The sequence below is a fragment of the Cynara cardunculus genome (genome assembly GCF_001531365.2).
Source record: "Cynara cardunculus var. scolymus isolate 2C chromosome LG 12, CcrdV1, whole genome shotgun sequence".
Classification (NCBI taxonomy): domain Eukaryota; kingdom Viridiplantae; phylum Streptophyta; class Magnoliopsida; order Asterales; family Asteraceae; genus Cynara; species Cynara cardunculus.
In genome coordinates, this window is record NC_037539.1 from 37,582,987 (window position 1) to 37,633,464 (window position 50,478).

At 34.7% G+C, this 50,478-nt stretch overlaps 4 protein-coding genes across 5 annotated transcripts in view; 1 reads left to right on the top strand and 3 right to left on the bottom strand.

Annotated features, from left to right (window-relative positions):
- Positions 1-7,123: 7,123 nt before the first annotated feature.
- LOC112523197 (GATA transcription factor 5-like) lies at positions 7,124-8,697 on the bottom strand. The gene is made up of 3 exons (XM_025132708.1): positions 8,647-8,697; positions 8,172-8,515; positions 7,124-7,997 (listed from the first exon to the last, which is right to left on the bottom strand). The coding sequence occupies exons 2-3, from the start codon at positions 8,493-8,495 to the stop codon at positions 7,311-7,313; spliced, it is 1,011 nt and encodes a 336-aa protein (XP_024988476.1). The 5' UTR covers positions 8,496-8,515; positions 8,647-8,697; the 3' UTR covers positions 7,124-7,310.
- Positions 8,698-13,225: 4,528 nt separating this feature from the next.
- LOC112523889 (subtilisin-like protease SBT3.9) lies at positions 13,226-17,491 on the bottom strand. Its single transcript, XM_025133561.1, has 10 exons — positions 17,351-17,491; positions 17,148-17,239; positions 16,606-16,703; positions 16,126-16,281; positions 15,251-15,906; positions 15,074-15,171; positions 14,726-14,965; positions 14,542-14,656; positions 14,060-14,276; positions 13,226-13,800 (listed from the first exon to the last, which is right to left on the bottom strand). The coding sequence occupies exons 1-10, from the start codon at positions 17,489-17,491 to the stop codon at positions 13,226-13,228; spliced, it is 2,388 nt and encodes a 795-aa protein (XP_024989329.1).
- Positions 17,492-28,023: 10,532 nt separating this feature from the next.
- On the top strand, positions 28,024-38,381 carry LOC112523294 (SH3 domain-containing protein 2-like). Of its 2 annotated transcripts, none has more exons than XM_025132829.1 (11): positions 28,024-28,168; positions 30,267-30,383; positions 30,742-30,811; positions 30,898-31,037; positions 31,639-31,740; positions 31,912-32,112; positions 32,188-32,250; positions 36,740-36,883; positions 36,988-37,062; positions 38,012-38,121; positions 38,299-38,381. In XM_025132829.1, exons 1-10 carry the CDS (start codon positions 28,112-28,114, stop codon positions 38,117-38,119), a joined length of 1,077 nt encoding a protein of 358 aa, XP_024988597.1. In that variant the 5' UTR covers positions 28,024-28,111; the 3' UTR covers positions 38,120-38,121; positions 38,299-38,381. The 2 variants fall into 2 exon arrangements, with proteins under 2 accessions (XP_024988597.1, XP_024988598.1); XM_025132830.1 differs by having other exon boundaries at positions 30,279-30,383.
- Positions 38,382-45,149: 6,768 nt separating this feature from the next.
- Positions 45,150-50,478, bottom strand: part of LOC112522476 (squalene synthase-like) — a 6,317-nt gene continuing 988 nt past the window's right edge. Inside the window, exons 2-14 of the mRNA XM_025131599.1 lie at positions 49,510-49,552; positions 49,223-49,312; positions 49,046-49,121; positions 48,033-48,102; positions 47,408-47,551; positions 47,201-47,305; positions 46,914-47,060; positions 46,327-46,402; positions 46,001-46,089; positions 45,833-45,924; positions 45,699-45,744; positions 45,541-45,610; positions 45,150-45,455 (exon numbers count right to left, since the gene is read on the bottom strand). Coding sequence (XP_024987367.1) covers positions 45,442-45,455; positions 45,541-45,610; positions 45,699-45,744; positions 45,833-45,924; positions 46,001-46,089; positions 46,327-46,402; positions 46,914-47,060; positions 47,201-47,305; positions 47,408-47,551; positions 48,033-48,102; positions 49,046-49,121; positions 49,223-49,312; positions 49,510-49,552 — 1,062 coding nt within the window. The 3' untranslated portion in view covers positions 45,150-45,441. The remainder of the gene's footprint in view (positions 45,456-45,540; positions 45,611-45,698; positions 45,745-45,832; positions 45,925-46,000; positions 46,090-46,326; positions 46,403-46,913; positions 47,061-47,200; positions 47,306-47,407; positions 47,552-48,032; positions 48,103-49,045; positions 49,122-49,222; positions 49,313-49,509; positions 49,553-50,478) is intronic.

Consider the following 50,478-nt stretch of genomic DNA (forward strand, 5'->3'; position numbering starts at 1 on the left):
CTGTTTAGTATTCTTGTAGACCCTTTTGGGACCAACAATTATTATATAAGATTTATCCTCCCCTGTGGTGGAAATTAAGGTCTCGTTTGGTTTAAAGGATTGGGTTGCAACTGGAGGAATTTGGAACTAAATTCCATTCCAATCCTATTTTTGTTTTGGAGGATTTCCTGGATTCGAAATCCCAGGATTTCATTGAAATCCCACAAACATAAGACTTTGAAATCCCACGAGGGTGGTTAGTTTTCACGAGATTTCATAGGATTTATATGTAATAATATTTTAAAATATGTTAAAAACATTTTTTTTGTAATAATCGATTAATAAAAAGGTAATTTATTTATTTTTATAAATATTTATAATTTGTTTTTATAAATTATTTGTAAATAATGAAAATCAATTTCATTCCAAATCTTATAAACCCACCAAATATTTCAAATCCCTCTAATTTCAAATCCTTTCACAGATCCAAATCCCTCTAAATCATTCCATCAAACCGAACTCCCCTAAAGGTTCATCAAATTGTGCAGATGGTGATGTGTGTGAGGCTGATGATGTGGTGAACAAAGTTGTTTCGATCTGGAGTGGATCCTTATTCACACCAGCGGCCAAAAAGGATGTCGTTATGGATTTTATGAGTTCTCTCTTTTGTACAACAATACCCTTTTGAGAGGGTAAGGAGGAACCGGTTGGGTGATTGGATACCATGGACTATGATTGGCGAATTTTAATATTCGACAGTTGTTGAGAGTCTTTGGATCACTTTGTGTTTTTGTCCTTTAGGGTAACTAAGTGCTTTGAAGAACCTAGCTTGGCTAGACTGATTAGCTTCCATTTTTGTTTGGAGGGATAAGAGACTTTGGGTAGATTCCTAGGTTCTTTCGGATCCGCAGTCTCAATAGAAAGAGGAACGGGTGTAGCTACCAAGGAAATCTAATGAGAATCTAATACCATTTTTGAGTCGGTATCTGATTTCTTGGATGGTCTAGAAGAAGGTGGGGGGGGGGAATAGGCCACTTTGAATCTCTATTCAGATAAAGATTCCATTTTGGCTAATAAAGATTCAATTTTGGCGAAAGAGATTATATCTGTAGGCATCAGCGGTTCTGAAGATGAGATCTTCTTGTAAAAAATGTTGGAAATGATGTAAGTGATCTATTGATAGTAAGCGGATCCTTTAGAAGAACTTCAAATTGTATCTCCGAGTTTGTCAACAATAAGGAGAGACATAAATCGAACAAATGGGACATGAGATTTCTTCTCACTCTTTAATGTTTCCTTCTGTACCAATTCGTTAAAGAAATATCTTCCAAAACTGATTTTCTTTAAAAGATTAGAGCATAAACAAGTCCCGTAACATTACTTCATAAATATAAGCTTTAGATCGGATTCCAGCTTGTTTATGAAGTAGAAATATCGAACGCCAAAAACGACTTAGAATAATTTGGTGGATTCTTGAGAATCAAGTCTGAATGACCAATTAATGAATTAATCAGATTCTTCCATTCGGATGGAGAATTATCAAATCTGAGGTTTGATCCAACATACTATCTAAGCTACATATCCGAAAGTGACCAAGATCCAAAACTTTGAACCAATAAATTTCATTGTAATGTGTGGTTCGGATGTTAGTACTAATTGTTAGATCTGATATAAAATGTATATCAGATATAATGGTTACAAGACAAGTATTAAGAATTATTTCTTCGAAGTGTTAAGTCAGATGTTAGTTGTATTATACATATAAATCCGATGGTTGAACCAACACATTCTATAATTCTAAAACATTTGATTAAAACTTGTTTTAAAAACTTATTCATTTAAAATCGGTTTAATTTGATAATCATATCAGTGTAAAATATCGTACTTTATTTTCCGATTTCAAAATTTGTTTTGTATTTGTTTTATTTTAAAAACTTTTGCAATTATAACAATAATCAAAATAAATAAATGCAAGTGCAAAATTAAATCAACACAACACATAATATATGGTATGACTCTTTAATATGGTGTCGTGAGCCAATATGACGACGAAGGTCGGTTCTAGCCTCTAGGACGTCTTCAAGCTTCCACTAGCTCCACCAAAAGTCGTGACCGAAAGTCGACACAAAACAACCCTAGTCGATTAGGGCTTTCACTGGGTTACTGCTCACAACTCGACCCAAAACCGTAAACCACCATCACCTGTCGGGCTAGCCTTGAACATCCGTGAACCATGGAGGCCCAAAAACCACAATTGTGGTTGTGGTCAAGAAACGACAACAACCAGAAGCCACACGGCATTACCCATAGCTTATGGAGGAGTGCGGCGTCAAGACCCGAGGCCGCAAGACCTGCTAGTGGCCACTCGATCTGGGAGCAACAGGGCTGAAGAGCCCGACATAGGTGGCAAGAAGCTCGACCCCGAGGCGGCGAAAGTCGTTGGCCTTTAGCGGTGGTGGCAAGAACTACGGCAGCTGTTAGCCTTAATCAGAGGTGGCCGGGTGGCATGAACCGTGGTGTATGAAAATGACAGGAGCTGCACGAAATAGATATCGACGAATCAACGATGCAAATGTCACCGACGGATCACCGACGGATCACCGACAATGTAGTTTACCATCACTAACGGAAATTCATGGTCCAACCGTCGGTTAATCTTATTAATTAAAAAAAACTAATGTATTTCCTATATATTAAAATATATTTAATGACCACGTGCAAATTTATTAGAAAAAAATAAAAATTAAAATAATAAAAAAAAATTCTTACCATCATTAATCCATCGTTAATTCTAAAATTAACCGACAAATGTTTTCTTCGACAAGATTAACGGGTACAGGTTTTCCATCAATAATTCATCAGAACATACCAACAAAATTTTACCGTCGATGATTTTCGTCGCTGATATCATGTTTTGTAATACTGGGTATTCCACGAACTTTAACTTTCTTCTTAAATTTTATAAAAAAAGTTTATCACGGATAAAAATCAACATCGTTTACTTTTTTTAATAATCATTTATTTATTTTTTAAATATTAAAAAAATTTGTAAGAGATTCTAAAACAACAAAACATAACCATAAGGATGGTGCCGTTCTGAGATTAGTCGACTTGCATAGCGGGTTGGATATTCAGGTTAATTAAAAAAACAACAAAACATTGATAAACATAAAAATAAAAAGTGAGTGGTGTGGTGAGTCAACTCAATGAATTATGTGTAGGTTTTCCACTCGACCTAGTGACTACCATTTATGGTACATAGGGACCACTAATTTTTTTGGAAAAAAAGCAACATTGTACTGCTTAGGATCTCGATAAGATTTGTGACGTTTGCATTGTAAAGATGTATTTATGTTCCACGAATACAATAACATCAATCTTAGTCGTATCAAAAAAAATCCACCGAAATCTTGAAAATTAAAGATTTATGCAAAAACCATTCAAAAACTGAAAGAAAAAAAAACCCCCTTTTAAGTTTACCAATTGAACTAAAGTGAACCGTTAAGATTAAGCTTGAATGCTTAACTTGAAATTGAACTCAATTGAGATATTGTTTCTCCTACATCCAGTTCTCCTGAAGCATAATAACTACCGAAAGAGATCAATCAAAAAACTGCGACCAATAATAAGAGCGAACGTTAGACAGCCGTTGAACTCTATCTTGTTTGAAAACCGAGTAAACCCAACTAAAAACGAGATGTTTGATGATGACCGTGGTTCTAAATAACTCATTATGACCTCGTTATTGCGTCGAGGCTTGGGTTCGGCATTACGTTAACCCTTATGGCTCCACTCTAAAGCGTGGTTGCAATATAACGTGTTATGGTGTGTTGCGAGACGTTATTTTGTAAGATATAGTCACTTTAATATATAACTTGAGGGATAAATAATAATTATGTATGAGACCTAGGACTTAAATAAATATAAAAAAAAACTTAAAAAAATTAAAATCTTAAATAAATAAATACTTACTCAGATTTTCATACACGAAAAAATCGAACATAATTCTTTAAAATTAAAAAAATAAACCCACTTGCATTCAAGCCAATAAGATGAACACAAAAACTTTTTCACTAGTGACAAATAAGATGAATCCCAAAGTTGGGTTCATTGCAAATTATTTATGGGCTGTTTACTAAACGTTTATTCGGAAAGTGTTTATCGGTAACTTTCTTTACCGGATGAATATGACAAGGGTCAAAAATCTTACCCGGTAAGAACAATGAAAAAGATGAAGAGTCTTACTCGGTAAGTGAGGATGACGACTCTTACCCGGGTAAGTGTTTATCGGGTAATGTTGCATACGATATCATTTTAATGTACTACAATCTTACCCCGTAAAATAAATTATAGCGTTGACTTCTAATGATAAGCATTTAGGTAAACAGCCCCTTAGATATAGAAAAACAAGAACAATCAGAGAAATACAAAAAGACATATTTAAACGTATATCAATATGGATATGAAATTAAAAATGACAAAAATCTATTGTTTATTTGGTTATATTTTGTCGATTTTTGATTAAAAAGTAAAAGGGACACATTTTTTCCCGATTAACCTGGATATCCAACTCGCTATGCGAGCCGACTAATCTCAGGGCGACCCCGAAATCACCGCATTTGAACTTTCGTTGCCACAAGGGGATTTTTATTCCTTCTTGGATTTGAATTTGGGACCTCCGGGTACTTTTGACCTTTGGAGTCAAACTCAAACCAATCAGACATCACCCTTGTGGTTGAAGGACACATTTTTGTTATAATAAAAAAAATGGTTGTAACCACTTTTTAATTATAACCGTTGAATTATCTCAATGTAACAGTACAGTTGTTTTAAGTCATGTTTTAAAAAGTGTCCATACGAGTAACTACGATTTTAGTCCATGTGGTATGTTAAAACCTGTGACTTTCGTCCCTGTATTTTAGAAATCACGGTTCTTCTTTTTATAGTTTGCAATTCATTGTTGTTTTTGTTCTCGAGATTAACTCCGTATGTGGTTTATTGTTAAGTATATACGAAGGACGAAAACAGAATAAATTTGTAAATCACATCGATGATGAAAAGGCAATGAATTATAAAATACATGGCGAAAAAGTGAATTGTAAACCACATGACGGAAACCGTAATTTCAAAAACATAATTAAAAATAACAATTTTCAACAAACCATAAATGTAAAAATGTGAACATATTTATGCAATTCCAAACAATTTTTAGAAAGAGAGAGAGAGAATAAATATGGCGGTAATAAAAAAAACATAGGGATGATGGATTGTAATTTACTCTAACTTTTCTTCACAATTCATTTAAAGAATCGAAACAACGATTACATATTCGGAATCCACTCTCCGAATCATTCTTAAAGGTATAATCTTTTTTCAATTTGGTTAAGGTGTTTATGCTCTGATACCACATTTGTATCATCCCGTTAGTGACACCGTCCGTTCGGGACCACGTGGATGGGAGATGTTACCAATGTTTACAATCACCACTATGTTAAATGTCTGAATATATATATATATAGACTTGGGATCATGTGAGACCAATGGTTTTTCGTGAGACCCGTAAGACCAATTCTCAACCCTTGGATTAGATTTACAATCGTCAGATCTGAACATTTATAAACGCCACGAGACTTCTCACTAATTACGAAATTGCCACCTTGCAACTTTGCAACCATTAGATCATTAATTCATAAATTTGATCAATGAACATAAATTGGTCTTACGGGTCTCACGAAAAACCATTGGTCTCACGTGAACCCAACCATATATATATATATATATAGAGAGAGAGAGAGAGAGAAAGAGTTTGTTTCAAATACAACGTATCGCATTTGTACAACCAATGCAACCCAATAAATTGAAATATTTATGGAAATGATGAGAGTTCATTTATTATGATTTAAATATTATGGAATATGAATACGATTCATTAATTATGATTAATACTTTATATTAGGAAATAATCAAAACTTCAATAAATTACATATTCATCAAATTAAATGAACGGTTCAGGTTGAGTTGTATTGGTTGTACAAATGTAAGAGGTTGTATAATAACCCACCTCTAGAGATATATATATATATATATATATATATATATATATATATANTAGAGATATATATATATATATATATATATATATATATATATATATAGGGGTCCATTCAAGGGAGAATTGATTAGTTTGTGGTAACTGTGAGAACCAATCTAAACCATAAATCAATAGATAAAATTAGGAAATTTATAATTTTGGTAATTTTGAATTAAAATTTTAATGCAAGAATATTTTAGGTATTTTCTCTTATCTCACCTCTCTTCTCTCTCCATCCCCCATCATCTGGCCACCGTCCTCCGGTGATACCATGTAATACCTAAAAATATTGATTATGTTAAACAAAAGACATAGTGTGATACCCAAGCACATATAAGATGCATTGTGATACCATTGTGTTATATATCCGATTGACCAGACAAACGACCTCAGTGTGATACCCAAACACATATAAGATGGATTGTGATACCACTGTGGTATCACCGAAGGACGATAACTAGAGGACGGTGGCCGGAGGCCGGGGGACGGAGAGAGGAGAGAGAGGAGTGTTTTAAAATACATAAAATGTCATTGCATTAAAATCTTAATTCAAAATTACCAAAATTATAAATTTTTTAATTCATCTATCGATTTGTGGTTGAGATTGAACCTCACGGTTACCACAAACTAATTAGTTCTCATTTGATTAGGCCCCTACATATGTGGAGAGGGAGTTAAAATACAGATCATGTAATTGTAACAATTATACAAACAAATTTCAGTCGTCTGCGTAGATGATTAACGGTGTAAATCAAATCCACTCTTAACATTTATCTTTAACTGATAATCGTCTTTAAATTTCAAAAATAAATAAAATTAAAAGACGTATATTTAATTTATATCGTTTTTATTTAAAATATATAACTATCATCTTTTGTCTGTCTAAACGACAGTTTAAACAAATTTGGATAATTTCAGTAGACCCGACAAGTTTTTTCATAAATACTACAAATAAACAATTTTGTATTAATCAATTTCTTTTACTGAAAATAGAAACTATAAAAGCAATTTATAACGACCATAAAACTTTTATTCAACCAATAACAATTATTTAATAATAATCGTAATTAAAATTAGAACTTTAATGTAAATTTAATTTGGGATGAGGGACTAAAATGTAATTGTACCTAAATTAGACCGCCCTAACTAACATTAGGAACCTAACTAAAGTCTTCAGACATCCCACTATAAATGTTACAATTTGAACCGAACCGGAACTACTTACCTAGCCGGTTCATTCTCAACTAGAAAAGGTATGAAAACCCGAGCTAAATTCCGGTTCAACAACCTCCGTTTCCTTCTTCTTCCTCATTTCCAACACTTTCCGGTGACTGTTGGAATGGATATCGTCAGAGAAAGTGGGACTACAGGCTGGTCTGTACTCAGGAAATAGCCGACCGGATTTAAACCGGACCCCACAAGCATTACATAATGTTTTTGGTCCTAAAGGACCGGTTCGCCATTGAGGTGTTTTCTCAACTTGACAATGGTTACAACAACGTTGCGTTACAGAACCACTTGAATCTGACGAACTCCCTGAACCCGAGTTTTTCTTGTGCTTCTTTGTTGCCGGTTTCTGAAAACTGAAAAACGATTCAATAAGCTGAACCGGGTCTGGGAAATGTGAAGAAGTAACGGTCGAGTCGTATGAAGATGAAGTGCCGATTGATGACTCGGTCAATGAGGACCAACCTCGGCCGGTTTTCTTTGACCGCTTGGTTCGGTACTTTCGAGGAACCGGATACGATAATCCCAAAACGGTAAAACTTGGAATCACCGGTCTGACAACCGGTTCGTGTCGGGTTTTTACGGCGAATTTTCCGGTGTAATTCTCCGTTAAAGTTGCCGCCGGGAACAAAAGAGAAAGGTCGGATGTGGAGTCATCTACAACTTGTGATAACCATTCAAGGGATTCCATGTCATCAACCTGAACAGAATTTTTCAGAATTTGTGGTGAAATTCGTCGTTTTCTACTACAAATACTTGGCATCAATTTGACTTTTCATCGTAGAAAATTAATGGGTTTGTTAAATCAAAATTGGAACGGTTGACCACAAAAGTCAAATGTAAAATTGTTTAATTATTGTGACTTTGACATTACCGGAAGGTGAATTTCGCCGGCGGGAAGAGACACAAGGTCGCCGGCGCTCGGAAAATTGCTAGAAATCATCAAATTATTCCCGGTATCTTGAGAAAAATCCCTCTCTTCGTCTTCTTCGGAATATTCAATACCTGAATTATTAAAATCCTTGTCGGATAGGTCCAATAGATCATCGACGGAAAATTCTACGGAGGAGGAAACGTTAACAACGTTGTCGATTCCGGCGACACAAAATAAATCTTCGAACAAGGCTTGTTGGGTTGATTTCATGCCAATTTCCGACAAAAAACTTGATTTCAAAGCTCTTGCTTCAATGCACTCCATGGTTGTTATGAAATTTGTATCTAAAATTCAAATTTAAACAGATATATATGAGCGTTACAGGAAAGAAAGAAAACCCCAACAAAGGAATTGAAACCCAATTAATAAACAATAACATCAATCAAACAAGCAATAATTGTGTATGTATAGGTACCTGTAGTATGTAGATATGGTGGAATATGTATAGATATAGATATAGAGAGAGAAAGTGTGTGTGTGTGTGAGAGAGAGAGAGAGAGGAGTTGCAGGTGGTAGGAATGGGAGAAAAAGGAAGGGGGGGAATTGGGTAAAGAGCACTGAAAACAGAAGATTGGTTAGTGGCCGAAACTGATGGGTGGAGTTAATATCTTTTTTTTTTCTTTTTTTTTTCCTATTAATTGCAATTTAATTTTATTATTTACTTATAAAAAGACAAAGATATATTAACACGGGTGGATAAGGGTTTGGTTCGTCGGTTTGAAGGTGTTTGAAAAACCAAAACTAAGGTTTTAGGTTTGAATCCAAAAAGAAACAAAAATCCTCTTGTGGCAACGAAAGTTCAATACGGTGACCCCGGGTTACTCACGAAGCGAATGGTCGTCCTGAGATTAGTCGGCTCACATAACGGATTGGATATCCAGGTTAATGGAAAAAAAAAAACTTTGTCACATATTATATTACAAACAAACTAAAACCTATAATTCAACATATGTTGTAGTTAACAAAGGCTTTTGATTTAAAGCTTTAGAGCATCTCCAACATATTCTCTAAAATAGAAATTTAGGGGATTTTTAGTGTAACAGATTCCTTAAAATAGAGAAAGAATGAGAGAGAGAGAGAGAATGAAATTCTCCAAATTTGAAGATTTCTTCAAAAATGATTACTTATATTAAAGAAATGATTTTTTTATTCATTGTACCAATGAGATTGTTAGAATTTAAGCATTTAGGAGAAATAAATAATATCTTATGTATTATATTGAATATTTTAATAATATAACTAATTGTGTAATCTCCAAAAATAGAGAATCTGTTGGAGATAAAAGTAACTTTTTTGAAGATTTTGACTTTTTACTTCTTGATTTTGGAAAATTTGTTAGAGATGCTCGGATGGTGGTTGTTCTACTTTGAAACTAGTTTCTAAGACCGTTAAATAGAATATACTTTACAAGTGTCGTTCGTCTTAACAATAGGACTTGTAATCCAATTAACCAAAGAAGAAGCAGATAAACCTTAAACAGTTAGAAAGTGAAAACCCCTACAAGCTGATAAGAGGGGAAGTTTTAATATACCCGAAAAGGGATTGAAAGGGAGTGTTATTATCTCGCTGAACCTCTATCTTGAGGGTGGGAAATAGAAACCAGATATGGAATCAAGAACTATCCAAAAAGTTTGAACAAAAAAACGCATCGATAATGATCAGAGACGAAAATGAAGATATCCGTATCTAAAATCCACTTCCTTTTTCTATTTTTGATCCACGACGAAGATAAAGACGAGAGATAGAAGTAACTCATTTCACCAGAGCACGTTGCTAGGATCGTAGGATGGTGGTGGTTATGTCATCGCCAGCCGTGTGAGAACGAGATGCATCGACAAGAAGTTCATGCTATTGTTTTATGGATGTATATAAATTACTTTTAAATTTAAAATGAAATAAAATAGTAAAATGACTAAAATGCCCTGACATAAGAGAGTTTTTTTAAACAAAAAATAGGGTAAGGAACACGATTCATAACAAAAATGAAATCATAAGGACTCTAGTCATGAATTTTAGGGTTCAGAACATTCTTCTTTAGGGTTCTCTAGTTTTTCATTTATTTAGGGTTTCCTGTGAACCCCACACTATATATAGGGGCCTAAATAAATAAGAACTCGGTAATTTGTGATAACCGTGAGATCCAATGTTAGCTGATCATTTGAGATAATTAAGGATGTTTCTTTAATTAATAATACAGGGTTATTTTAGTAATTTGATAGTTTGACAACTCTTCAATCTCATTTCTATCTCTTTCCATATCTCATGCTAATCAATCTCTCTATTTTATCTCACCACTAATCAGCCCCAAAAAAATCTCTTTCCCTCTCTCTCGATCTCACTAGCAGTCGTCCATCAGCCTTTGTCGTCGTGTACGACGACTCACCGCTCGATGGTGGTTCTCGAAGGTTCATTAAAACTCCAGCAACGGCGTAAAGAAGGTCGCGAAGGTGTTAGAAGATTGCTTTTGTAGAAGAGTGTCACTGCCAGCGTCGTCCTTCTCTCCAATGTCCCCGACCAACCGTCATGCATTTCATCCACCTTATAATTTCAACCTCACTTAGATGTTGTCGTACATGCTCTATAACGTCGTCTAAATCTCAACGATGTTGGACCACCCAGATATCGACGGAGATTTCGATGATGCACCATAACTCAATTCTTGTAGTAGACCTCGATGATGTACCATAAACAAGATATAGAAGAAACCCAAACTACAACTCTGATGAAGTGTATCACAATGTATCACAGTATGTATCGTTGCTTTACGAAGTGTACCACAATATGTATTTTTGTTATTTTTGTTGGTTTGATGGAGGTGTTATCTTGAAACTCATATGTTATGGTATCATAGTGTGCATCTTGTATTTTATCTCGTGTATATCTTCTTTTAACACTATGCATCTTGTATATATTTTTAGTAGTATCAATATTTTTTTAGGAATCACAGTGTGTATCTTGTGTTCACACGGTGTTCGCCAAAATAAGGTTCTCCGAAAAGAGGAGAGATTTACAAAAAGACTATTTTACCCTTAAAATTTATCCATAAATTTAATTTTTTTGAAAATTAATGGATAAGAACCAAAGTTAACATTATATATATTAAGCATTGATTATTAATAATGAGGTTGAGATTGAATCTCCTACTTTATGAAGTTCTTCCTTGAACTTCTCTCTCTTTCTCTCTCTATATATATATATAGACTTGGGATCATGTGAGACCAATGGTTTTTCGTGAGATCCGAAAGACCAATTCTCAACCTTTGGATTAGATCTACAATCTGAAAATCTAAACATTCATAAACGCCACGAGATTTCTCAATAATTACAAAATTGCCACCGTGCAATTTAGACCATTAGATCATTAACTTATAAAGTTGATCAATGAACATAAATTGGTCTTACAGGTCTCACGAAAAACTCTTGGTCTCACGTGAACCCAACCATATATATATATATATATATATATATATATATTTATTTATTTATTTATTTATTTATCTATATATATAGTTTTAAAATATATATTTTATAAGTTTCTTTTTTGTTTGTTTTACAAAAAAGAAAAAAACACAATACAATAATTGGTCTATGGTGAAAAAATTGTATCACATAGGATAATATGCGTAATAAAATAATTACAAATAATTTCGTAAGATCCTGTTGAGTAAAAGAGTTTGACGTGGTCATTTGCATATTAATTTTAGTCTTGAATAAACTTATGTTTTGTAGGAGTAATTTGTTCAACTCTCATGATTTTAGGTTTACGTTTTTTTTTTTACTTGTTTTGTTAGTTGTAAATGCTTTATTTAAGAGCCTCCTTTCTATTCAATAAGATATCAAATTGGTTTAGGTCACTTTATAATATAGTTCAAAGATATTCCAGTTTACAAGTGGTATCAAAGCAACGTTAGTCGATCTGATTAAAAGTGCAAAGAAAGAGAGAAAGAAATGGTAGATGGAAAAGGGTTCATACTACCCTCGACACCAAAGTTTGATGGTCACTACCACCATTGGGCTAGATTGATGGAGAACTTCATAAGATCGAAGGAGTATTGGGATCTTATTGAGCATGAGATCTCGAATGAAGGTAGATCTACACCAAAAGCGGCACAAGAGAAGGCGAGAAATGAGCAGATCTTAAGGAATTTTAATCTGAAGAACTATCTGTATCAGACAATTGATTGAGATGTTCTCTACACTATCCTAAATATAGATACAAGCAAACAAATATGGGATAGTATGAAGCAGAAATACGTAGGTTCAACCAAAGTGGAAGACTAAGTCCTGTTGAAGGTGTTCCCGTGGGAGGGTATTATCCGATTCAAAAAGTGTGGGAAGCTTAGTCCTCGTTTCCTTGGACCATTTACTATTTTAACCAAGTGGGTCTACAAGTGGAAGGTATCCACAGTACTTCCATATATGTTATTTACGTAAATGCTTAGCGAAAGAAGAGAGTGTCATTCCCCTATCAGAAATTCAAATGGACGGGAACAACAGATGCGTGGAGGAACCCGATGCCATTTTGGAAAGGAAGTCTACGAAGCTTCGTCATAAAGAAGTAGTCTTAGTCAAAGTTCAATGGAAGCACCATCAAGGTGAAAACGTGACATGGAAAGCCGAAGAAGACATGAAAAGGCGATATCCTCACTTATTCGTTTAGGACGAGATTTCGAGGATGAAATCCTTTCCAAGGTGGGAGGATTGTAACACTCGGAAAATTTAAGGAAGGCTGAGTCTTGAGGTGTTACCTTATATGAGCAGATACTAAGTGTACGCAGCCTTGCAAGAATAGACACCAAGGACAACCGGCTCTTGAGGTGAAACTTGTTAAGTTTTCGATAGGACACTTGGACTGTAAGTATTGAAGTGTTATGCGACAACTTTGTTCGAGTGACATACTTTTGTGTTCCGGTCACTCTCAATGGAAACAGGTCTCCCCGATCACTTTCGAGTGAAACACTTGAAAGAGGTTAGTTTACATAAAATAACACAAATCATATTTGAGAATACGATTTGTGAATCACGAGATGAACTACCAACGGCGTTCTAACAACATGAACCCCATCTTCCCAGTATAAATTCCCAAAAGAGAACCTCCCTTCCACCCTCACCATCGGACAAATCGTTACCCTAAATTTCAATCGGGTTTTCGTCGAATTAAAGATCAATATCGATGGCGCCACCCTAACCTTCGTGCCAGGTGGTGCTTCAATTCGTGCCACGTACACAGATGGGGTCGTTGTCGGGTTCACATTCGTCACCATCCTCGTTACCGTGATGGATTTCCTCAACTCCGGAATGGAGATCGATGGAAGATTAAGGTTTCGTAGAAAGTTGGTTTTCCGAGAGCAAGGAGAGTGCAGATTGGCTAACGAGCTTATCGCGCTATCGTTGTAGCCCATTGCACAAAGAAATCGAACGTAGTCGGCGGTTGTCATGTTGTATACGAGCCCAGGGTTTATAGCTTTGTTGGGGTCGACGTGACCGCCACCGTAGTCGAAAGGATCGGCGTGCTTGTGTGGAGCTCCTTCTGCAATCGCAGGTAGACCGTTCTCGTCTTCTACGGAGGCTGCATCAAAATATAAGTTAACTTTTGAAATCAAAGACCGAATCTTTTACGATGTGTTCTACTTAAAAGGAACTATAATTATGCTGCCAAAAACGGCATATTATCTAAAAGCATTACAATAAGGTCGACTAATCTTGTTTTAACAACTTGATGTCGGTTTTTAGTCATGAAAAGTCCCATTAAGTACCTTATTAAGCTGCTAATAACGGCTGAGCGTCGTAAAAAACATTGTACGTTGTAGCGGAAAAAACGAAGGTACCTGTGGTGACAAGGGCAGACTTGATTGCTGCCGGACTCCATGTCGGATGCATAGATTTGAGAAGAGCAACGATGCCGGAAACATGTGGGCAAGCCATGGAAGTCCCAGATTCTAATTTGAAATCGAGCAAAGGAACCCGATTCTGATCGATAGCTGCGGATGAAGCAGCCGGAGACCATGATGCCAATATATTAACCCCCGGAGCAGCTACATCCGGCTGCAAAAAACAATGTGCATTGTATACAAAATCGAATTGAATCTGTTTGATCCGAAAAGTCTTACCAACACAAATTGGATAAGCACTAACAAGATATCGGTTCAGTCGGGCAAGTGTCAACTCAAAACAATTGTTTTTCTAAGTATTTTTTAGCAAGTGCTTACCGGTAAAAACAAGCACTGTCTGACTCAGTGATGGCATACTGGTTGCTGACTCGGTCAGCAACCGGTAACCAGTTGGCCCCTAAATTTTAAAACAGAAGTACCTTGAGCACTGTGGGAGACAGTGAACTTGGTCCTCTGGCTGAGAAGAATGCAACTTCCGGCGACGTTTGTTTTCCGACGACTGTTCTTGTGGTGCTAATCTTTACAACGGGATTACTACCGAAAAGAATGTACAAATCAGATGCGTTGTTTTTATCCCGATGGCTACAAATCGAATCAAATTACCTGTTTGATTCTGCGTAGATTACTAGAGATGTTCCGATTGAAAAGTCGATCTGAACACAAGGGATTGCAAATGTCAAAGTGACATCTTTGGTTGGATATTGCGCGAAAATGATCGCAACACCACCAACTTCTTGCACGTTTCTGGCGGTTGAAGCCGCCAAGCTTCTTGTTAGGGATTGGAAACATAGAACGATCGCGCCTGTAGCTAAACTTGCATTCAGCGATCCAGCTTCACAACTTCTGTAACGAATCACATACATTCAAACTAGTTAATAAGACTCTGAAAAGCTAGTAGTTGGCTAATAAGTTAGTTGATAGCTCATATATTAGAAATCTAGCTAATTAGACCTTGCATCGTCCTCGTCTGCATCATCAGCAACGATATCTTCACCGTACACGAGAGGGTAGAATTTGTGAAAATCTTTCCCGGTAACGAAAGCTTGACCCTGCATACGATTCAACGTTCGCTTTTCGTAATCTTTTGAAAAAGTTAACGAATTTAGATCAATTTCGAAGAACACGTACCATGAAAGTTTGATTGTTTCCGAGCGTAATCAAGGTCGGGAAAGCTCTATCAATGGTGCTTGCGGCTACCGTTATCACCCACGGAGCTGTATTAGTAACGGTTTGAGGATACGGACCGAAGTTCCCACAAGAACAAACAACCGTGATCCCGCAAGCCACAGCATGAAATGAACCAATGGCCAATGGATCTTCAAGATACGTCGAAAATGGCGGTCCGGTGCCCAACGAGACCGAGATCACATCCACACCGTCGTGGATGGAATCATCGAAGGCCGCAAGGATGTCGGCTGAGCTACAACCTCCGGTGGCCCAACACACCTTGTATACGGCTATATGAGACGATGATGCACCTCCTCTGGCTAACCCACGAGCTAGCCCGAAGAAACTCGTGTCTTCTACTAGAGCTCCGGCTGCAGTGGAGGAAGTGTGCGTACCATGGCCGTACGCATCACGTGGCGATAGAAACTCAGACCCATCGCTCGTGTCCAAGTCTCCGAATTCAGCTTCGTATCCCTTCACATACCAACGTGCACCGATGATTTTGCTGTTGCAGTTGGACTCATTGAAGTGGTGTCCTTGTTGACATACGCCTTTCCAACGTGACGGTGGCTTCTTCATTCCGACGTCGTTAAAGCTTCTAGATTCCGGCCATACTCCTGATCAACAACAGAATCTTAATCACCATTTATTTTGACTTTTTCATCAGATCGAAATTGGTCTTAATCTTTATGAAGATCTGACACCAACATTGTTCTTGAATTAACGCTTAATCTAATTATGTATTGATTTCTTTTGTTTTTTTTAAAGAATTTATACAATTTTTGATTTCGGAGTGGAAGAAAAACTAATGTGGTTGACTTCAAAAGTCAACGTACCACTATCAAAGACTCCAATGATGGATCCAACACCCGATTGACTTTTGGAGAGTATCCCGTTGACCAAACGAGGTTTGACTTGGAGAAAATCCCAACTTCTTGTTGTGTGAAGTTGAAGAATTCTATTAGGAATCACACAAACAACTCCTGCTAAATCTGCATTAAAAAATGAGTTGATTAGAACCAATTCTTTCACGGCTTACAACCGGACTGGACTGGACTAGACTCGACTGATGGACTGATCGACTATAGTTGTTTGAGCCCAATGCATTCTAGGCTAGGACCGGGTTCAGAACGTGAAACGAGCCAACTAGGGTCGACCTGCGTTGATGCCGTACGGCCCAACTAGCCAAGCTCTTTGAAAAATGCAGTTAAACTAAGGTTAGAAAAAGCTAGATTTGAGTAAGCAAATCCAGAAAGACATACTAGTTTACAAATGGTGTACAAGTAAACAAAACAAAGAATCCATGAAATCAACACCTGCAACCGATGAAGCTTGTAACGGGGTCAATACCGCTGCAAACCCCGAAAACCCATGCTTGTAGCTATACACAATTGATTTAGCTGCAGCTTCTTTGCTACAAGAATCATTGACGACGACGACAACAACAACAACAACAAATAGTTAGGCTCCATTCTGAAATCCAAACCAAAGACTAGAACGACTGTTTTTGTGAAAACCCGACTCATTTCACCATTTTCTTTCATTCTTCAATTTTCTTATATGGGTTACGAATCCGGTTTCGTGATGTCATGGTACTCTTGTATATATGTATGTGTGTGTATATATATAGGGTTGGTTTCGATGAGAAGCGAGATCTCCACCCTTAGATCAATACTAATTGAATGTTAACACAAACCCTTCTAAAGCGCAATTCATTGGTGGACATGAGATTAAAAATGATCAGGGTTCAGATCTCTTTCTTTCGTTTCTCACCTTTAACTCTCTTTCTTACACGATTATTTGCTCAATGTATATATATATATATATATATATATATATATGTAAGTGTGATATATACCTTCCAAGAATTTGAGATAGAATTCCATGGTGTTTCTCCCGAAGAACCTCTGGGTGAGAATGAGTATTATGTCCCATATAAACAATATGAACCTGAAGTTTGTAGTCAAACATTCTTGAATCATGATTAGTCAAATCAATAAATCAACTACAGAAAGTCAAACATTTTGAGTAAGAAGTCAAAGAAACATAAAGAGGACAGACCTTGCTGCTTGAAATGCTGAACACAAACCAGTTTTGCTGAAAGATGCAAAGGTTTAGTAAAAGGAAGGGAAGAAGCTTAACCCATGATGACAAGAAGCCCATTGAGATTTCAGTGTCTGAACTTAATGCACTCAGCTCCATAAATAATTGAGCAAATATGGTGTGAAGCTTTTTTGTTTTCAATAAAAAATCAATAAAAATATATATAAAAAAAAACAAAAGGGTTTAAAAGTTGAAATTCTTTAGAAAATTACTAAAATACCCTTGAAGAACACAGAGATGTATGCATAATTGTACCAAAATCCTGTGGATTTTGGATTTTTACCCCTTAAAAGATACGATAAAAACATCCAAAAAGAGATGGAAATTTAAAAAAAGAGTTTCAAATTTACCATAAATGCCCTTCTCAGTCAAATTTACAATGTGTTATCTGCACATAGGACAAAAAATGGTGTGGACTTTTTTATTTCTTTTCCCAAGAAATTCAATAAAAACATAAAATAAAGTAAGAAACAGATGGATTCATCATAAAAGTTGAATCTTTTTTGACGGAAATACCCTTTCAAAACCCAGAAAATGGTCAAATTTTGGAAGATTTTATGTTAGATATGGGAAGACTGGAATGGGCTTTTTTGGAAATAGAAAGAAGCCAAATAATTAAGCTGTTTATAGATGTTGTATCACCTGGTCGAGGGTGTAAACGATTCAAGTTTGTAACGAGCTACTTGAGTTTGAGCTTAAAAATTTTCGAGCTAGAGTCGATTTCGAACAAAAACTAGAACTTGTTTAACTTAACAAATCGAGCTTTATAACACTAGTGTTCGACTCGGCTCGTTTGAAAACTCGATTCAATTTTTCGAATCAAGTCAAACCGAGCCATTCGAGCATACCATTTTTCGAGCCAAACATGCCCATATATTTATTAATCATACAATAAAAATATAAACATTATCAAACTCAAGTTGATAAACGAGTTAATCAATCGTAAGTTCGACCTCGAGCCAATAACTTAAAAAATATAGGAATTTTTTTTCTTCAAACGGTGGCACAATTCGATTATAAGAAACAAATGTACAGAGTTTTTTTTTTTCAAAAGTTGACACCATTTGACTAAGAAAATGACATTAACAGGAGTTGAACTTGGGTCTGGGATGGAATAAAAACCTAGCAAACCAACACTACCAAATAAAATTTGTTCTCACTGTAGTTTCAAAATACATACGGTTGCACCTTTCACGAACCTAAATTTTTTTTACCCTTCAACGGAGGAATAATACGTTAGCACGTGCCACCATATGCTCTACTCTAGGTCCATCCATGAGAAAATCCCTCGAAATCAACCAAAAACTGATAAAAGTCCTTCGAAATCAACAAAAAAAATCTTGTAAAAAGCCCTCAAGATCAACTAAAAAACCACAATCAACCATAACACCGGAAAAAGTTTCTCGAAATCAACCAAAAACCGTAAAAGGACCCTCGATAATGCACATATTCCTATGTGTGTATCTTTGTACTATATTTTTACTACATTATACAATATTCATTATTATATTTGTACAACTTATTAATACGTTTGAACTTCATAAAACTAACTCGTAACAAATTGATAACATATTCAAATACAAGATAAATATTGAATTCTATTAACACGACAAAATACTTCATTAAAATGATCAGCAAGAGATGACTCTTTCACTCACTCAAAACTATAAATTTCACAAAATAAAATCGAGAGATACAAAATAAAGATATATCCTGCTGCATTGCATGATTACACGTCAAAACGTATTCAATTTTATGGTCCAATCCATTTTGATGAAATCCCCGCCCACTCGCTTGACAGTCGTTCCCCCGCACATTGATTGTTTTGTTACCTCTAGATCTTGCAATCATGTTACAATGATAACGTTGGTTGATGGTTTTATTAAGTATATCTCAATTTTATTGTTCTTTTAGTTTAAAGATAGAGATCGTTCACCTAATATTAATTTTATATATGCTCAAACCAATTCATCTAGAAGGAAATTATACAAATTAAATAATTGTATAATTTCTATTTGGTTCACTGTTATGGTAAGAAAATCGAAACTGAAACTTATTTTATTTGATCAATTGAATTGTTAAACCCAAACCGAATAACCTGAAACCATTGTGTGTAACACCTGTGTTTCTATGGCTAGTCGTTTAAGGGTGTAGACTTAGATTTGAGATAAATACTCGTTTTGGGTTTTTGACCGACTTTTGAGTGGTAACGATAATTTTCAAACCTTTTGACTTATAATTATTGGTTTATGTTGACTTTTATTGTATAATCAAATAAATTTGGAGTTTATTGGCTTGATTTTGGTGTCCATTTGACTTTTGAGGACATTTGTCCGGTTTAAATTACTAAATAAAGAGCTCGGGCATGTTAGCATTATTATATCTTGATTTGACAATTACATGTTATGAGTGTGTTGGTCATTCAATTGGAGTCGTGTAATTTAGACTATAATGCATTGGATCCATAAGGATACTTGTCAGTCATGTTTGCCGAGCGGGAAGTTTTGATGTTCTCGTCTTGAAGCCATAGATTCAGTGAAGTGACGAGTTTGGATGTTCTCAGCTTAGGCCCTTTTAGATGTGACAGCAGAGAAGTTTTGATGTTCTCTTCTTGAAATCACTGTTTGAATCATGTGAGAAGTTTTTATGTTCTCATTTTGAAACATTTGATTTTGTCAAGCGAGGAGTTTTGATGTTCTCGTCTTGAAACCATGGGGTTCGCTCATATGATTTTGGAAAGTTTTTATCCATGTTTTTAGTATTTTAATTTTAAACCTTATTTACAATTTAACTGAGTATTGGGTTTTAGATTCATGTTAAATAGGTGTTTTGGTTCACTAGTATTTATTATGAAAACACTGGTTTTGGAAAAGATGTTGATTTTATATTTTAATACATTTCATTTTGGAAATTGAGATTTTTAAATAGTATTTTTTTTTTCCGTTTTACCTTTTTATGAAAATGATGAAAACTGCTTGAACTCAGTAGGCGTTAAACCTAACTTTTTTTATTTGTCATCATATACATCAGGTTCTCATGGGGACGGTATTATCATAACTCTCACCAAAAGTCGTTATCTCCAAAAGTCGTTATCTCCAACAATACGAAAAACATCCCAAAGATTTAAGTCCCCCATGAGTCTCTGACTAGCACTCGACTTTACTCAAGTGCCGCTAATACAGAAGATAGATGATGATAATCATGACTATGAATTATTGTATTGGTGATAATCAATACGACGATCTAATATGTTTTAGATTTATTTCTCAATTTTATTAGCAGTTTCTTCAAATCTGCAAATTCCTTTCGTAAAAACCTGTTTCTCACAAATTTTATTATTCGAGCTCAGATCCTATGATCTCAGCGTTTATTATCAATTTGAAGAACAGATCTGTATTGTTTCTAATTAATCATGGCAAATTCAACATGGAATTCTGATTACAGAGTTGGTTTTCTCACCAAACCTCCTACTTTTCTTCGTGAGGAATATCCTCAATGGGAAATGAGGATGACCAACTTTTTGGAAGGATTAGACAGTAGCTTATATAAATCACTGATCAATGGTCCTTCTATTCCCACGATTACTGTTCCAAGAGTTCCTCAAACAAACACTACTCCTGAAATCCCTACTTCCACAATAATAAAATATGAAGCTTAATGGGACAATGAAAAAAAAACGCAAGAGTTGAGATCGATCGAAAGGCTAAACAGCTACTCATCATGGCTGTTACAAATGAAATATTTCAATCACTAGATTCTTGTGACAATGCCAAAGCCATATCGGATGAGCTAGTTAATCAACTTGAAGGTGAAATTAAGACCAGAAAGCACAGACAAGTTTAGTATCTGAATTAGCATAATGGCTTCTCTACCATTCAAGAATATAGTCTCCAAAAGACATATGATCGATTCAATACACTGATCAACAAATGTAAAAGAAATGGGATCAACAAATCTAATGAAGAACATAGTCTCTTGTTTATAAAAAGTTCAAATGATGAATGGACCCAAATTTCCATGTCTCTTTAAGCAAACCATGATCTAGAAGGATGAGCTCTGCATTGGATCTATTCAAAAGCCTGATTTTCCATCTTTAAGAGAATCTTTTGCATTCGGGAGGATTAAGACCTCTAAGGGACCAAAATACGAAAATGTGTTATATAGAAATGCTCCTGAAAAGTTAAAACTTGATAAAGGCTCATCATTATCAGAAAAAGCAAACGTTAGCTTCTGAATCTTCAGATTTTGTGTCAAGTGATTTAAAATAAGAACAAAGAAATGAAATTCGTCACATTTTAAACTTTGATTCCTTAAAGTCACAAACTTCACCACTCTCTGAATCAAATACCCCTGAAATCTCAAGTCTCTGATTCATCATCAGACATCGGGGTACTAAATCCAAAAACGTGAGTTTGCTCCTCAAAGCAATTCTGAAGAAGAGATCGAAGAAAAATTTAACTGAATCAAAAGTCTCTGATGAAAGTAAGTCTACTAAAACTTTTGAATCTTGTTGAGTTGAGGTTGAGGACATGAAAACTACTTTTCAAAGAGATAGTGAAAGTTATGGAGTATATAGTGCAAAACAAGCTCCTATCTCTAGAAAAACCTAAAAAGGATTTTCTAGACTCAGAATCGGATAAGGAATCATCTGATGTTCTTCTAGAGATAGTTGCTGACTAGAACAAAAAAATCAAAACTAACACATGGAATTCTGAACAAGCCTGTATTTATCAAAGATCAGATTCCAAAAATTCCCATATGCTCTGACTTCATAGAAATATGTCTAAAATCCAAAACCTATCTGGAATTGGGATAAGAGTTGAAAGAAAAACCTAAATAGTCCAGAGAAACACTTCAATCAAGTTTACTCCTGAGCAAAAGGGTAAAAATGTTATCATTGACAAATCTAACCTATCTTCCTCTGGAACAATTAAAAGAGTAAGAAGATAAGAAAAATGGAAAGTCAAAGCACCAAGATAAGAGAAGAAAGTCAATTTTCAAAATAATAAACTCTCTGAACTAGATTGGAAGTTTGTAAAAATACCTAATGCTAGTTCAGAAGCAAATCATAAGGTAAAAGCTTCCAAGTATTCTAATTCAGAAAGCGTTTTTTAAGCAACCCTTTCTAATGTGCACAATTGCATATGCTTAGATCTCTTATTCAGTTAAATTAGCACTTCTCTGGAACCAAGTGTGTTATCTCTAAGTTCATGTTTAAACATGCAAATATTAACTATTTTCATTTATATATTTAAAAAAATATATATATATATATATATATATATATATGCGGTGCAGTGCGGTTTGAACCGCGGTTTAATGACTCAAAACCGCAAGCTGCACCACAAAGTGCGGTTTGATGAAAATGCAAACCGCAAGACACACCGCGAATACTCTAAACCATGTTTTGTTGTGCAGTATGAACTTTTTGTGCGGTTTAGATGAATACCCTTAACACAGAATTTGAGCAGTAAGCTATAGATGAGTTTAGAACCTTAAAACATCCTTTTAAACCTTCATCTCAACCATTGCATTTAGACCCATAGACAAATCACTAGATAATGGAAATTGAGAACCTAGCTATACAACAAGAGTTAGATCAATTTATTACAAATAAAGTTTGGAATTTAGTGCATCCTCTTAGTGGCTAAACTATCATAGGTCTCAAATGAGTGTTTCATTATAAAATGAATAAAAATGATGGTGTTACACAAACAATACTTAGGTGCCGTTTACCAAACGCTTACCCGGGTAAGCACTTACTTACCAAGTCACTTTACTTTACCGGATGAATATGGCAATGACTAAAAATCTTACCCGGTAAGAGCGAAGATAAGAATCGAGAGTCTTACCCGGTAAGTGAAGATGATGACTCTTACCATGGTTAGCGCTTACCGAGATATTTTGTGTAACGTTACGTGACAAATTGTTGTGTGGGTATAAAATGGTTGCGTCGTCCAACATATTTTTTACAAAACGTTCGGTCGATTATTCTCTCACAAACTCATTATTAACGTCTTTATCTTAAGTGCAATACACTCAACCAAAAGACGGAATATATAATTATGATCATTTGAACTTATTGCCTGATAAACACTTTTTACGTGTTGTAGAGTGATTAATCCACCCATTACCTTGTTTATAAAAGTAAAGGAAAATTGTATTGTAATTCAAATGTACTACAATTTCAATTTTACCTGAAAGATGGATTGTTTGTCTCGAAAGTGCTCGAGAAAAGTAGACTAGGCATGGTTGGCAGAACCACGCTAAATATCGGTGTTTGGTTACTTTTCACTAACTCTTTGCAGTAACGTAATCTATTCCCGCACTTTTATTTTGTAATTGAGGTTGATTTTCGTTTAAACTTAATCTTTGTGGTGAAAACGACCTTCTCCCCGAAGATTATGTTATCAGAGCAAGTGTTTTTTTTTTTAATCTTGAAACATTTCCGTTTTCGGAAAATGGGTAACTTTGAGTCTTACAAAATGGTACTATTCTTTGCTTTGTTCAACAAAATTCATTTTCTCTTTTCGCTTCATTTGAAACCGAAAATGTTATTATATGTTAAGAGTTAAAAATCTTGAACGGACAAGTGAAATGTGAAACAAGAAACATTGGGGATCCTTCAACCTCACATACATTGAGAGTTAAGGGAAAAAAAATGAAGAATCAGGGGGTGTTCGATAGTTGCTGAATGGTTTGGTGTAGATTGATTAAGTGGTCGGAAATTATTAAGAGACTCTCATGATATAGTGCAAAATGAATATAATTGTTTGGTAATTATTTACAACGAAATTAAGACGTTGAATGGTTAAGGGAATCACAAGATACAAAATCATTCAGATGGTTTTAAAATCCTTAAGAGACATTTTTTTTCTTATCAAACAAGATTCACATTTTAACGATTTAGAAATTGTCTCTTAATGAAACTATTAAAAGCTAAAGAAGAAAAACTTTAAAACAAAATTGGATTTAGTGGAATAATACAATAATTGCATAGTTTTTGAAAGGTAATATTACATGGAAAGGAAATGATTAAAGATTTTGACGAATCAAAACCACATGCTTAATAGATAAAGTCATTGAATTAGGTAATAGGGTTTTGTTTTCTAGATAGTAATCATGAGTTAATTAAAATATTAGTATATATCTAAAAACCTTAAAAGATATGGATTAAGATTTAAGAAAATTAAAATATGAATATAAAATTAAAAAATTAATTTCTTGAAATTCATTAAAACAGAAAATTATTCACTATTTAATAAAACTAAAAGAGTACTTTCATAATGCAGCGAGATATATTTTGATTTTAATATTTAGTTTTTATTTTGTCTCTATCGATATAATACGATTTTATATGGTTTTGAAAAAACAATAATGTTCGTATTTTTGAAATATAAATTAAAAAAAATTAAATCGATATTAATATTAAATTAATTATTTGATAGTTCCTTTTTTTTTGTAACTTCTTTAATTCAATTTTTTGTTATAATTTAATTTAGATTTAATAACAAAGTAATTTATTTTTTGTTTGATAATATATATTTAATAAAGATAATAATTAAACATTATGTTAGAACTCAACGATTATCTTGATTATATTTTAAATTTTCTATATTTAAAATGTTAGAACTCAACGATTATCTTGATTATATTTTAGATTTTCTATATTTAAAATGAATGTTTATCTGCAATTAATTACACGAATTTAAAAATTGAGTTGTAATAAATTGTACTTACGCAAAATTAATTGTAATCTTGAATTTTAAGTAATATGTATCAATAAACAGTACTTAATGTATAAAAAATAGTTTTTAAGAGTTTTTTGTCAAATGTTTTATAATATAGTATAGATAAATGGAACAATCATGAAAAGACGATTTATAATTTGAGACCTATAAATAGATAAGTATTATGTTTCATCAAAAATCTCTAACTGAAATATTTAAACTGAGCCCGCGCAATACAACAAAATTGAGTTTATAAGATACCCTCAATCTCTAAGCGTCCAAATAGACCTTTTATAGAAGTTAATTTATCAGAACAAAATATAAAGCATCTATCTATAAGTATTGTAATAAGTTTATATGACGCTTTTGGGAGTCTTAACAAGTTTTTTAAAACATTTTTAATACAAAATGTCGCATTAACAACTTTATAGGACACTTTTGAGAAAACATTCTATAAACTCATTTTTTATAGGACATTTGTTTTTATAGGACAGTTTTCCAAATAGTCCTATAAAGTTGATAATTAATTTTTGTAATGGTTTAGCCCATTTTTGTTCTTAACATATATTCTCTATTATTTCATTTATATAATGTAATCAAAAGTTTTACATGTAACAGGGCTTTCAAAAAGATTCGAACGTCCCTAGTGATCATATTTGACTTGTTGTATTTGGATGATACTTGATATTTATTTAAAAAACAGACTCGATTTGTAAGATTTACTGCAATAATGTCGTCCAAATTTCTTTTGAAGACTTATACTCGCATTTTACTAAGAATTTGTTAAGGTTAACGTTGCTTTGTGAAAAAAAAAAGTTATTACAAATAATGATATTATGTCTTGAAAACTCTAACAAAATCATATTTGAGATAATTGTTTGAATTGACTTGATTGAAAAATGAGGCTACAAATCACAAGGGTGATGTCTGATTGGTTTGAGCTTGAGCTTCAAAGGTCAAAAGTGTTCAGAGGTCTCAGGTTCAAATTCAAGGAAGAAAAAAAATCCCCTTGTGGCCATGGAGGTTCAAATGTAGTGACTCCAGGCTATCCGTAAAGTAGGTGGTCGTCCTGATATTAATCGGCTCGTATAACGATTAGATATCCAGGTTAATAAAAAAACACATGATACAACAAAAATGACCATAATGCTTACATAGGTATACCTTCAAATTATACTACTTTATTATTGAATTAAAATACTCATATTCTTGCACAATTTATGGGACCCCAAACGAATTTAATATATTTGTAATAAACCCATAGAAATGTACCCATACTCAAAGTAAACGTATTTTTAAGTGTATATAGTTTTTTCAAGGCAGCTAGAACTCATCTTGCTAGATTCCAAACTGAGTTTTCAACTTTCTTTAGTGGAAACTTGAGATCTCCTAACAAACCTTCCCAATATTAACTCAAACTTCTAAAAGATCTTTTCTACCACAAATACTCCCAAAAACGCACGGGACTTGGACCGCGTCTAAGTCACTTGCATGGGTGAGGACTCGAACAAAGGCTCACGCGACCTAGGTCGTCGGTCAGGTCGCAAAGAGTTCATTTTTGCCCGAAAACTTCATTTTCTCCGCCCATTTCAACTTCCACGGACCCCATGATGACTTGTAAGCAGCATATTTATAAAACAGACACCTTAAAGCTTGATCACGAAGGAATTGTATTGTCAATTCTTCATTACGTCAACGTGCTCACAGATAACAAGTTTAACCAAAATTCAGGAACATACAAAACATCCCGTATAGTGATAATAACGTATAGATTGACATCCCTGAACATAGAGACATGAATTGTACCACTGTTTGGTAACAATACGTTATCTTTAATTCTCTTGAATTGTCTGTTTGGCCGCCTCAATCTCCCTTCATGATTAACCAATTATATCGATGAGTTATTGTTTTTATTCTTAGATGTCTTTTAACAACCAGAAAATAATTTTTCTCAGTACATTTTGCATCTAAAAGCCATACAACCTTCATTAGGAAACAAGTTTGCCAAGAGAAACAACAATAAAGATGATAGCAGAGGTAAGCATAAGGTATCGCACCATAAACATAATGGTTTTAATCCGCTCGGGGATCGGGGTGGTGTCTTTTCAATTGTCGTTTTGTTTTGAGGTTAGTTTCTTCTTTTTATTTGCTTTATGAGGTGGCGTTTGTTTTCTAACAGGTGCTGAAGTCTGAAGTCTTATTTCACTTCTGATTTATAAAGAGGTGGTGTTGAAGTGTGAAATCTGAATCAATAAGACCGTTTGTTTTTGTAAACTGATAAATGTCAGAATTTGTTTAAATTGTTTATTTTACCCATTAAAAATTATAGTGTTAAATTTATAGATAAATTTATACAATTTCATATATTTATTCATCACCATTATGAAATTTACATCTAAATTATATAATTAACATTCATTTAAACAAAAATATGTCATTAACGGTGTTTAACATATTTACATCCTATTAAAATACATTAATTGAGAGAGGTGATGATTGATTTGATAAGGATCAATTGAGAGAAATGATCGATCAAGGTTAATCGATTGAGAAACACTGTTGTCGAGGATTCAAAGAACAATAAAAGATAAATAAGAGATTGGTTTACCTTTTATCGTATAATATAAGAGGAAAATAAGACATAAGTGCCTCAAAAGTGCTTGTTATCGGTATTATATTGAAATAAGTCAATAAGTTATTTTCATAAGCAATAAAAAAGACAAACATTTTTTTTTAATGAAAAACAAACAAAACAAAAAAAAAAAATTAATGAAAAGCAAACAAACGTGTGTTTCTAAAAAAAAAAACCTCTAAAGGAAGAATTGACTCGATTCAAAATCTCAAAAGCCCCCAAGAAATCAATTCATTTCCAAAACGAGTAAGGTGGTTTGAGTTGAATCTCGTCATTGGGACGATTATCCGACGACGTGCCGTCCACTGACGCCGGAATCCGTTGAATTCCTCACTGTTCCTGTCAATTCGTGGATGAATGGAAACGATCAGAAAACAAGCAGTGAAGCTCCGGGAGCAGGTCGCCAAACAACATGTAAGTATACTCATGATATCTTTGCTTTCAAGTAAAATACTGATTAGACTAGGATGAGCTAATATCGTGCAGATTCCTGCTAATATCGTTTACGACCATTTTGTTTTGCAAGGATCTATATGGGAATTTGATTTCTGGTTATCCATTCGCTTTCCCAAGTTCATTCCAAAAGAAGATGCATCAAACTTTGTAATCTTGAGTTTTGAATTGCTATGGTTGTTATCTCTTTATTAGGTTACTTTCGGAGGATGTAGCATGTATTTCTCTGTGCTTTAGTTAGTTCACATGGTGATGAATGCGGTTTTCCCTAATATAATTGTAGTTTAACTTCCAACGTTTTTGTCAAGGTAGTGGGAGTACAATAACACGTAGGTCACCGGAATAACAGCTGTAACTTAACATTTTTGAAATTGATTATTGACATGGAGTTGTATGCATTCCCCAAAAAAGAAACTCCATCTCAAATGGTACTAAAGCATTGATCTGAAAAATGGTTCTTTGACCAGAAAGTATTGTCTATAATTCCTCTAGTTCCAAGGCCTACGGAGTTAAGGATCGGTTTACCTCTAGTCATCGCATCTAATGCATGCACTGTTGACACAAATGTGATACTCTTAGAAGGGGAACACTTGTCATATACACATTGGTACTGCCCGAAGTTGAGCTTCAGAAAGTAAGAGAATATGTCCTCTTTCAACTTAGAGTACATTTAGACTAAAAATATGCATTTTTTTATCGAAACGTCCAAGTCTTCATATTAAATCTACAAGTATGCTGCCGATTTATATGCTATCCAACAACCAGTTTGGCTGCCTTTGGATAAGATCCAGATTGGATCAATCCAATGCTAATGTTATTGGTTGGAAAGGATTGGTGCTGGCATTTTGGGAGGAACATCTTAGTAGCCAAACTTTATAATTGCCTCAGATTTGAGGTAATCATTACAGTATAGTTTGAAGTTTGTGAATAATCATACTATTAAGGTGTATCTTTGGCAGTTTTTCCTGCATATGAAGGAGAGAGGTGAAAGATACTGGATTTTTAATATTGATACAGAAAGATCAAGAAAAGAGGGAGGGTCTATAACTTGACAACCTGATGTCATAAAGGGTCTTGGTATTTCCTGGATCATGTCAAATTAGTGAGGGTAATATCATATGATTGACCTTGATTCACAGGGTTAGTATTGTTGGAACTTGGAAGGAAGCTAGATGCGATTGTTCATGATGGTTGATGCATATATATATATATATATATATATATATAGATAGATAGATAGATAGATAGATAGATAGATAGATAGATAGATAGATAGATAGATAGATAGATAGATAGATAGATAGATAGATATTACATTAATTTAATTAGCATATGCAGATTAACATGATCCAGTTGACAGACTAACCAAGGAGTAGATTGCTAACCATTTTAGCATTTCTTTCAAATGAGTGTGGGAATTTATAAAGAAAACGAAATAGTAACAGGAGCCAAGGTTCTAATGATGGTTTCTTGAAACTCATCTTTCAAACAATTTTGTCATACAGTCTGTAGTTGGGTTTCATATCTTTCTTACTATTTAGTCCTCTGAAGAATTGGATTTTACATCTAGCGCCTTGGTGGGATTAATATTTTTGGTCATGTAATAATGCAAATTATTTGTAACCAGTATAGCTAAAACATCTTGAATAGGTTTCCAGTAGACATAATGGTGGACCACATAAGTTTATTGAACGTGGGTAGAATAAAGACGTTATTTTGCAAGATCTACAGTTCTTGCAACCAGAAATATTTGTGAATTGATACTATATACGGCATGATATGGAAGGGTAATGCATAGCTGTTAGAGAGGTCGAGATTATACTTATATTTTTAAACAAGATATGTTGAAACTATAATTCTGCATCTGGTAAATACAAGTCTTGCACCTAAGTGCAAGATGGTACTGCTTTATGTGTGTTATACTTTTGAGTATTACTTATGTTCTCACACTTATATCTGCTGCAACCGACATATGAAGCTTCTTGCTTGTTACTGTTTAATATATTACTTCCTAACCACAACCAATTATTAAAATAATAAGAACTAATTTTGGTGTCAGGTGGTTAAGCAGTTCGGTGGCGGTGCCGATGGAGGTTTAGATGATGTTGCTGATGAAGCAGAAGTCGTGCTTCATCAAAAACTTGAGAGGCTGTACATATCAACACGTGTTGCCAAGGTTGCTTCACCCTTCCATTGGAGATGCTTGTTTTTTGGAAAGAACAACTGGAATGAGTGCTAATAAGTCGAAGAGGATATATTTTCAAGCAACATGCTTTTCAACCGTAGGAACTAGTATGAAATAAACTATTTGGCTGAGCAATGTTATAATGACTCTTTCTAGGAGAGCATCAACTCTCAAGCAATTGACAGCTTGTCATTTTGTGCGATTGGCTAAACTTTGTGAGGACATGTTGGTATCATAGTTATTTATAGGATTATTGGTCAAGGCCTACGTGAAGCAACATTTCATTCTGATACTAAAATTTAGTTGTTTTCTTGTGTCCTTACAATCTGCTCTACCTTCACCTTTTCAGCAATTTCAAAGGGATATTGTTCGTGGTGTAGAAGGATATATAGTTTCTGGTTCCAAACTAGTGGAAATAGGTAAGTAGGTGATGCCTTTTTCCAGATCTTGTTTAACTCCAGGAAATGAACATGACGTAAATTCACATTAATGAATCCTACAACAGGAAATAAATTGTCAGAAGACAGCAAAAAATACGGCATTGAAAGTGGTGGCATGTTATCGAGAGCTGCAGTAAACTTTTCAAGAGCCCGTGCCCAGATGGAGAAGGAACAAGGAAATCTACTGAAGTTTTTTGGCACACAGGTTTCATATCAAGATTTCCCCTTGCTCACTGAAAACTAACAGTGTAGACCCTGTGATGGTTATTCTTGTCATTGCTACTTGTGTGTGATATCAATTGCATTTTGGACATTCACATATACCAAAATTTCCCCTCCCCTTGCTTTATTTAAATGTTTCAAGATTTGGCTTTGGTGTTCCTTAGAATTTCAGCATTGAAATACTACACAATTTTATATGATAATAATGGTTTTATTATGGGAGAACTGTTCTTGTCCTTGCCTGTAATTTAGGGGGGGAGGGGGAGCATTTCTGAATAGGTTAATGTACAAAACTCGGTTGAATGATGAAGGTGGCAAAGTTGTTTAAGGAGAGAGACTGAGGAGAACCTTAAAGTTTGGAGTTTAGGCTTAGGTTGTAAATTATTTTATTATTATTATTTTTTTTTGGGGGGGGGGGGGAAGAGGAGAGGAGGCATTAAAGAAATCTGCAATGAATTTTTACCAGGCTACAGTAATATGCAAGGTTTTATTCTTCGGATATTTGTTTATCTTTTTATCGCTTTTTGGCTTACGCCTTTTGCTATCATTTCACTTCCACCTTTAAACAGTACTGAATCATGCAGGTTGCAGAACCATTAAGAGCAATGGTAATGGGAGCTCCGCTTGTTGATGCTCGACATCTTGCTCAAGGTTATGACAGAATGCGGCAAGAGGCTGAGTCACAGGTGTTTACAAATCTTACAACTTTTGCAGTATAAGAGCACATGATTTTGCTAAATGTACTTTTTATATTTTAAAAAAGTCGGGTTTATTATGTTCTTCTGCTTCTACCAATCATTCTTATGCACAGTATGGAAATGCCTTGTGGGTTTCATTTCACCCTCTAACCTTGTTAGGCCGTTGAAGTTTCTAAAAGACAAGCAAGAGTGAGAGACGGAATGGGGAACTCAGACCACTTTATGAAACTTGAAGCCGCAGAATCAAGATTGCAGCATTCAAAATCCAACATGTTAACGTTGGGAAAGCAAGCTGCATCAGCAATGGCTGCAGTTGAAGCTGAACAGCAAAAAATGACACTTCAGAGATTAATTTCCATGGTAACTTCTCTGTTTAATGAGTCAATGTAATTCACGTTTTAAGATCTATCTTTTTGAAACTTGTTTTTTCAATAGATTGAATCAGAACGTGATTACCACCAGAGGGTTCTTCAGATTCTTGATCATCTTGAAGGAGAGGTATGCATTGTGCCATCACCTTTTGCATCTGCATATTTTTTTTCCGCAATAAATTTTGACGTTCAACGAGATGGGTGGGGGGTTATGGAATATACAGGAGAGTACATCAGCCCCTGGAGTTTTACTTTCATATATGTGAAATGAATTAGCCCTAGCATGTCTACATATACTTTTGATAACACTCATGGTCATAATTATTAGTAAATCAATTATCCTTGGTAAGCTTAATCATCTACAACCTTGACCAAGTGTCATAACGCATGATAATCACGCAAATATATTTGGTAATGTTACAAAAATATTATTTTATTTTTATGTATATTTAGATATGGGAGATGCTAACATCATCCCCTAGATGAATGATAAACTCCGAATTTCAATCAAGGTTAGGATAACCCAACGAGTGATTGAAGCTCCAAATCAGGAAAATCAATGTAAGAATGATCTTCGAGAGAGAAGAGCTGATTAATACGAACTAGAAGAAAGTTTAGCAGAAGAAAAAAGGTGTATATTATATTCATACCTTTTCCAGAGAAAAACAGGCGCTATATAATGCGTAACAACCAAAAATAACAAACTCTACCAGATGATGACATCTGTCTTTCATCAGATCTACCACAAGGTTTATTTAGGCACCTAAATGTGTTGATCTGGCCACGTCACCCAGGTTACTCGTGTCAAAGAATTCCGTCCCAGAATTCATACATGAAATAAATGTGGGTAACACTTCGGGGTATCTGCTTCAGGCTCCGAAGTTGCCCCAACCCTGTTGTGGTGCTTCCATAGGACCTTGACAACTGGCATTATGTTTATTGCACAATATTTTGACCTTTTGGTGAAGAATCGCTTCCGTCTCTTTGATGTTGCTCGACTTTTCATTCAACTATATGTCCTAAACATTTATGGAGATTCGATGCGTGAAATGCATTATGTAAGTTTCCAAGTTCCGGTGGTAAATCATATTGGTGCTTCCTTGGTGATCCACGCAAACCGGAATCGGACACGAACTTTTAGGTGCTAGCAAGAATCTTGAGATAAGCTAGCTTGTGGCGGCTAAGAAACTCATGGGGTGGCAATCACTTGTGGGAATATTAGGATGTGCTGTAGATTTAGTTAGTATATCTATATATAACCTAAACCTAATTTGCACCTACCATAATTAATTAATCCTTTATGGGATTTTATCAATGAAGGCCCATGGGTAATTAATTATTTAAATCTTTTTAAACTCCTTTAAATAATTAATCCTAATTAATTAATAACTTATAATCTAAATTAATTAGATTACTTTCAGTTAATTAATTATTAAGCTATAATTAATCCAGTTAAGTTGTACTTAATCTCTCAAGTAATAATTAAACTCCTTTAATCATTTAGCCTTCAATCATATTAAATTAAATAATAATTAAAATTTCTTTGGTTATTTAGCCATTTGAATAATTAAACTTATTTAATTATTCACTTCCAATTCTTCTAATGGCTTGTAGCGTGTGACCCGAAGAATTCCTATTACGTTGGTAATCGTTATAAACTCCTTTATAATCATAAGTGATGATTGGTATCTAGCAATACATCATCACTACTAACTAGGATTATATGTAGATCTCCGGTCTGCAATCCGTGATCATCAATGTATGTATTTAGGTGGCGTTTGGTTCACATATTGGAATATGTCGGAATTGGAATCTATCAAAGTAATTGAAATGGAATATGTAAAAAGAATTGGAATCTATTTGTTTGGTTCGCTAAATATAACTTCAAAATTATAATAAATTAGTGATAAATTACCAAAAAATTCCTTCATAATTTGTTTGTTTGGTTCATTGAATATAATGGTGGTGGTGGATGGAGGCAGTAGTGGTGTCGATGGTAGTGGTGATAACAGTGGTAGTGGTGATGATTGTGGTGACGACAGTGGTGGGGGTGAAGGCGACAGTGGTAACGGCCATGAGGGTGTCAGTGGTGACGACAGTGGTGGTGACACTGACAACCATCATGGTGGGATGGAATGGAATGGAGTAAATGTAAGTGTATAGTAGTTTTTCTTAAAAGAAGGGATGAAGGAATTGGAATTTTTTGCTAGAACCCTAGGAATTTACATTCCATCATATGTGGAATTCAAATTCCTTACCAAAACTCAAAGAATAAACCAAACGGATGATGGAATTAGGTTAATGAATTGACCATTCTAATTCCTTCAAATTCCGTTGATTCCAACGAACCAAACGACACCTTAGTCTCTTTGTGTTTGATGTCTAGTATGAACACGCAGTACGAACATGTCATACTCGTTATGCTCCAACTTAGTTTTCTGATTTCCGATTATACTGAAAGATCCACATATGCTCCTACGCGGTTGTTAGTATGATCCATCAGGGGACCAACGACATTGCTCATGTCAAACAGGATAAACAAATCCTATCTCGATACATGCTGGTCGTACCTATCTGATATATGACATACCCAACAAAAGCTCTTCCATCCAGTTACAGTGTGGTTGAATTATCTATCAAAATGTGCCCATTCACACACAATAGTCTTCATGATCTTAACTCCAAGGACTCTATATACAATGATCATATGTGAACACACTTATGACACTCATATGACATCCAATGCAGTGTCTTACGTTGTTAATCATATCCGGTACTTTAAGATCTCCATCTTTAGTACTCTCATGTGGATTCTGTATCTCTATATGAATCCCTACATAAGCTAGTATGCTAAGTGTTGCTATGACCAATACCCAAGCAACACAAGACTTACAGACATTCTAGAATAACCAGTACTTTAAGGTCTATTATTGTAAAATATCTCTCCGATAGTCATGTTCATCGGTTGACATCCATGGGATGTGAGTGGAAAATCGAACCGATCCAATCATTCATTGGATGTTAGATTTTGCGAACTGATCCAATGGATGATTGGATCAGTTCGGTTCCATCCATTGGATATTCTTATTGGATATCCATTGGATCAGATTGGATCTATACGACATCCAATGGATGATCCAATGGGATCAGATTCATTCAATGTGTTAATTAAATCTAGTTGTCCAAACAATGAAACAAAGTAATTAATCATTTCTAATATGAGATAAAACCAACATAAGTGAGTCTAAAAATTCAAAAACCAACACAAAACAAATTCCAATTTAAGCAAATTGAAACAAATTGAATGGATGATAGTCGGATGGATGACTGGATGGTAATTGGATGGTTAATTGGATGTTGGTCGGTTTCGGTCGGTTCCGGACTGTCATCCAAGAACTGAGCGATCCAAATTGGATGATGAAATTTTCAATCCGATCCGACCCAATTATGGTCGGTCGGTTCTAACTGGATAAGTCGGTTCCAATTGAATCGATTCACTTTCTGCAGACCCCAACTCTCCAATACAAATGTATAAATAAAACAATAATGGGCAATGCCTTTTGCTAATCAACTTTATGAAAGCATGTCCAGAATTAAGTACATCAAATGATTGACTTTTGGACATATACACTAACATGGTGTATATTTGTATTCATAAACCCTTCACAAGCTTAAATTCATGCTCAAGACATGACCTAGGTCTAGCAGCCGTTGACAATGCTTTTGAACAACATTGTTTTGGACAAATCTGATTAACTTGCATGAGAAGTAGTGTGCTAATCAAGAAGTGAAAGGCCCATAAACTCTGTAAATGAAGAAAATGGCTATCCAGACAAATGCCTAAAGAAGGGACGAGGGCATATCTTTCTTTTTTCTGGCTAACCTGGAACACCTGCTATATGTTTAGACATTGGCCCTTTTGGCCACGTCAAAGTTGCTCTGCTTAAAAACTTCAAAGTTTATGTTTAGTATATTCTCTTTTTATAACAGCTAATTACAAATAAGATTAAGTATAGAGAACGTTATTGCTATTTGAAATATGGAAATGAAGAAATAATATGGTTTGGGTAGGAGGTCATTCATGTACACCCGATCAGAACAATAAAATCAATGGTAATAGCAGGTTGTATTTCTCACGATCAAACGATTAACAAAGGGTTTTCTGGCTTTTGAGAGGCCAGACTCTTCACAGGACTCACGTTCAAATTATCTACAAATCAGAATGCCCTTAAAAGAAACCCCTCTCCCCTTATTTGTACTAGTGATGGCCAGACTTATCAATACCATGCATTACTTACTTGTACCCCTGATGTATTAGCCCCTTGTACTTTCTTTACCCAGCCTACTATATTAACTTGCTGGACCCAGGGTATAACAGCTATCACAGTCTTGGGCAGCCTACTATGTTATGGGCCTTTTTGACCCTTCTGTGCAGTTGACTTGTCTTGACCATTTTCAAGGTTGATGCTGTATATAATAGTTCCGGCTTTATGAGAAAAAATTGCTTCTGAGAATATTCAGTGGAAAAATGTATATCATCTCATGGAAAAATATTTTTCTTATATAACCCTCATGAACTTGTTTTGATGACAAGCTTTTACATTGGACAAATCTAGATGGTATCTGAGCGACAACCAATTGAAGCAACTCCTCCCGTTGTGGAACCCTCTGCACCCCCACCATACAAAGAAGTAAAACGTATGTTTGCTTCTCCCGTACAAAATGGTTCAGATGATGATGTGAATTACTTTCTAGGAGAGGTATGTTTATAAGTCCGTTTTACTTGCTAAACTCCTAGTTTTTGGTTTTATCGATGAAGTGTTCTACTTCTATAATGGCTGCTTAATGCGCCTTCCACTTGCAGGTGATGTTCTCATATTACGGCGAGTCTGCTGTGGAACTAAGTTTATCAGTTGGAGATTTTGTCGTCGTCAGAAAGGTTTGCAGCTCTCTTGGATTTTCTTGTTCATGGTCTCTCCCTATTTCTAGTACGCATCGTCACATGAAAATTACAACGATTGACCCTATGCATGCATTAATAAACGTTTTGCTAACAATGAAATATCTGAAATAACATCCCATCATGACAAATAAAGGTTTTCTTCAAAACTAATTCTTAAGTTCTCTAACTGAACTACTGAAGTGAATCGTGTTGAAGAATAACTGGATATAGGTAATTTTAGTTTAAAAGTTTGTAAATAGAGGAAATGTTGCAAATAATACGGGACATCATGAAAGGGAAATTGTAGCAATCTTGTTAAAATGGGGCAAATAACTAGCAGTTGGCCTGTTCTCTTGGCATGCATATGGTTGATGTGTGTATGTGTGAGAACATATACCTATACTTACACACACACATACATACATACATGTAGTCCACTTCTGATTATGAACCTTCAAACATTCTACTTTCCATCATTAAAATCAACATGGATAACCACAAGGGTGGTGCCTGATTGGTTTGAGCTTGACTCCAAAGGTCAAAAGTACCTGGAGGTCCCGGGTTCAAATTCAAGGAGGAATAAAAATCCCCTTATGGTGAAGGAGGTTCAAATGCGGTGACTCCGGGCTATCTGCAAAGCAGGTGGTCACCCTGGGATTAGTCGGCTCACATAGCGGGTTGGATATCTAGGTTAATCACAAAAAAAAAACATGGATGTTTTCTGTCTCTTGGTTTCAAAACAGTTTGTAACACGGTATCATAGTTTAACGTGATAATCATCTTGATTGTAGACTTGTTTTTTGGCAACAAATGGAATAGTATAGTTAGCTTATAGCTTATGGATTATTTTGTCATTTACATAATCGACGAAAGGCGCTTCAAGTTTAAGATCTAACATTAGGAGTTGATAAAAAATAAATGGATTGAAGAATGGAAAGTTTGATAGGTTTGCAGTGATGGCTGGGCAGAAGGGGAATGCAAAGGGAAAGCTGGTTGGTTTCCAGCTGCTTATATCCAAACAAGACAACATGTTCTTGCAACCAAAATCTTTTAACTGTAAGTTATCTTTAAATTCGTTGGTTTGTTCGAATATGGGACGAAAAGAAAAGAAAGAAATAATAATTGTAAAATTACAAAACTACCCGATCTTTTTAGTCAGATCTTTCCAAATTGGAGATGTTGCTTTTGTGTTTTTTCATGTTTAAATTTGTTGTTTGCTTGTGCTTTTGACAGGTTTGTCCAAAGAGATGCCATTCATGTTATGAAAGCAAAAAAGTGGATTACTTTTCATATTCATATTCAAATTTAAATTTGTTTCTTTTTTTTATTTTACATACATATATACACACATATATATATATATATATATATATATATATATATATATATATATGTTTATTACATTCTTTAGTAAAACACCATAATTTTTTCGAGGGAAAACGTTAGTTTTCATGTAAAGTTAAAAAGTATATTCATTTGATACAGATTGTGTAACTTCTCTCAGATTGTGTAATTGGTTGTCCTTTAATTGCTTTTGGTCTTAATCGGTCTGCAAAAAGATCATAAGAGTGATGCTTGGATAGTGTGAGCGTGGGTTCCAAAGGTCAAAAGTGTCTGGAGGTCACAGGTTTAAATCTAAGGAGAAATAAAAATCCTCTTGTGGTCACAAAGGTTCAAATGGAGTGATTCTGGGTTACCCGTAAAGTAGGCGGTCGTCTTGGATTACTTGGCTCACATAACGGGTTGGATATTTAATAAAAAAAAATGTAACTTATTTGATCAATCTCTTAAACCAATCTTTTTATTTATTTATTTATTATTATATATTTACTGGATTTTAATAACATTATTAAATAATAAATATAAACTATTTATTTAAAAGAATTAAATATTTATTTATTAAATAAATACTAACTCTAAGATGATGTTAAATTAATTTAATAAATATACTCAAACATGAAGTTATTTACTCCAATTAATTTATTAAAAGTTATTTCTAATCTTATAAAGCTCATATAAATTGTGTTAAATTCGTTAACCATCAAGTACAATTTTTTTTATTAACCTGGATATCCAACCTGCTATGTAAGTCAACTAATCACAGGACGACCACATGCTTTGCAGAAAGCCCGGAGTTACCGCATTTGAACCTTCGTGGCCAAAAGGGGATTTTTATTTCTCTTTGGATTTGAACCTGAGATCTCCTAGTACTTTGGAGCCAAGCTTAAACCAATCAAGCACATCTTTATGGTTTACAAAAAATTCTTTAAAACTTATAGAACTTGAAAATGTAAGTATTGCCGTTTTCAGTGATTTTTGTCTGTAATTCATTGTCTTTTGTTGATGGTGTTGCTAAATATTAGTTTCTTTGTTGATGATGGACGTAGGGAAGTTCAACCTCGAGTGATTGTATATCTTGAATTCATTCGTAGAGATATAAATAACATCGAGGCAAAACAGAAACCTTGAGCGGTTCCCATGTTTTTTTGTTTTGAAAGCATCATGATACTAAAAGAAAAGGTAGATTCTACATCTACACTGCTATGCTACTAGCTTGAGCAGTTAGTAAATCCCTGGTCATGGCGGCTAAAACGGAAATTATGGTTCATTTTTTCCACCATGCGAATGTATCAAAATTATGAAAGTACTTGACACTCGTATACATAACCAAACTTGACGCCATATAAATATTTACCTGATTCAGCAAGGTCGTAATTGCTTCCCAACCATCTGTTAGCTTAGTTAGTTTATGTTATTATAAAGTGGAAAATTTTCGTATTACTTGACCATATACTTAGATGCCCTTCTTACCTTTACGCATGAGCGGGCCTATGAAAGGCTCTTGTGGAGTCCCGTGCATCAACTCAACCTATTTTCGTAAATAGAATTTTTCTGGGGGCATGAAAGGTCAAACTGCTAAACAAGGGACATCAACCAAAAAATCGAAAAAGTCCTTCGAAATCAATAAAAAAAACGAAAAAAAAAAGTCTCTAAATCGACCAGAAAAACCAAAACAAATCTTTCGAAATCAACCAAAAAACTTCAAAAAATTCATCGAAATCAACCAAAAAAAACTTTAACAACCCTTCAAAATGGTGGAATTCGGTTAAAAACACATCGGACGACTTCATGGACCTTTAATCCATCTTAAATGTGCACCCTCAACAACAATCTTTGGGTCTGCCGTTGTCTTTACCTAAAACGTCACGTATATATTTTGTGTTATCAAATTTGTCAATATATGCATCAAATAAACTTTTAAACACATGCTCTTTTTGGATTTGGTCATGTCCAAAGATTGTGCCTTCTTCAATTAGACCTAATGTGCCGACAATATTACTTATTAAAACCAAATGGTGTTTGGTCTAGCAGTATGTGAGTCTTTGGCTTTTTAGGAGGTCAATGGTTCAAACTTCACCAAGGATGAGGAGGGTGTGTGAGTCAGGTTTTCATCGCCGTTTTGATTAAAATGTCTTTGGAACTGAACGATATTTTATTTGTGTATTGAACCGCATATTACTCTTTTATTTTTAATGTATGATATTTAGGTTTATGTTTGTGTCGTTTACATTTTACTAGTATTTTTATTACTTGCAAAGAACTAAACTAAAAAAACAAAAACAAAATGATTTCTTTGACTCTGACGAGGTTAACTCAGTCCCGTGGTGGAATGTGCAAAACACGTCTGTTTCTTTGAAGTCCCGGAAACAATTTCATCTACAAGCATAAAAATTCAAACACCATTTGGTTTATTATCACTATCACTAGTAATCCGACGTGCTGGGGGTGAGCATAGGTGGTTCTTGAGATATTGGAACCGGAACCGGAACCGGTTAGAGCGGTTCTTGGATTTTTGGAATTGGTTCCAGGTACCCGCTTCCTAAAATATTAAAATTTTGTTATTTAGAAATAAAAAATAAAACATTGCAAAAACACTAAATAAATAAACAATAATACAAATTATACGGAATAATGGTTACAAATATTGTTTAACGATTACAGACGATAATAGACGAATAGTAAATGTTAAAAGTTTAACGATTACATACTATAATTGTAAAGGTTCAAAGTTTAACGGTTACATACTACGAATCCAATTAAACACACAATTTGAAAAGATACGAATCATTTTATCTCAAATTCTAAATATAGAGTTCTAAGTTCTTGACCTAATTTAAATTTAGTATTAAAAAAATTAATTAATTTTTTTAATTGAGAAATACCGGGTACCCACCAGTTCCGGTTCAGGATACCCGCCAGTTCCAGGTATCCAGTCCCGGCGGGTAACGGTTCCGAAAAATTGAGAACCGAAACCATTCTCAATCGGTTCCGTATTTTAGGAACCGGAACCACTTATATCGGTTCCGATTCCGGAACCGGCAGTTCCGGTTCCGCAAATGGGTACCCTGTTCCGCTGCTCACCCGTCACGTGCATGTAAGTATTCTTCTAGAACTACTAGAAAATTACCGTAAGGTATAGCAAATTTCTTAGTTCTCTTCAAGTAACCGTCTACTCTATCAATTGCTCCCTGAAGTTCTAAACTAGGATGGATCTTAAATCTAGAAAGCTTGCAAATAACAAATGCAAGATCAAGCTTAATACAATAAGCCGCATACCTACTTATTGCATTAAGATACTCACTCTGAGCAACTACTGGTCTATAATTTTTCCTTAGTTTACAAGAAGTGTCATATGGTGTGTTGGCTTTTTTTACCTTTCAAATGCTCAATTTTGTTTAAGCATTTTCATAATATAATAAGATTGACTTAACAAATAAGCCTCACTAATCGTCTTAATTTTGATTTCAAAACAGTATCAACTTCACTCAAGTCTTTCATTTGAAAATATGAACTTAAATAACTTCTAGTTTCATGAACCCTTTCATGTTCGTACCAAACTAACATGTCATCCACATAAAGACATTTATGGACTCGATGTTATTTTGTGAACTTAGAATACATCCATCTGTATGTCGACTTTATGTATAAAACCATTTGATAAGATGGCTTAATCAAACTTCTCATGCCCTTTGTTTTTAAACCATTCGATGTATATGTAAAGTATACACCGAGGCTAAAGCTAAAAGTACTCTGATGGATGCATTTCTAAGTATGGGGCATAGGTGTCAAAACAGTATATTCATTCTCGTTCACTAAAACCTTGTTTTATAAGTCTAGCCTTGAAATTTTAAACGGATTCATCAGTATTATGTTTTATCCTAAATACCCGTTTACATCTTACAGACTCTATATCATCGTTCATTGTCTTTTTCAAGAAGGTAAAATTTCTAGAAGTCATTACTTCTTGAAATGATTTTGGATCATCTTCGATATTGAATAATATAGGTATCTCACTAGTAACTGTTGAAAAACCTTGGTATATAGGTGTTGTACAAATCTAGATATATTAGGTACAAGTGACCACCGCTTGGAGGCCAAAAAGGAGCTCGAGCCACCTTTGGGACGCCCCCTAAGCCGCACCAGCCCATGTCGTGTCATAGATGGATTAAACGAAGAAGCCATGATATCGCGTGGTGTTTCAAGTGGCATTGGTCACACCACCTTTAGTTGCTCGTGCCTTCATTGTCCTTTGCTCTGTCTCTCATACAAACCAACAAGGGCGACCTGCGAGGCACCCTAGGCCACATCGTAAGTCGCCCAACCCCTTGTCCTTGTATATAAGACCTCAGCCTTTGGTTGTTTTCAGTAGGCATACACACGATATATTTCCTTTACTTTGTGTTAGGTTAGATGTTGTTTGTTTACCTCTTAATAGTTCCATTAAAAGACAACTTCTGAATCGCTAAGAGATGAATCTTGTTTGACAGAAAAAAGTCTGTCGTTTAATGATTTTAAAATCCTCTGAATGATTTTGCATCATGGGCCTCCCTTAACCATTCAGTGCCCTAATTTCATTGTAAACAATTACCAAACAATTATATTTAAATTTAAAATATATCATAAGAGCTTTTTAATCATTTTGATCACTTAATCATTCTGATCACTTAATCATTCTGCACCAAACCATTCTGCACCTACCAAACAGCCCCTTAGTTTCTATATTTTTTTTGGAAAAGGGGACGAAACTCCCCGAAAAACTTTATTTAATTTCCATATTTGGTAACTTTATTTTGAGAAAAATTAGGTAGCTGATTCGTTGATCCAAGGATCTTGTAAACACACTATAATCTCTTTCAGCTAGTAATATATCAATTTTCCTCTCTCTGTGGACGTACATTATCACCCCGACCACGTTAAATCTTGATGTCTCGATTTTACGTGTCGCTTTGTGATTTAATCGTATAAGCTTATGAATGCTATTTTACATTTGAGGATCGGTATATTTTATTGGACCACAATATACAATATTCAGATTTCATTAATCCGTATTTTTGTATCGGATCAGTTTGCTTTGTGATTTATTGATATATGTTTGAGACCGTAAATCACATTGTTGTTATACAATATTGAAACTATGAGCGAACCCATAGTAACAATCTCTTTATTTCCTTCCATACAATTGAGAATCAATAAAACTATTCCTAGTCCTTTCACTTCTTTTAGGTTATTTTAGAAGTATCAGTTAAGGTAATACTATTGTTAATTGATAAGCAGGGGAATGAACCCCGATCTGTCGAGGAACCCTGTCCACCCGCTCCGGTTAGGAACGGGGATTCCTGGCTAAATCGGGGATAGGAACGCAGATCCTGTTTGTCTCAAACCGGGGATGGGGATGGGGACGTGTATTGTACTCCCGCCCCATCTAGTACCCTTCATATTTTTTTAATTAATAAATTATATATATATATATATATATATATATATATATATATATTACTTAACAATAATTCATAATTTCCTATTTCCTAACTACGTTTATAATCTTAAATTGTTATTTTTTGGATGTTAATATGTGTTGGAACAAAGGTGAAGATACAATAAATACGTGTATATTTATTTATTGACTTCTGTGCAAGATTACAACACACAACAGTAGGATACATATGACATATATATACAAGGCAGTGAACAATGGTTCACAAACAGATGTGATGGTTGGAGATGGTGGTTAATAAATTGACTATTTGAGGAGGTAACCAACTGCTAGAAGTCCACGTTTAACTTACTTCAAACAATATTTAATATTTTGAATCTCAAGTCAAAATATAGTTACTCGATATAGTTTTATATTACTCAATATCTTTTGGTATATGTGGTTTTAGGTTTTTTTGGATTAAATTGAATTTTTTTATGATTTTAAGGTTATTAATTCTTATATGATGTTGTGGTTTTTTTGTATTAAATTAAATTCATTTGACATTTAAACATGTATGGTCTCTCACATATTTAATTTAAAATAACTTACATAAACAGAAAAAAGAAATCCCCACCCTAACGGAGATGGAGACAGGGACGGAGTTAGAGATAAGTAATCGGGAACAGGAACAAGGATTGAGGTTCCCGCCCCATTCCCATGCCTACTAATAGATGGATTATATATTGAAATTGAAGTGGAGCTTTGCGTCAATGGAATCATGTATAATAATTTTAAAAAAATTAAACATTTTCGAGATTCCACAATAAGATTTGAATCTAAGGGGACGTTTACTAAACACTTACTTGTTAAGTACTTATTGGATAAATTTCATTGGATAAACATGAGAAGGGTCAAGAATCTTACTGGGTAAGAGCGATGAGAACGATGGAAAGTCTTACTCGGTAAGTGAAGATGACGACTCTTACCCAGGTAAGCGCTTACCCACTAAATTGTTGCATTCGATATGTTTTAATATACTAAAATCTTACGCATCAAAATAAATCATAGTGTTGACTCGTATCAGTAAGCGCTTACCGGGTAAGCAATTGGGTAAACGGCCCCTAACTCCAACATTTACGGAGTTAATTGAGCCGCTATAGTATTAGTGGTGCTATCACAGTTGGCACATATAGCATTGCTAAATAAGTAATAACCCCTAACAGGGTCGCCATTTGGTGGTGCTAATACTAACAACCCAAGTTTATTTCGAATCTAAAGGGCCATTTTATCACATACTAAACCGATAAATACTTACCAAGCGAAACAAATGGTTCTTAAATTGAAATGATTTCAATATAAAGGAAGCACATCCATCACAATTGAATTCTAAAAAAGAGTAGTTGGTGACTTTAGGTTTCTTGGATTCATGTCCATAACAACTACTACTTCCATTTACACCTGCTGCTCATTCTAACATTCTTTCATACCAACCAACATAGAGACACAAAAACAAATGAAACCTACAAAACCCAATAACCTTTCACATTTCACAGTTGGATCCGATCCCATCCCATCCCATCCCATCCGCCGCATATTATATCGACACCAACACGTTCTTCTTACAAAGTAAGCTCTGCAACACGACCAGTTCCGTCAGTAACTAGTAATAATACGCCAACACTTTCTTACTTATATCAAATTTAAACCAATATGCTTACTGATTTTATTTGGTCGATTAGCAGACACATATGCATAAAGAATTGCCAGTATAATGAAAACCAAAGCAATCTGCAACAAAACATCATGTAAAATCGTTAATCGACTGTTCAGAATCATAAGGGTAATTTGGGCAAGAATAAGAAAAGGAAATCCTCACCAGAGCAGGACTGTAGCTTGGCTCGCTCTTAAGTATATACGATCTCCTGATGAATATACAATACCCAGTTGGGGATCAGAATGTTAGATTACATACTTGGCCAAGAAAGTTGATGTAATGAGAATTGAAAATACCTGTTGGTAAGGGTGCCAGAATCCCTGCAAATTTTCTGAGCTGCTTCTATCCTGCTGATTGTTGTTTTGGCATTCGGATCATGCATCTCAACCTGTAACACCCTATCGTTATTAAATCCACGAAAATGAAAAGCTTCACACTGCACAAACCTCTTGCGTTGTTAATACCTTGGATTTGAGCATCGAAGAAAATTCATAAAAAGCACCGTACACATCTACCATTGTCTTGGTTCTATCAATTACTTTTGCAGTAAGGCCTAGAGAAGAAGACGGAAGTCAGAAGAATAATAATTCAAAACATTCAGCGATGACAAAATATGAGAATCTTGTGCACCAAAACTAATATTAGGTGCTTAAAAGACAGGAAAGACCAGAAGAGCAAGTTTATGGGCTCTTCATTTAAGAATATCGCTATGAAGATTCTTTTCAGACAAGAAGTCCAAAAATCAAAAACAAGTAACATGTTGATATTTGGAGCAAGACAGAAAGCTTACCACGTCTCATTTTGACTACACCCCTGAAAACTTCAATGTTGTTGTAACATAAAGCTAGTGTTCCAATTGCCATGATCTGATGAAATATAAGCCCAAGTTAGCATGGTTTATTACACAAGCTTTTGAATACAAAATAATGATATAAAGTAAGAGTGGAGGAAGAAAGAGTTTCAAGTTTCTAGTAGCATGTGTTGTAATCATTTCAGGATAATTTGATGCTCAAGTAAAAGTTAAAACATCCAAACACAAGTGCATGTTTTGACCAAAAAGATTTTCTACTTCATACATAGTCCTTTTTAATGAGGTAATGATGTTTTTGTAGTTATGGGTATAATAAATTAGGTAAGATGAGAACCCAACTCCTCATCTTGTTAATCTGGTATGGACCAGAAGAAATTGAACTAGAAAGCAACCATATTATTGAACAGCCAATACATGCTTATTTGAAGTTCAAACCGATAAATATATTCTCTTAACTAGTATATTAGATGTAAGTGGTTCAAAAGGCTACGCCAGATTAAGGTCGTCCCATTGTAAAATGGAAATATATCAAGAAGGCGTATCAAATGTTAATCTATGAAGCATACCTGGGGTATAGCACAGAACTTGAAGATAGCTGGATCACGCAAGTCAGACATATATTTTAAACAATCTTCAATGTGTATTAAAGCATTCGTCACCATATCATTTAAGCACTGAACAGCCTTCTTGGAGTTTTCTTCGTACTTCAGGTCCTGAGGTGCATATCATTAAAGTTATCAATTAGAAGGATGTTCCTAACATCAATGCTTATTAAATCATGAGTTCACCCTTGGTTATAAATCATAACAAGATTAAGTAGAAAGGATTTAAAACTGCATTGGAAGACCGGTACCTCTAGTTTATTCACATATTTACTCCAGATCTCACGAGGCCAAAACATGCGTGACTTGGGTATCTCATTTATATCCTCGAGATAATCTCTAATGATGTTTGTTTTCTGCAACATATGACCAGTAATACAATGCTGAGTCAGATTTACAAATATTTGAGAAAAACATTAAGGCTTAAAATGCTGATCCATCCAATGTCCAAAATTTACCTGGAGAAATAAACCCATTGAATTTGAGAGAGGATCCGGAAACAAAATTTCTGTGCCTGAGGCATAGAAGAGCTTTGACAGTCCTAATCCAACAAGCCCCGCAACATAATGACAATACTCGTCATAATCATCAATTGTCTCAACCTGCAAGGTGAAACAGACTCATTTTCCTTTCTCACGAAGAGACCGACACAGTCGTCTTCAAATTTACTCAACCAAAACTAGAGTACAAAAATTGGCTGAAACATTTTAAACCTTAGGGACAGACATGTGCTATACTATCATTTAATATAATGAAAGCTTGGAATGTAAAGGGGGCAAACTACAAGCCATGCTAGATATGGCTACTGAGAAATACGTAGAACGTTTCTAACAAAATGAAATTCCTAAAGATGACCATGTGCATGCCCATGTGCACTCATGGAGCAGAGTCTCCACTTAACCTCCTGGTTAGCAAGTAAAGGACAGAAATCAAGTGATATATGAAAAGAAGGCTTAATTGTTTTCTGATAATATACACACAACCTACTAAAAAAAGAACCACATTTAGAGCCTCACATGCATTGACATGCCAGATATGGACAATGACAGTTATAATGGTACTTTGAACAATGATAACAAGTACCTCTTTACATATAAATTTTGCCATCCCTGCACCCATTCTCATTGTTATATCCTCAATTGCTTCCTGATAACTGCACAATAATTGGAGCATTGTAGATCAACTTTTTGTAAAGGATGCACGAGCACAGACAAAATTCCTATCATGAATGCATTTGAACACTTAAAATGTCTACACATGTTCACGAGTAGAAATTCATATTAGTTGAACACAGATTATTACAACTTTTTGTTAGTATGCACCAAAGACAAAATGTAGCTTCCAAGCATTACTAAACCCTGCAGAAACATTCTAACAGTTGTTCAGCATCTATTTGCTCAAACATTTAAGCAACACAAGTTGGATTCATGGCAAAAACAAACTGATCTTCAGGTTGTCAGAAGCATTGATGGATAATAAGATGTATAAGTGGCTAACATGTGTCACTGGTGAAGAATACGAACGGGATTTATGATGTGATCGACGATTAGACCCAAGATTATTGTTAATATTTCAATTGTCCTGCAAGTTAACCTTACAAATTGTTAATCCTTGTGGGATATGCGAAAACTCAATGAAGGTAACCACGAAACTTAAGGAGCATATCCAACAGAAGTCATGGATGCACACTTGGTTTTTCTTGCTTGTTAGTTGTTACTTGTTAAATGCATAATGACCTCCAAAATCACAACATAAGTAAATAGATTTCATGAATAATGGAATAACAGCGTGAGCAAACATTAGAGGAAGACCAAATATGATGTGTAAAGGCATACAATCTGAAATTGTGAGATCCATTTGAAATAAATAGTTTGCATATTTATGCTATATCCCAATGAATATTTCCATTGTGCATCAGAGTATAATTTCAAATTCTATCAATATCTAAGGAAAAACCTTCTGTATCATATGCAAATTTGTAACACAAATTGGAAATACCATATCAATTGTTCAAATGGGTACTTTTATTTCATGATCCACCAGTTTTATTAAATGACAAAATAAACCAAAATTAATAGTTTGTATGCCAAAGTTACCTTTTACTAAGCTCCAGAAAGGCAGTAGAAACGTGATGGAACTGGTCCATTAGAACTTTGTATTCCTTTGTACCACCTTCATGAAAGAAAAAAAGCTAGCATTAGCATTAACATACTATCATATGTCACACATAAGATTAAAATGGTTCATAGACAGGCAATAACCCTAACACTCACATGCGAAGTGCCAATCACGATCGTAGATATGCTGATGAAAGGCGACCAGTATGGGTACTTTGATATCAGCAGCTATACTTGTATCATCCTCTGGCAAAAAGGAAAAAATAAAATATTAGTAAATCATGAAAATATATGATTGGTGTATGGATCGTCAATAGAAAAGGAATGATAATACAAAAGAAACAACCACAACATACTAAGAGGCCCAAGAATGACACATCAGCCAAGCAATTTATAGCAATGAAGAAAAATAATAAAACTAGCTTAGAGGTATTAAGACGTACCGACGGTGTCAAGGGCACGAAGAACCAAATAAAAAATGCACACCTGCATTGTAGAGAATGTCAACATTAAAATTAAGAGCAATATGCAGTAAAACACAAAAAAGAGGCTTTGTATGTTTACCTGAAGAGCATGCAAATTTATAAGCCGCATACAATTGCATCAACAAATATTATCAACATGTATGTGGTATTTAAAGAAATTAAACTCAGTAAGCAGATCTTTTCCACCACTTGGCACCAGATGGTTCAAACTGAACTTTCTTTTCTTCATAATTGACAAGTGTAAAGCATAGAATGTGACAACACTCACCAATGTAATTTTGTGCTTCTCACTCATTGTTCTAATATAGATGTTATTGTGACTACAGAGCAAGTTGTTGACATGTTTCATGTCACAAACAATATTACTGCATTTATAGAATGTGTTAGCCATTAGTTCTATATTCATATCGACAGTTACTTAGCGCAGTTGTTTAAAAAGTTGAATCTATTAATGTAATCTCACTCTAGAGTAAAAACAACCCTGCTCCGAGAAAAACCCCTTTATGGTGCCTATGAAATAAGGTATCTCAAATACAAGTGGTGAAACTAGTAAATCCCAGATTTAATACAAGTATCACTCAAAAGTCATGTTACAGAACTTCAGATGCATACACTGCTCCTCAACAGACACAAAGTACATGCTTCTCTTGTTATTAGAAGTCCGTTTCAGGATTGGTAATAAGTCCGATGTTTAATACAATTCTTGTAATTTTTTACCTCTTACCTGCAATCAAGTAACCAAGGTTATGTACATATGAGTTTGATCACTTCCTATGACCTCTTGGAACCAACTAAAAATGCTAATTAACAACAATTTACACATTAAAGAACAAATACAGGCATCTGGGTTCACTCTCTCATTTGCATGTGTGAGCAGAAATTCACAGAACCAAGATTTCCTTGAGCTTTGCAGATTGTCAACTAATT

Excerpts from the sequence above, each read along its gene's own strand:
- LOC112523294 (XM_025132829.1), top strand. The coding sequence starts at position 28,112 with ATGGAAACGATCAGAAAACAAGCAGTGAAGCTCCGGGAGCAGGTCGCC. Across the intron at positions 28,169-30,266 it reads AGCAGGTCGCCAAACAACAT|GTGGTTAAGCAGTTCGGTGG; the intron begins GTAAGTATACTC and ends TTTTGGTGTCAG. Across the intron at positions 31,741-31,911 it reads GGCAAGAGGCTGAGTCACAG|GCCGTTGAAGTTTCTAAAAG; the intron begins GTGTTTACAAAT and ends TAACCTTGTTAG.
- LOC112523889 (XM_025133561.1), bottom strand. The coding sequence starts at position 17,491 with ATGGAGCTGAGTGCATTAAGTTCAGACACTGAAATCTCAATGGGCTTC. Across the intron at positions 16,282-16,605 it reads ACAAGCTTCATCGGTTGCAG|ATTTAGCAGGAGTTGTTTGT; the intron begins GTGTTGATTTCA and ends TTTTTAATGCAG. Across the intron at positions 14,657-14,725 it reads ATCTACGCAGAATCAAACAG|TAATCCCGTTGTAAAGATTA; the intron begins GTAATTTGATTC and ends TCTTTTCGGTAG.
- LOC112523197 (XM_025132708.1), bottom strand. The coding sequence starts at position 8,495 with ATGGAGTGCATTGAAGCAAGAGCTTTGAAATCAAGTTTTTTGTCGGAA. Across the intron at positions 7,998-8,171 it reads CCGGCGAAATTCACCTTCCG|GTTGATGACATGGAATCCCT; the intron begins GTAATGTCAAAG and ends AATTCTGTTCAG.